At 40.0% G+C, this 72,089-nt stretch overlaps 4 protein-coding genes across 6 annotated transcripts; 1 reads left to right on the top strand and 3 right to left on the bottom strand.

Annotated features, from left to right (window-relative positions):
* The first annotated feature begins 6,357 nt into the window (after positions 1–6,357).
* gpr173 (G protein-coupled receptor 173) lies at positions 6,358–8,247 on the top strand. Its single transcript, XM_042492034.1, has one exon. It carries the CDS (start codon positions 6,358–6,360, stop codon positions 7,540–7,542), a length of 1,185 nt encoding a protein of 394 aa, XP_042347968.1. The 3' UTR covers positions 7,543–8,247.
* Positions 8,248–20,825: 12,578 nt separating this feature from the next.
* Positions 20,826–34,424, bottom strand: LOC121947007 (histone-lysine N-methyltransferase SUV39H1-like). 3 transcript variants are annotated; one of them, XM_042491869.1, is made up of 6 exons: positions 34,380–34,424; positions 33,256–33,401; positions 30,896–31,555; positions 25,985–26,131; positions 22,768–22,897; positions 20,826–21,474 (listed from the first exon to the last, which is right to left on the bottom strand). In XM_042491869.1, exons 1-6 carry the CDS (start codon positions 34,396–34,398, stop codon positions 21,341–21,343), a joined length of 1,236 nt encoding a protein of 411 aa, XP_042347803.1. In that variant the 5' UTR covers positions 34,399–34,424; the 3' UTR covers positions 20,826–21,340. The 3 variants fall into 3 exon arrangements, with proteins under 3 accessions (XP_042347803.1, XP_042347802.1, XP_042347804.1); XM_042491868.1 differs by having other exon boundaries at positions 33,256–33,404; positions 34,380–34,398; XM_042491870.1 differs by lacking the exon at positions 34,380–34,424 and adding an exon at positions 34,197–34,224.
* A 3,247-nt stretch (positions 34,425–37,671) lies between these two features.
* si:dkey-16n15.6 (organic solute transporter subunit alpha) lies at positions 37,672–48,187 on the bottom strand. Its single transcript, XM_042491220.1, has 8 exons — positions 48,121–48,187; positions 45,786–45,937; positions 45,565–45,638; positions 42,388–42,543; positions 42,243–42,245; positions 41,257–41,365; positions 40,434–40,686; positions 37,672–38,099 (listed from the first exon to the last, which is right to left on the bottom strand). Exons 1-8 carry the CDS (start codon positions 48,185–48,187, stop codon positions 37,672–37,674), a joined length of 1,242 nt encoding a protein of 413 aa, XP_042347154.1.
* A 2,485-nt stretch (positions 48,188–50,672) lies between these two features.
* Positions 50,673–70,831, bottom strand: LOC121946928 (protein-serine O-palmitoleoyltransferase porcupine-like). The gene is made up of 13 exons (XM_042491760.1): positions 70,762–70,831; positions 69,812–69,954; positions 69,456–69,648; positions 68,624–68,667; positions 66,914–67,095; positions 66,694–66,824; positions 65,200–65,325; positions 63,589–63,689; positions 62,042–62,118; positions 61,439–61,502; positions 60,871–60,956; positions 52,162–52,272; positions 50,673–51,661 (listed from the first exon to the last, which is right to left on the bottom strand). The coding sequence occupies exons 2-13, from the start codon at positions 69,945–69,947 to the stop codon at positions 51,560–51,562; spliced, it is 1,353 nt and encodes a 450-aa protein (XP_042347694.1). The 5' UTR covers positions 69,948–69,954; positions 70,762–70,831; the 3' UTR covers positions 50,673–51,559.
* Positions 70,832–72,089: the final 1,258 nt, after the last annotated feature.

The raw sequence follows: 72,089 nt of genomic DNA, 5'->3' as shown, positions 1-72,089 counted from the left end.
TTATTCAAATTTTTGAGCTGTAATGTTAAAGAAATGCCACCAAACAAAGCCATGCAGTAAAAGTGTTACTTTTACTGTCATACTTTTTAATATTCTTCAAAGGTGGAAGTAGGCGGCACGCGATCAATCAAATGATGCACTGAAAGCTTCATTTGACTCGTTTTCTGTGAGTGCGCTTAGCGCTGAAGCAGAGAGCCTGAGTTAACAGAAACAGGTGATTACCAGCATGGTGGTAGCTGTTATCCCTGAGCGAGGCTGCAGGGTTAGTCGAGCAGCTCAGTCAAAGAGAGCCTATACAAGGCTACTCCAAACAAAAACACACTTGGCATTGAACAAAATATCTTCAGTCAAAGTTGACTTACTCACCTTTGGATCTTTTAAGCTTGTTACTGTTTAGCCTATATCTGTTCAGCTGTCATTAAACCATAAAAACTCCAATATTGTGATTGTGATTGGACTTCTTTGGTATATGCTGAAAAGCAATGGCACTTTCAGTGGTCATTTTGCATGTTTTCAGACTGCTCAAATAGTTGTTTTGAAGTATATGTCTTCTTCACCAGTGTCTGGTGTGCCATGCCAAGAACATGCATCGTAACCACAGTTACATTCACAAGAGACAGCAATCCCAGCCGCACATGAAGATAAACTTGGACTATCAATGCGAAAGTGATGCTTTATTGGAACAAATAGGATATTTTTTATCAGTGAAATGCTGAGGGCTGAAGATGGATTTATACTTGACTCAAGGGGTCAATGGTCATCCCTACAGCGTGAGTTTTTTATTAACAGGTCAGCTGCATATTATTCTCATTGTCAAAGATGTCATTCTCAGCATTAGAAACCTGTAGGAAAAAACATAAAAGCCTAAGCTGATCAACAGAATAATCTAGCCAGGGTTGCATACCCAGAAAGGAAGAATCACATACATTTTTTTTCATGTGATCCTTGTTTTCACTGCAGTAACAGATGCTTTCAAGTATGCTGGACTTGCACACCCCTTGTAACAGCTATGCTAACCAGACTTACAGGCTTCACTGCAGCTACAGGTGCAGGCTCCAACACTGCCCAGTAAGCCTTTGAGGCACAGCTATAAATCTAGCTTTAGTGGTTCATTTGACAAATATTCATACATAGGGTTTACTTCTCCCTCCTCAGCTGCTTCTCTATGTGATACAACTATAGCTTTCATGACTGTCAGTTATTATTGACACAGTCCCAAATGAGGCTACAGGTTTAAGGGATTACTACACTTGAAACAAAGAGCTTGTGGACTGTCAAACTGCATCTAAAGTGTAGTGTAGCTTGGTTATCTTGCTGATGCATTGCTGCCAGTACAGACATCACTGATATGGAGGGGCCTGATGAAATGACATGCATTATAAGATCAGAGCTGCATTTTAAGTCTCTTTCATTACCGACAAGTTTCCTGACAGAGTTGCAACAGCATAAGATCAGGGAACAACCATCTGAGAAAATAGCATGGTTTCACAGTATCATGATATCCTGGTATCACATTATTACAAAAGTATTATCATTATCAGGTAGAAAATGTAATGTACCATCTATGATAACTGTCAATTTTCTTCCCACGGTGTACCTTGAAAATGGTATACCAATTCAACCCCACCAACAGTATACATGTTTTTACACTTTTGTTCCATTACTGCTGCTCAGAATAACATAGGTTGACTTTGTGATTAGAGACCTTGAAAAAAGAAGCATACACACCATGTGACCACAAGTTTGCAGCATTTTTTGGTTAAACTTGGTCCTGATGGATGCCTCTGGTTCCCAGAAGCAAGCAGCTGTTGTCAATGAACAAAACTAAGTAAAAGCCTAGTGTATGGCTGGACTTTGTGAAACGCTAGGGCTTTTAATTTGGAAGAACTTGAAACAGGAAGTGGCTGGCATACACCAAGTCACAGACTTTCGTTTGCCTTGACTTTACTTATAGCGCTGGCTCCTTGCAGCGGTCCAGCCCAAAAGTTAATTAATACATGTTAAATTGAGAGCAGAACACAGCAGAGAGGACCAGTTTTCTCTGGAGCTTTACCCACTGAACACTCCCTCTCCCCTTTTCAGCCCAGTCTAGGTAAAGTAGTTTGTTTAACATTTTTTCAGCATTGATAACCAAAAGGACAACTTTGTCATTGTAGTGGCACTCTTTCCATCATTGTAATATCATGTAATACTTCAGTTTCAAGCGGTTGATGAGGAACAGCTGTGTCTGTGTGAGGCTGGCCTTGCATGCTGTGGTTAAGCCAAAAAGCTCTTTGCCACCCACTGTAGACTACCTGCTGAGGGGCAAACAGCAGACAGACACAGTTAGTTGAATAAGGTAGAGTATTTAGCAGCTACAGAGACAGAAATCTCCCTCAGGAGTTGGTGGAGACCAAAGCCAGAGCTAAAAGTAGAGAGAATATTGGATTTAAATTCATCAGGTGGACATTAACCACACCAAATGAGTGATAGGCAACTGTTTACCATTTCAACTTTAGAAGCCCAGGATATGAAAAAGTGGAGAAACCAGAGCACGGCACGTTAAACAATTGGAGTTTAATCAAGCTTAATGCAGATTTTAACCATTTGTAGTAACTGTAATTTTCACACCAGACTTTATTTACACTTTTAATAAATTTTTCCCTCTTAAAAACAAACTACAAATGACCAAAAAACTCAAAACAAGTTTTGCTTTAATTTTAGCAATAAATATTAACACAGGCAAACTGAAAAATGTAGAGGGCTTCAAGTCAGTACTGCACTATATTGCAACATATCATACAGTTTTGCAGTTGAAACAGTAGAGTATTGAAAATGACCAATTCTGAAATCATACAACCATCGTGGTGACTGGCTGGCTGCTGCCTTTAGTTGCAACAGCATTTTAACAAATTTTGCAGCGTACTGTGGTTTGTTCCAAATCTGACACTGCAAAACCGAACCAGTTCCTTTTTTATTTTCAGCAATTATTTATTTTTTGAATAACATGGAAACATACATAGCACAAAACTGAACCAGTTGCAAACAACTGACGAGACTATGCCTTTTTTGTGGTCGTGTGTGTGTGTGTATCTCTTGGATGTAAGCATGGGGGGAGGGCGCAGTCCACTATGAACTACAGAAGCCCAAAGAGAGACTTAAAGGAAGCTAAAGGGAAAAATCTAGATTTTCATTTTAAAATTGTCCTAAGTCACAAATTCGAATTAATCAATAAAATAAATTCATCGACCAGCCCTAACAATTGTTGTAAAAATTCTCTCAGTGCGTGCGGACTTATTCCCCTTTCCCACTAAAATTAGTGTGTGCATGGGTAAACCCACTAAATATGAGTGATTTGCTTCATTCCCACTGCCACTGAAGTCACCGCTGGAGAGCAAGTCAGCCTTTCTGTCAGCTGGCGTGTGTGTGTGTGTGTGTTTATGCATTTTTTTTTCCGTAATGGCACGTCATTGCATCTCGCCAGTTAAGGAGCTGAAATTACGGCATTCACCAGGGTGTTGTGTTGCCATCAATGCCCATCGGAGCCAGAGGCGATAAAAACCTGTGTCTACTGCAGAGTCATTTAATCCAGTGTGAATGCCAATCAGACAAATTCTCATTACATTAAAAAGCCAGATGTTAGCAGCTGTTAGTGTTTTTTTGTTGTTTTTTGTGTGCAGTGGGAATGAAGCTTTACTGTGGAGGTTTCACCTAACTGATGAAGGGTGTGAAACAGCCAGACTGGTCAGACAAGGAATGATTCAGACACAGGCCGCTTTTCTCTGCTGGATAAACTTTGCTGATGTAGTTTCTTGAAATTGTTTTAGTTTAGGGCCCATGTTATTATTTTTGCTCAAAACTTTATTTTCTCAGCTGTTATAATTCATGTTTAATCTGTCTGCACTTTGATTGGCATTAGTTTGTTTTTCTTTCATTTTACAATCTTCCTCTTCCCATATTTTATTACACTGAATTGATTTCTTTATTCCTGACTATGTGAAGCCTTAAAATCTTTACCAGACTATTACCAGTAGCTGGGTTTCTTATTGTGAAGTTAAGGACTCATTTGTAGACCCTCATGGGAAAATCACCACAAAACAACAAATTATGACTAGTGAAGAATATGTTGCCGATAGGGCTGGGCAATATGGTTTAAAAATAAAATCTCAGATTTTTTCACACCAAACCCGATTTACAATTTTAATAGATTTTTTTTAACTTCTTTTAAACAAACTACAAATGACAAAGAAATTACTCAAAACAAGTTTTGGTTTTGATTTTAGCAATAAAAATTAACAGCAAATTGAATTTCCCTTCTGTTAATATAATAAAATGAATTTCCCTTTTGGGGTTAAAGTGCAAACTGCAAACTTGTCTTTAACAGTGAAGGCTGTAGTGATTTCACAAAACATATTTACATGAATTCATTTGTATCATCTTTTTTCTACACCACCTGCACTCGTCTATATTAGTTATATTGAGGGTTTAGAGAACCGCATAACTTCTTCTACAGCTGACAACAGGCACCATCACTCTAACTTAGAGAATGGGTGAAATCAAAGCAAGGCAGTTGGGCTATCACTAATTCCGCCCCTGATAACAAGGAGCGCAGCAGAGAGCAGCTGGATGAGAGGTCTGTCACTGCGCTGCTCTCAGCCTGCTCTGATAGATCTATCAATCAACTGTGTGATCAGCCAGGTGTGATATTTGTTTTTATTAGGCCCGCTTTTTGTCACTCTTTGAAAATAGTGAAATAATCTCTAGGTCTCAGTTACTTTGGTTCAGACAGGAATGTGTGGCACGAGCTGCACTTTAGTATCCAAATGCACACACACACCTGGCGCACAGTCTGTTTTCAAGCATGTTTCATAAAAACTAAACAATAACAATTTTTTTTGCATTTTCAGCTGCTGTTGGATGTTCCGTCAAATTTCCCTCTTTCGTATATTGGGGCGAACGTGACCCCTGGTCCTCGGTGGAGATTACGCACGTGGTCAAAATACGGGAGAAATTTTTATTTTTAAAAGTCGCCCTGAACCACAAATTACAATTAATCGATAAAATTGCCAGCCGACGCCTGCTCAAAAGGTGTCGAGGCTTATGGCAAGAACAGAAAGTAGGTGCCATACTGGGTCCTGCACAATAAAAATGGAGGCAGAAGAAAAAACAAATCAAATCAACAAATCAAACGGTAAAACTATGAAGGGCTCGTCAAATATAAATCAAGATTCTGTTAATGAGTTGCATAATTCTCGCCTCAGTTTTTTCAGAGACATGTTTTAACTTACTGTTTTACTGGAATACAAAATCTGGGGAGCAGCCATTGTTTCACATGGGCCCTAACACAGTACATCTGGCATTCTGGTAGTTGTATGTTTTCTTCCCCTTGAGCAAAAGCACCTTTTATCTCTGTTTTTTCTGCTCATATAGCACCAATATCAAAAGTATTTTGCATCTTTCTACTGCAGAGGCTCCCTAGTTTTATGTGAGGGCCTTCTTTATGTCATTGAAATAGTTCTTTAAGAAACTGGTTCTCAGCTGTCAGTGATGAACACGCAAAAATGGGACAGTCTTGTGTTGTAATATTACAGGGTGATAGTTACTCAGTGGTTGTATCGGGAAAATTTCCTGCACTCAGACGTGCCTGTGTGTGTTATAACCATAGGATCTTGCATAAATATATACATGGGTCATACTCAGAAGATTGCTACCTGACAGTTTATAATCAGCAGATGGATTTAATAGTAGTTTCTTTTTTGAATTTGATATGAATTCTCATGTGCAGTTTACTATTAGACAGTCCTGTGGATTGTATACTTTGGTTTCATACCAAACACAAACTGCACCAGAGTTTGGTCAGGTCTTTTTGGTGCACCAGAGTTTGGTCAGATCTTTTTGGTACATACCAGAGTGTGATAGACAGCTTTCACACCAAGGAGTTACTTTGAACAAAATGAAAGCACCCCTAGGCACCAAAATAGGTGGTCTCAGAAACTTCCTCATTTATGGCCAAAGCTGTCCTCATTAAAGCTTAAGAGGCCATCTGAATGAACTGCAATACCTCTTAAACTTAACAAGAAAAGGAGGTCTGGTACTACCTGGATTACTGAAACAGCTTTTAACAGACACACTGCAATCCATTCAGAATCCTAATTCTTTGTCTTTTTCAATTGTTTTCAGGCTCTTGGAGAGGATCCGGAGGTGAGAAGACACAATACACCAACAAAGTGACCCTGCTCGAAATGGGGCAATGTGGATTGAGGTTTTCCTGTTCCTTGTGAACTGCAGAAAGGAGGCAACCACGAGGACGAAGGAACGGCCAACAGACGGAGGAGGCGGTGGGGGAGTGGTGGCTTTGGTGTTTGAAAAAAAGCTGGTATGGGTGGTGGGGCATTCGGGATGGCGAATGGAAACGAAAGCAATGAAGGGCCTGCTGGGCCCATGGCAGCAGTGGTGACTACTGCAGGTGGTATGGTAGCAGAGAGTCCGTCCTCCGCCGTCTCTACCTATATCAAGCTGGTGCTACTGGGGTCGATCATCTGCATCAGCCTGGTGGGCAACCTGGTGGTGTCTCTGCTTGTACTGCGGGACCGGGCCCTGCACAAGGCACCTTACTACTTCCTGTTGGACCTGTGCCTGGCAGACACTATTCGCTCAGCCATCTGCTTCCCCTTTGTGCTGGTGTCCATAAAGAACGGCTCAGCCTGGACTTACAGCGTGCTGAGCTGCAAGGTGGTGGCCTTCATGGCAGTGCTCTTCTGCTTCCATGCGGCCTTCATGCTGTTCTGTATCAGTGTGACACGCTACATGGCCATTGCACACCACCGCTTTTACTCAAAGCGCATGACATTCTGGACATGTGTGGCAGTGGTGTGCATGGTGTGGACTCTGTCTGTGGCAATGGCTTTTCCACCAGTTTTCGTTGTGGGCACTTACAAATTCATTCGCGAGGAAGACCAGTGCATCTTTGAGCATCGCTACTTCAAGGCTAATGATACACTAGGCTTCATGCTGATGTTGGCTGTGCTCATTCTAGCCACACATGTTGTCTACATGAAGTTACTCCTCTTTGAATACAAGCATCGCAAGATGAAGCCGGTCCAGATGGTGCCAGCCATCAGTCAGAACTGGACCTTCCACGGGCCGGGGGCTACTGGCCAAGCGGCAGCCAACTGGATTGCAGGCTTTGGCAGGGGCCCGATGCCACCGACTCTGCTGGGAATCCGGCAGAACTTGCACAACCAGAACCGGCGCCTGTTGGGCATGGAGGAGTTCAAAGCAGAGAAGCAGCTTGGCAGGATGTTCTACGTGATCACCTTGCTGTTCCTGGTGCTCTGGTCTCCCTACATAGTGGCTTGCTATTGGAGGGTGTTTGTTAAGGCTTGCACAATACCACACCGGTACCTCTCCACCACTGTGTGGATGAGTTTTGCCCAAGCTGGGGTCAACCCTATTGTCTGTTTCTTCCTTAACAAAGACTTGAAGAAAGGGCTCCTTTCCCACCTACCAGCCTGCTGCAGGACTAAACCTCATCTGCCACGAGAGCCTTATTGTGTCATGTAAGCAGAGATGATCGAAATATGGAGAGCAAACAAGGGACAGTCAACAGATGTGTTCTGGGAGTGTTTTCTTGAGCTATTGAGTTTGATTCAACTCAAGCTACTTTTAAGCAGTTGGTGTAAACTAGTGAGTGTAATGGTATAAAAACACAAGAATAGAAAGCATGTATTTCCATGTACCAACCCTTTTCACTCAAAACAACAGCATACATGGAGTCAGACCTTGACTTTTGATAACAATAGAAAAATACTTTAATAGCAAAACATGCAAGTAATAATGCAGCCATTGTGGAAACCAAGCCAGACAAATAGCCACCAACAAATTGCATAAACTGTTTCATAAAGAATCTCAAAATGACCATTAGAAAAATCTGGAAAGACACAAAGGTTAGTAAGTTAGTTTGCTAGCAAAACGATTTCTAAGGAGGACAAAGAATCATTTTTCTTACCAAACCTAAATTTCATTAACATGCTGGATTAGTTAGCAAAGCCAGATAATGTTATTTGTTAGTGACAGTGATGAGACAAGATGAGAGGAAATGAGGGAGGCAGAGAGATGTGAACGGGTGCACTGAATCAAATCTGTTAAATCTTTAGAAAAATAGGGGAAATGCTACATTCTTGAATTCAGAAGAGGAAACAAAGAGTCTAGTTTGTGAACATCACATCATGTGGGGTCCTTCGACGAGGATAGTGGGTATGGTTGTAATGAAATAAGAGTTTGTGTGAATGTTCTTCACTGAGGAACATAATCTTACTGTATCTTGTGTCTAAAGCAAACACATTTGTAACAGGAACACCAGCTTTTCTGACCATTATGATGTCTCATTTTGTTGACAGGTTATTTGGGTCTATTCTATCTGTTATTCACTGATGGTAACTAAAACAAAAGAAGGTGACTACAGAAATTCTATTATTGATACATAGTAGAATTCTTTTAAATGTTTAAATGTTCTTTTAAATCTGTGCATCACTTGAAGGCAAAAGATAAGAAGGGATCAGCTGAGTTAATAGTACACAAAGGTTTCTCGTTCTCAGTCTCAACACAGTGCCCAGTCGCATGACATGCTTCTCAGATTCATTCAAACCTTTATTTAAGACTCTGGAAATCAATTGAGGGAAACCCTCACTTTCAGTGATGTCAAGCATCAATAAAAACGTTGAAAACAATCAATAGGAAAACAAATACAAATAGAAAACAAACAGCAATGTTTAATACAAATACAGGATAATAAACATGTTGTGGTGTTTAATTAAAAACATTTACACTGAACACAAGATCTGAAGTAAGGCATTTAAAAAGCTATAATGATGGAGGATTTTCAAAGTTTAAGATTCTTTGTAGATTATTCCATGTATAAGGTGTACTGTAAGAGAATGACATTATTCAAAGTTCAGTTGTAATTAGAGGAATATGGAGCAACAAGCTATTTTGCAAGCGCATACCAAGATTATGTGAGTTCAGAGCTAAAAGTTCAGAGTGGAAGCATCTGTTTCAAAGCTTTATAGATGAATAAAAACCAATGCTGGTTTTGCCTCACAGCCAACTGTGGCCAGCCGACCTTTTGTAAAGATGTCAGTGGTGGAATGGGTGGGTGGCTGTAAGAATCAGGGGGGTGAAATTCTGCTTACCTTTCCAATGCACTTACAAATGATGCAGAAAGCTCTGGTCAGATACTGAGGACGTGTTAATCACTTCCCAATGGCTACATAGAGCACCTTATTTACTTCTCTAAATTTTTAACATCTGCATGTGTAGAACTTTAAAACATAATGCCCTCGAAATGTCCCACTGAAGAACAAAAAGTATTATACCCAGAGGATGGATTTTTTTTCTTAAAAAAACAACACACAGCTGCCACAGACGATCCATTGTTGTTTTCACCACTGATCTCATCCAGACCTTTGTCCTCTCACATCTTATTATGAGCCTGTTCTATTTCTTTAGAACAGCTTATGTTTCTGCAGCTTCAAACTACCTGTGAATGTATGCAAATACCCGTATTTATTGACAATTGAATGAAATCCATTTTTAATTAATTTAATTTGATATTGACTTTGTCTTTACGTACACAGAGCAAAGCTAGAGTTTGTTTTGTTACTTTCTTGCTGCTGTTATTCACTATTCAGTACTTCATATCTGACAGTTCTACGTCCACACGGTAAAACCAGTAAAGTGTAGCTGCAATAGAGAACTCCAGGAATGAGTCCTAAGATCTGGAAATCCATTTTCAACATTTCAGCACCCTTGGTTCCCTCGTCTCAAAGTCAATGGGCTTTTTAAATGGGTTTTCATTTGGATGTCTGAGATAAGGTCCGTGGTTAACACAAGCTTAACTTTCACATTTTGTTCTATGATGAAATACATCAGTAATACCCACTGTGAACTTTGAAGCTTTAATGTGTCTTGAAAAGACGGTTGCTAACAAGTGGCCAAAGGAGACTACAGAACATCATCAAGTTGAACATGACTCTACAGCCTCATAGTGGTGGCGACCATAGTGTAGGTATTTTATAGCCTAGCATTAGCTTTTTACTTGTGGTGATTACATTTCCACTTCAAAATTCCTGAAAGCAGCCTTTAGTTGTGAAGATTTTTTTGCTGAATAGAACATGTCATTATCACTAACATTTGTTTACCACATTTTTGCAATGATCCAAAATCCATTGGAAAAATCCTGTAGGCTTTTTGACGAGGAAACCAGGGCAACATTAGCTTCCTGGTTGGCCTATAAATGTCAGCCCTGGGGCACTATATGTATTTGTTAGTAAATTGATCATGTGAGCTAAAAACATGTATTTTGCATGCTCACATGTCACAAACAACTGTTAGCAGAGCAATTCAGCAGTTTGTACTCAGGCAGAGGAGGGTTACATAGACCTAGATGGTGACACAGTGGATCAGCCACATCAGAACAGTTTTCTACCAATCAGACAAAATTTGCATGTCAAGTTCACCAATGCTAAACTAAATGCAAATGATGTGTGGATTGATAATTGTGATGGATTTACTATTGATAATGTCAAATCCATTACAGTGTGATTTTATACTATGCAGGAGTTTTTCTTACAGTTAAAGTAATCCCTTACAGTTATCTCTCACGACCCACTCTCATACCCCTTTTCCATCAACATGAAACTGGTTCTGTTCTGGCTCCTGTGCCTAAAGGAACATTTCAACCAATAATAAATAGGTTCAGAACCTGAAAAGTTGGTTCTCACATGGAACCAAAAAAAGAAGGTTGTCCTTGATCTGGAGTGCAAACCGTGGTGATATCAGTGGGCGGGTCATCTTCTACAGGTTGGAAAGAGATAATGGAGAGGTCAACAATGGAAACATTATGTGAGAAATCATCAGGAAAAAAGAGCTTGCAGTGGCCTCTTCAATAGTCGGTCCATGCTTGTTATATCAGAACAAAATTTTGAAGGTAATCATTGTAATCTATGATTTTGCTTCAATGGTTTGCTTCTGTTGTGCAACGCCCACCGTTGATGACATATCCTTGATGACAATGGTTCCACTCAAACTGGTGGAAACATTAGCTAGATTGCTGGATAGCACCAAGGTTCCAAGAGTCCTGAACAGAACCACTTCAATTTACCAATTTGGTAAACAAGGGGTAACAGTATGTGCTGGTGTATTGATTTGTACAGACTGCCCTCTGCCTGGAGTTTCTTATTTTCTAATTTTTTTGCTGTGTTAGGGACGTTTCTGGAAACAGCATGCAGGTGAGGTCACAATTTTATAAAAAGGTAGTGAGAAGGTGCCGGACTGTAAGCCACACGCATTCAAGAGGAAGCTACAAAAGAGGAAGACACACAAAAACTGCATATATAGTGAGGTGAAACATCAAGCAGACAATGCTTGTTCCAAAAAGAAGATGAAGCTGGGGTTTGACTCCACTTTCACTGGTGATACTGTTCTGTTCTGCATAGCACATCTTTAAATACTGCTGTTAGTAAGCCTTTGCATTCACTATTTCTGTAAATCTCAGTTATGTCACTGCACCCATCAGTGACAGTGCGAAAAGATGATTCCTGCCTGAAATCTCACTTTACTGACTCAGCACAGAGTAACAGAGGCAGTGCTGGATGAGGGAGGAACACAGTGTGAGTGGTTTCTAACAGTCCAGCAGGAATCAGTCATTATTTATGTCTATTTCAATCCAATCTTAATTGCAGTGCCATCTGTTGTTATGAGTATTATTGTTGAAAGTACCTGTTGAAAATCAGAGAATTAAAAGAACTGAACTGAGCTGAATGAGATGACAGAAAGATGGACAGCGACGGACACAGGGATAGATGGATTGATAGAATGACGAGCCAAAGTAAAACAGACACTGCAAAGGAAATCTATGTATCTGCAGAAAGAGAGTGGCATGACATCACTGAAGGTCTTTACAGCATCTTCTTGGCATATCTTCATTCAGATTTTAATGAAAAAACAAACTTTCATCTGTATCAGTGATGGTACCTTAAAGCATTTTGTCACTTTAGTAACACAAAATTAATTTCAGGCCTTGAATACACCAACTGACAAAACTTTATTTCTTCAGGACACTCCTCGAGGACATATTAGAAGTTCCTTGCAGGGTTCTCGGAGTCATAAAATTACTGGAGAAGTTATTAAACTGTTTTTCATGCCTGGAAGTGGTTTGGAATTTGAATTAGCAAAATATTTTGGAACAGTTTTGAATCTACATTTTTTTGGCTCTTTAAAATATGTTCATAAGAATCCTAAAGCATGTCTAACATGCAGAATACATTTACTAATTAAAAAAAAGCTCTCCATGACCTTTGATCAGATCTTTGGTTTTCTATCCCTTCAAAAAGGGTCTGGACATTTAGTGAGATGCCTTATGTGCCGGTCTGATCTGTTGGCATATGCTTGGGAGTAGCACTTGCAGTGTGCTGTGCCATAAAATACCTTAAACGATGTGTGGCTGTAAAAGTCTGTAGGCCTACCCATTTTCAACTTCATAAAAAGAGTCATGAAAATTAGTTAAAATATTATGCAAATGTTTTGGTAATTTATTAGTAAAAATGTGTGGGAACCCTGTATATGTAATCTGTAAAACTGTTTTTCCTGACGAGAACTGCTATAGAAAATCTCTTCTTGAAGGATGGTGGAACTGGGCACTGATAACTGTCTCTAGCTCTCCGATCACCTGTCGAGTGATGGTTCTATTGGAGCCACATTTGCTCCATGTGAAAAACAGTGCAGACGGGAGAGTCCTCAGTCACATCCACTGTCTGTCAGCTCGCAGTCCAGCCACCAGCAGCAGCCTCACAGGAGTTGATCACATAAATTGGTGGTAGAGCTGGAAACTGAGCATTCATAGCAGCCATCTGCTGGTGGTTTATAATACAGAAGAGACTTTTGCAATCAAAATTAAGAGCTACTAAATTCAAATTTGAACTTTGAAAATTAAAAATGTCAAAAGGTTTTTTCAGTACCAACAAAAAGAGATGAAGTCAGAATTTTGACACTCTAGGTCAGATTTATTAAAAACTGGCAAAATGAGGCTATAAATCAAAACTTTGATTTCTAAGCATTTTTTGATGACATAATGTAAAACCACAGCTTTGAATCAACCAAAAAACCCTGAGCTGCCGCATTTGTCACTGACATCACAATTTATTATATTATTATTATTTTTGCACAAATCTAGAAAAATCCATTACCTGTGCTCTTTATTTGTTTCTGTCTGAAAACGAGGTGGAAGCTGAGGTGGAAATAAAGGACAGGGCACAGAGATTGTAATTTGTCTGTGAGTATCTGAAGTATCTGTGTGTTGAGGGATTGAGGCCCCTTTTTCTTTCTGCCGTGGCGTATTTGACACACCCAACAACAGCATGCCACAGAGAATCGCTTATCCTGTTTATACCTTCAGAATTAAGGCCTTACTCCATGAACACGTCAAACCAATGCAACTAAGAGTAGACAAATGTGTCTCTTCTGTATGCACTGAAGTCATTCAAAAGGAGGAAACAGAACACTGTGTACACTCATGACATTTGGGAGACTTGTTGCTCTCCGCATCAAAACCTTGTGGAACTGTAGTCATGGACAGATGATGGGAAATGGGGAAAAAGGAGTACATCCAAAGTAGTAGAAGAGACTTTTCCATCGCAGACTGTTGGTGTGAGTAAGGCCCACTCTGGAGTTTGTGGGATTGTTTTTCTCAGTTTTCCTCTCAGATATCAACCTGAGGAATGAAGGAAAAACAGTCGTTCCATTTTCATTTCTAAGACTAAGCCAGAGAAGCGTATGGATTCACAGATGATGCTGGAGAGGCCTGAGTGTGCTTTTTTAGTTGCCTCAGGCAGATTATCTTTTGTGAATGTGTGTGACCTCTGTACTATTTAGTGTGTATTATATGGACAGCAAACCAACTTTGAAATGCAACAGAAGAGTTCCTGATTATCGTATTTTTACTCTGTGTGTGTGTGTATGTGTGTGTGTGTGTGTGTGTGTTTCTATTGGCAGGTATGATTGTATGTGTGTGGAGGATGATGGTTCCATGGCTGAAGCAGGAGAGTGAGAGGATAAATACTGACCAGATCCATATTGCATTTTGAACATCTTATTTCTGCAAATGCTTCCTCAGTATTTCTCATGTCCACTCTTTCCTGACACAAAGATCTGAATGTTTTCACACCAATGACGTTTACTCAAAGTACCTTTTGTAAAACATGTACAATACAATAGATTATTATTAATTGGACTGGATTTTTTTGTACATATTTAGGGAGGTTAAAAAAGACCTTGATATAAAGCATCCAGATGGGCCAGATTTGACTGCATACACTGGCATCTCTTTCTGAATGTTTCATTCAAGAATTATTACATCCAAAAAGATTCTCAAACTACAGTTTTCATGATGATAGATAACCAAGAATTGCACATACAAAACACTGGACAGTTTCACTCTGACATCAACTCAGCACTCAAATTATTGTCTGTAACACCAAATTATTCTGCTTGGGTCTTCTCCATTGTCCCTATCAGTAATGCTGACATTGCACTAGCCAGCTTCATCACTGAGACCTGTGAGCACAGTGACATCACAGTCACATGATCAGGCAGACTGGAAACAAACTAACAGGTTAGTTGGAAGGCAAACAGTAAAATTATGACTCAAACCAGTTTAATATGAAGCCAAACACCAGACCAGTGAACCAAATTTTGCCAAATGTCCAACATGACTCAGTAGTCCTTCCTTAATGGAACATAATGACACCGTGTCCCAACAGAAAGCTAGTGTCTAACTATCACGTATCATCATGTAACAGTGGAGTTCTCTGTTCACACTGAATCCATCAAATATGAACTGCTCTTACTTCTTGTAAAAAAAAAAAAAATACAAAGAGCTATCAGCTGTTCGCTCAAGATCAGACTGGAGACATAAAAGATATGTAAGAAACCCACTTGTTATACTACTACGTTTGTAACGTTACTTTTTAAATCAGAAAACACATTTTTATATTGTGATATTAACTGGAAATTACATACAATATAACCAAAAGCAAATAATGTTAGCCTAGCTTGTTTTTAGCGTCCCGGCGATCTCCTTCCCACCAGCTGAGTTTTGTAGTGAAAAAAGCAAGTTTGAATAAATGATTCCTGCGACACTTTCAAAGTGAGTGACAAATAAAATGAAACACAGCATCTGACAAAAGTTCAGCTCACACACCTGCAGCCATTAATGACAGCTCAAGAGCTGTCGGCTTCTAAAAACCAAAATGTCATATTGGTGCAGTTTTTGTCTTTTTAAGAGAAATTCTATATCTCCTCTCATCAGCCCAAACAGTAAGCAAACACTGCATGGGCCGCTGTCCCCCCTCTGCTAAAATTTAGCCTTGTCTCAGCAGTAAATTACACACAACTTTTGTGACGCTAGTTGCTACATAAGTAAATTTAAAAACATGATATTGGATGTTGGTGGCTCATTGGATAGAGCAGGTGCCCCATGTATAGAGGCTGAGTCCTTAACGCAGTAGTTGCAGGTTCAAGTCCAGCCTTTGCCCTTTGCTGCATGTCTTCCCCTCTCTCTTCCCCTTTCACACTTACTCTCTGTCCTATCCAATAAAGGCCAAAAAGCCCCAAAAATATCTTTAAAAAACAAAACAAAAAAAACATGATATATTATTCACATATCATATTGTTGATTATTAACTCAATCTGAGTTAATCTTGGCGCTGTGGTAAGCTGCTTTTAAAATTGCCAGATTGTGACATTATAACATGCTGGTTCAGCCAGTTTGCATAAATAAGACTAGTTTAAGCATTTAAGCTCACAATAGACAGGACCAGACCGGACCAGCAAAACCAAAAATCAACCCAACTCTGACTCAAACTGTCTGTTGTAAACCTCCACCACAATTTACACACTGACTTCCTGCCACCGACTTCCTGCTTCAGCTTGAACCTAAATTAGTGAGAAGCTGTGCACAGTTTTCCCTGTTCAGTGAAGGATTATCACTGACACTCAGTTTGACCTCCTCATAAAGTGCTTTAAACTGCTGGTTTGTTTCCAACTTGTCTGATCATCAGACTGCTTTTGTTTCTTACCCTCAGGCTTTTGTTGTAGTGATGTCATCATACTGCCATATCAAAGAAGTAGTCATTAAAAATTATGGCCCAAATTGCAAAGAAATAAAACCCAAGTTATAATACAGTGGAGGTATCTTTGGCCTCAGTGTCAAAGAATGACTCTTTAACAGCCCAGTCCCAGCTGGAGGAGGGTCCCTTGTCAAGCAGCGCCTGTGGCTAGGAGATAAGCAGGCGTAACTAGAGGCAACACTGTAAACCTGTTAATTTACGCAAGTTCACCAAAGTTGAATCTAGTGGTTCTGCTCATATTAATAGCATTTGGTGTGAAATGTTTGCTTTTATGAGTGCTGGTGTGACTGGGCCTCAGCTTAAAAGAGCCAGATACCAATTTGACGAGTGAATGTCGGAATCAGTCTTTGCTTTCTCCTGCTGTGTTGTGGTTACGCGGTAAACACGCACAGTAACAGGAATCACTATAACAAGCTGTCTCAGCAGCTGTATACCTGAAATGTTTTGGAATAACTCCAGATACGCAATGTCTTAAAGAGGGTGCCATCATGTCATGAATTCTGCAGTAAATGTTGAGTTGAACCTTGAAGTAAGACATGAAATGTAGATGGTGAAAAGACATATCTCGTCTCAGTGCATTCTGAAGTCAAATATCATAAAAAATTACCAAAAGGTTTGTGAGAAGAACTTCTTCTGAGCACTGAATCATGACGGCAGGTCAGATGCTGCGGTTTCCCTTTGTTCTGTATTATTAAAAAAAATGGTTGAGCTATTACGCATGTCTCTGGCGATTTATGATTTTTGTTGTCGGTTTTGTAATGAAAATAAATTTCATTAAAAATGATCAGAAGATTATTATGATTACCTATCTTCCCACAAATCCTGGGTGTGACGGTATATCCATTTTGCATACAAAACATGTAGAGGAATATGCATTTAACATCCTGTTTTGGAAGCTTGATCTTGATGATGATGATGATGACGATGACGACAACGATGATGATAATGATAGTGATGATGGTAAAGTATGATGGGTAACACCATTGTTACCTTTGGTAACTTAAAAGGTCGGTTCCCCAAACTCCACAGACCTCACTAACCACTGGTGGCAAGGTAAATATATATATATATATTTGGTTTATTTGTCTCTGAGATTTCCCCTCACAGCAGAAATATATATATATATGTGTGTGTGTGTGTGTGTGTGTGTGTGAGTGTATGTATGTATGTATGTGTATATATATATATTAACATTTTATCCCGGAGACAGTCCACAGTTAAGGCCTTAATCTGTCATACTAAAAAAATGTTAAGCACGGAAATGTTACACACCGAAACTGATGCATTTTATTGTTCTATTTGTTGTGAAAATGCAGTGACTTTGGCATAAGATCCCGACTCCAAAAGCTAGCTTTCACAATTGTGTGATACGCCGCAAATGTGACTGACACAACATGAGGCTGTATCTACTTTAAGACATGCAACAACTTCAGATGAAAAAAACAGACTCTGTGCAAAGAATTTTACTCTGGATAATACTCAGAGCTCACTGTCAGGTTTTTATTGGAACTATTTCTTTGGTAGAAAGTAGTTTGATAGGTTATATCAATTGCTGTCACAGCTTTCATATTAACTGACAATTAGGTTTTTACAGTGAACTCAAGTAAATTGACTTTCAGCTGCTTTCAGCAATTACACATCAACTGATTTGAAAGAATTAAAAAGCTTGTGAAAAATGTCTAAGGTACAATTCTGCAACATAATTGTTTTTTTGTTTTTTTCATTGTTTATTTTATTTGTTAAATAATTTTCAGATCATTTTCTTGCACTTTTTACTATTTCCTTGCTCTATTGATTATTATCACAGTTACATGTATATATTATAAATATTTTTTAAACTAATTTTCAGGTAATTTTCTTTTGCTTCTTATGAATTTCTTGTTCCAGTTTTGGTTCTTTGGTTGCTAATTGCATTTTCTTAAGAAATCAAGCAAATTTGCTCAGGTTTCAAAGGGTTAAAGAGAAACAGACAGAGACCAGACTCCCTCAGGTCACATTTGGGCATCAGTATTGTTATCAGAAAGACTTGGGTTGAGAAATCACTTGATTTTTGCCATCATGAAACACATGAAGAATAAGAGCCAGGCATTTTCCAAACTACCTGGCTGACACGGCCTGTTCACCTTCCATTGACATCCACCACCTGTGTCTCTTCACCTGGAGCTCAGGAAGTCCTGATCCTCCAAATCCCACAAATCCAAAGCAATCCCTGCCACATGAGGTGAGGCAGACACTCTTACGGTTAGATGGTTGACTTATACCAAGGACACACTGAACTCCAGTCTGGCCTACATTGTCAGCCAGTGCTGTCCTGGTAGCTGATGAGGTGGCTGCACTACCAGGCAGATGGGTGGGTTACTGAAGAGGAAGTGGATATTCAAATATATATTCCAGTGGGTTTTGAATGATAGTTGGGTATACTGTAAACGGCCAGAGAAATACTTCACTTCACTGCTGTTCTCATTGGAGGAGCTATGAGAGCTGCACTAACAAAACCATCATTAAGCTTATTGGCACACTTCGTCTATGATGCTAATCACCATTAGTTTACTCAAGCTCATCCACATTCAGTATGTACCAAACCACCAGATGGCATCCCCGATGGTTCCGGTAATCCATGGTTGCTGTTTGTGGAATGATTAAACTGCAATTTTGGGCTTCCGTTGTTTTACAGATTAATTACACATAATTTTTAAATATTGACACAATTTGTAAATGGTAAAATGGTAAATGGACTGCACTTGTATAGCGCTTTTCTAGCCTTTTTGACCACTCAAAGCACTTTCACACTACATGTCACATTCACACACTGGTGGCCGAGGCTACCGTACATGGTGCCACCTGCTACTCAGTAATCATTCACACACACTCACACTCCAAAAAAGCAGCATTGGGAGCAATTTGGGGTTCAGTATCTTGCCCAAGTATACTTCAACATGTTGCCTGGAAGAGCCAGGGATCGAACAGCTGACCTTCCAATTAGAGGACAACCCAGTCTATTTCTGATCCACAGCCAGCCCTGATGTGTTCTTCTTCCATCCTCCTCCATCCTCCATCCTGATAAATTATGTCAGTATGAAAATAACCAGTGTTTATGGGGCTCTTCCAGCAAACAGCAAGTAGTTAGAAACACTGTTTGCTGCAAGCATGATAAGTTCGGCAAAGAGTAATTTATGTCGTATCAACTAAACTAAGAAACTGCACTACTTACCATAACTTTAAGAGAATTCTCAAGGTCTGACTTTTAATCTGACGAGCACTTGGCTTTTTTTTTTTTTTTTTTTTTTTTGGCAACTTTCTTTTTTTCTTAAAATGTTTTTTTTTTCTTTGAAAGATGTGGGCTTTTTTTTAAAAAGGAAAATACTTTTGACAGGTTTTTTTGCCTTTAAAATTTTGGAGCAATTTCTTTTCTTTTAATTTGGCTATTGTTTGCCTTAAACCAAAAATGACACCATTTATCACAGCTAGAACTGTAAAAACAAACACATCATGTGTTATTGTAGAGGTGTGTGGAACAATATTCCCAGTCCAAAATTAGTTTTTCAAAACTTTTCCAGGCTTGGAAATGCTATTCGCAAAGTCCATGACTTTTTCAGGTTTTTCATGACCTGAACCCCTATTTGGTGCCCTTGGCCAGACCACCCCCCCAGGGTCCACACACACACAAAGTGGCTTGCTAGCTTGTTGCTAACTTGTCTCATGTCCTTTGCCCACTGCAAGATTGTCAGCTTTGCATGGCTTTGGTATGTGTGACGTATTTACTGGACAGTTTTTGGGAAGGGGAAGAACTGCAATGTAAAGGATACTCTACAGTGAGCAGGTCATGATGTGAAATGAACCCTGCCAGGGTGATGCATGTCCGTTACACAGTAAAGGATACTGCATCTCCCTGAAGGGGTTTATTTACCCATAGAAACTGTCTGTTATTCATGGATGCAGTCTTTGTCCAACTGAGAATTCACAAAGCCATGTAATGAATACAGTGAACACAGTGGTAAAGCATGGAGGAGGTTGGCTGCATCTGTAAACTCATAACATGACTTTGAAAAGTATTGGTGGACTGATGCTTTGCTTCATTTTCATTTGTCATGTATTATTTTGTCATCCCATTTCATCTGCAGGGTCACCTGCCCTTCCTGAACATGTCTGCAAAACATCAATTAACATTTTCTACATTTTATTTTCTAATCATGTTTTATAAAGCAAGTGTCGTATTAGAACAGTTGACGTATTTTTGAGTTGTTCTACAAGAGCGTGTCTACAGGTATCAGACACTTTTTTTAAAAAAAAAAAGATTTAATTTTTAACCAAATTTAAGATCAATTTTTTTGGCAAATTGTCTCTTTCTTAGAAAGCATCCTAGGTAAGTATGGTGAGATGGCAGAGGCGGGTTTGGTATAGGAATATTGCTATTAGAGGGAGTTGGGTTCATCTACATTTTCTCACCAGGTACATTTGAGACATTAAGGACCCGCAGACACACTATACAAAGAAATAGAAATGCCAACAATTGTACTCCAGGAAGTGACTTCAAACACTTTCTGTATAGTATGCTAATAGCTATAACTGGTCAAAAGCACCACCCAGTGGTTAAAAGTGTTGAATGCTATTAAAGTGAGGATTAAAACGTTGCATGAAAGCACAAAAGTATGAAGGCGTCAGTTCAATATAAAGCCATTTATTTACATTGTTTTTGTTCTCCACCTATAAGAAAGTCACACCCTCAAGCACTAATAACTAAAATGTTTATATATACACACACTGTAAAAGAATCATCTATTTAATGTTGCAGAGAAAGCAACCACTGAAAATATTTGACTTAAAAAGGTAAATGGTTGTTTAATCTTGTGCTGCACTCTTTGGGGATGGGCTAATATGCATGCTCGCATATCTATTTTTATAGTAGATATTTTAAATTGTTGGAATAAGGAATTCAGATAATCCACTGATACAGCCTTCAATACATTAGAAACCAAGAAACTCCGCATTCTATAAAAAAAAAATCATAAGACTGAAACTCTGGATTATGGTCTTGAATCATAAAGTTTGTTATCATAACGTGAGTTTTTGATGGTAAATTTCAGCATATAAAAAACAAAAAGGAAACAGAAATTCATATACAAATCAAACAAATTGTCCCTGTCTTCTCAAAGCTGACTGTTCTCTGCAGTTCTTTGTCAGAACAGGTATTTCCGACAGGAGTCCGATCCACACCGACACTCCACTCGAATTCTCTTCTTCGGGGAGCTGGGGAGCCCTGCCAGACTAAAACTGGAATCCATCTTGGTGCTCTCTGTGTCGACAGGGTCAACTGGAAACAGAAAGGAGTTAGGTTGGAGAGGGCTTAGCTGAAAAGCCAGCAACTTTGCTTGAACACGAGCCCTCACAAATGTATCCTCCCATACAGACTGCTGTTAAGGGCACAGTCTGGGTGATGGTGTCCTTTCCTTCAAGGCATCTTTACACACTCAAGAAGTAGAATTAGTGAATTCGGTTAAAAAACAAAAACTCCTAACTCTGTAACTATTACCACAGTGTTTAATGAAAATTAGTAATATTTTTTTATATTTTAGGGCTGAAGAGCCATCTACATGAGCTGTTCTCTCTGCCCGGCCTGAGCAACACAACAGCAACGGCATACATGAAACACTGAGCCATTACACTGTCCCCATAATGTCATACCAACAGTCTAATGACAGAGTTGAGCTGTTGATAAACTTTGGGTAACTTTAGCTGTGTGATGCTTACAGTTATTCCTGTCAGCTTGTGTGACAGTCACAGGTGCAGCGGCAGTCTCATGATAAACAGAGAGAAAGGGGGTGTGGGCAAATTGATACGCTAAATGTAGCTCTAGAATAAAATGAGATTTTACCCATATTAAATAGTCACATTTGCAGTAAAGTTGTAGTGACTGGACGAAATTGCAAGTTTGTGCAGAATTCACAGGGATTGGCTGAATTTGCATTAGTTGTTGCAACATTGTGAAATCCTGAAGGGACTGATTAGTAGATTTACTTAAGTAGAGGGTCTAGATACTTTTGCCACCACTGTCTGTCACTATCAACATCACCGGGCTGAGGGGACAAAACCCAGTCAAGTTCAGTAAAAAATGGCTCAGACTTTTGGTTATCTTTATTTTTGCAGACATCAGTCTATTAAAATATGCCAAGATCTGCCCAGATACTGATCTGGGATCAGCTCGGAACAATACTACACTGTTGTTAGTGAGACCTGCTTGTTTAGTGACCACAGTAGGAAGAACTGGATATCATTATTCCATGGGTGTGTAGTCACAGGACTAGACTGTGAAACTATTTATTTATTTATTTATTTTAGATTATGGTTTGGGCGTTTTTGCCCTTAATCAATGGGACAGTTTTAAGCATGAAAGGGGGAGAGAGAGGGTACAACATGCAGCAAAGGGCCGAGGCCGGAATTGAACCCGTGGCCACTGAAGCAAGGACACAGTCTCTGTACACGGGCCGCCCACTCCACCACTAAGCCACCAGGCGCCCCCTCTCTGACTGTCTCTTACAGCTTCTCTCATATCAGCTTTTGTGCCAACACTAAATTGAAAATAAATCAGTTCAATAAAGGCACTTACTTTGCATCTTGTAGTCAAAGGTGAGCTCCTCTCCTGCCCGAATAGACCGTGTTGAAAATAGGGCGATTCTTGGGAGCCTCTCATCAATGTTGTCGATGAACACATTAAAAACCTGCAGGTTGGGGTTACACTGCAAAAAGAACAAAAGTTGTGTCAGGGGCCTTTCCGACTATGCTTTCAAACAGAAAGTAATAGCATAATTCCGATGTGTAAGAGCTGCGGAGGGGATAATTTATGCACACACTGCTAGTAATGTCATCTACAAGTCACTGGAGGTTAGTCCTTTATTTGACATGCTGCTGTGCATCCAGAGACTTTTGATTCTGTTTAAAGACACAACTGAACAGATGTAAAATTCTCTCCAACAGGATGTATCCACATAAAAATAATCAAACAGACAAGGGACGATGGTAGGATGTGCCTGGGTCAGTTGTGACCAAGTTAGGTATTTTTGAATGTCAAAAACTGAAATGATAAACATTGCCAAAAGATACTTTTTACTATATTAATGGTAATTTTTCAACAAACACAAATTAACAAAAACTAAACAACATTTTTGAATAGTGTAGTGGGTGATAAGGACAACTCTTGATAAGAAGATATTCAAATACCTACCCAAAACTGAAACTTCTTTTGGAGATTCCTTAGATGAACCTCGGGGTCAGCTAATGGACCTAACTGCCTTATTGAACTTACGACTCTTTTAAGCAGAACTAAATTACGTAAGATTTTATTGCCCGACCAACAGTTTGAGTTAACTTACGACTCATTTGGGGCAAGGAGCTGTCAACTGAGCTCCTGCAAAGACTCAGGGAGACATCAGGAGATCCCTACATCATAGAAACTGACAATTTATGCTTTTGTTTTGCGCAACCAACACGTGACATACCCACACATCTCCAGACTGTAAGAGAGGACCACATTAACAGATTTCGTATTCAAAGTAAAACATACTTTGAAATGTTGTGTGGAGGTCTCATACCTACAGAACTGGAACTTTGCTTACATGCCGATTTTGAGGCCAAACTCACAAACAAAAAGCTGTGCCTGTGTGTGTGTGTGTGTGTGTGTGTGTGTGTGTGTCTGTGTGTGTGTGTGTGTGTGGAGGGGTGTGACCTTTCGTAACCCTCTGCCAGCAGCACTGCTACACACTGAAAGGAAAGACTCTTATGCAGACTTGCATTTTGATATGCATCTTCTTTATCTGTAGCATAATTATCCTTCCTTTACACTGTTGTGTACAGATGCTGTATTGTTTTATAATCGTGTGAATTGTGATTTTCTAATTATAGGTTTTGTTAATAGACCTTTGGTCATATTAAGTACTTTCATACTTTGTTATATTTTGATGCTAGTACTTGTATACCTTTACTCAAATAAGATCTTTAATAACCTTTAATTATATCAGAGTGTTTTGATACCGTAGTATTACACTTACTTATTTTAATACATATTCATTATGTATGTTAAATGTGGTTATTACTACCATTACTGTTTTCCTTAGTTAATGATCTGCCAAAGAATTATTTGGTTTTCTCATAAGTGTTTGGTATCACTCAGCAGAGATCGTGGTTTTAAATATTGAAGATTTGAAAGCCTGTAGTGAACTTTGTCAACACTTAAGGAAGAAATTAGATCTAGACAGTTAAAACAGTAGAGGTGATAGAAGGGAGGAGGGTATTTTTCCTGTTTTGATGGTCAAGCACCACACCCCTTTTATAACCCCAGTGAAGATGAAGGACTTTAGCTCTTGGCGCTTTTTCAGCTTTGTGCTTTTGGACTTTTGCCCCCACCCCCACACCCCCACACCCCCTCCTCAAAGGCAGGGGTGTGGGGGGGTTGCCTGCTTGTGCTGCAGCCTTGAGATGCTGTGAGCTGCTGTTAATCTACCTTGAAAGGAAGAACTTCTGAAACAGTCCGTGCTACACATGTTCTAAATGAAGATTTAGAACCAGAGGACTTTGTACGAGAGAGACTGTGAGACAAAGAGAGACTTCGAATGAAACAAAACCTGATAAGCTGTCATCATGATCTCATCTCAGCCACATGAGGTGTCAGAAGATTATCCAGCTGTTTATGGAGTGAGAGAGATAGAGGAATCGAACTCAAGCCAAGTTTGCAACGTTCAAACTAATCAAGGCCAGCCACCGGAACCACACGAGCGTAACCGAGCTGCCCGTCCAGTGTCCTCACAAAGGCCACACTGCAACTTTCCAGAGTGAACCTTTTCCCTGGCATCGAGACTTCTGAGGAAGGTGAAACGATCTTGTCTGTGCTTTTATGGGGTTGATGCTTTTAAATGATCGGGACACACAGGAAGTGTTAGAATTAGGTCAGGATCTCCCATTAATACGATTATGGGTTATTCTCTGATCAGGCCTCTTCTTTATCTTTTCCCTCAATGATTTATGGGATAGGTTGCCTCTCTGCTGTTGATCAATGCTTGACATTACCTTTTCTTTGATCTTAACTTTTCATCTGCTTGACCATCTTGCACTATTTCAGTGCACCTGATCAGGTCCAGATGTCACATCTAAATTCCTCCCTGGTTTTCATCCCCTCATTTTTATTTTTGCTTCATTTATGAGTTTATTTTTTATTTAGTCATTTTATTCACTGTTTCATCATTTATCTATACTTATTCTTAAACTCATTCAGTTGTAGTCTTTCTATGAGTTTTGCTGTGTAGTGAGTAGTTTAATAAACCTTTCATTTATAAAGACACTTGATCTTGTGATGTTTGTGTGTATAATGTCAGGTCCCCTGTACACCTGGAAAAAGAACTCTGTAGCAAACTTCAAATTATGAGACTAGATTAATTTAAAAGGCAACATGGTCTATCAACCTTTCTGTTTTAATGGGTGGTGCTCCGAGGTTTTAAACTCTAATTTTTAATGTAAACTTATTGTTCCTGATAGCCAAAGTTGAGTCCCATTACTCTACTTCATGTTTCTGAGTCATAATTTTGCAGTATGAGTTATAGTTACGTATTTTGATATTTATTAATTAATTAATTAATACTTTTAATTAATTGCTAATTAATTAATAAGTCCCCTATTTAAACTGCTACAATAGGTAGCTATAATGTCTGGCCCATCAACATTTCCTGGTTTTAAGTGCTGGCCCAAATGAATGTGAAATTGAACAGCCCCACCAGAGGACAAAGAGTAACCTCTGAACCAAGCTGCTACTCTGTAACCTGTGTAAAGACACTCACGCTGTGGTTGACAAAGTGGGAGATGTTGCCTTGGTGAGCTGCGTCCACTGTGTACACGTCCTCCACATAGTCCAGGTCAAACAGATAAGTAGAGCCTTGGCGGTCATACACGTGACCTCTCCTCTCTGCTTCGTCTGTTGTGATGATCTGGAGGACAGAAAACACGACATCACTGGAACAAAAGCGAAAAAACAAATCAAAAAAACATTTCCACTTCAAATATTTACTAGAACGAAATATGGACACTGAGTAACTACAAAAAAAAAAAAATCTGTACATCTACCTGAGGAGCACTGCAAACAATAAGTCCACCTGTGTTGGGGGTTTGTTTGTGCTGACATATTTGTCAGAGGTGGTAAATTAACCGTGTATTGAATAGAGGTGGGCAGATCCATACCAAAATACAGATACTCTCCATACTACATTTTCATTATAAAAATCAACAGGATCGATACCAAAAAGGGGATTTGTTTCTCTCTTCTACTCTTTTCCTTCTCCTGCTCCCCCACTGCTCCATTGTTGTCTGCATTTAAACTAAATACAGCAGACCCAGCAACATCTTCTTAGTTTCATTTTCACCTGATGTCCGCAGGAGGAGGAAGGTAAAGTCACCTCCCAGCCCTCCCGTTTATTGCTCGTGGCTGGCATGGACTCTCAACTGTACCATAAATAGAACCACATGCATGTCCGCAAAAATTGTAGCAGTCCGCAAACAGTCAATGCAGGAAGTACGCCCGAGCTAAGCGTCATACACGCATCACGGTGTGCACCCTGACTAGTTTAATCCAACACATAATAGCTGTGATAGCTTCATAAAAGAGGAATAAAATCAGGAGGAGAAAGCATGCTGCAAGAGAAAAAAAGAGAGGCGGAGCGAAAAGCCTGAGCATCCAGACTGCTGCCAGAGAGACAGAGTTCACTGACAGAGTCCGTTCACACAGACTTTTTTTTATTATATAAAAGTATCGTATCAGTAACGGTGATACTGGCCCTGAATTACTTGTTATCAGATCAAAACGAAGGATGGGCGACATATACAGTATGTTTCGGGCATCGCGGCGTTTGCCACGTACGATACATAAAGTTACTATATTGCGTACATCAAGCAAATGTTGGGTAGTTTTTATAACATAACATATAGATAACATTTATATATATATATAGCCACCGACTTTTAGGTTCTCTTGCTCTTTCCTACGACTCTCTGCCTCTCACCGAAACACACACAAACCAGGACTCCAGACCGTGACTATTTAGTCACATTTTGCAACCATGGAGCACTGTCTGAACTGGAGAGCTGTCAGTTTGTTTCCAGCTTACAGAGAATACATTATCAAGTTAAACGGCGCTGTGGTAATAGTGTAGCTTAAGAGTACTGGTGGCTGTAGTGCGAGCAAGTGGGGCATGTTTGTATCTGCAGAGCTCCGATTGTGACTATTAAATCACATTTTGCAACCATGGAACATTAGAGCAACTTCCAAATATTAGTAATATATAAACTGGAGAGCTGTTAGTTTGCTGCCCGCTCACAAATGAATGAATGATTACTCACGGATTAAAGGTGCCGCGGTATGTTTCACTGTATCTAACGCTAACGTCCAACTGTAGAACGGAAGCTTCAAGTCCACAGCAAAACATCAACACTTCCTGTCTGAGGCGAACCGGTTCTTCAAAATAAAAGTACCATGGGTTCCGCTGTGATTTAATTATAACAACACTTTTTCAATTTTCATTACAAAAGTACTTTATGGAAATTCCTTGTAACTGCATTATGTTAAATGTTATTATAAGTTATTATTATATGACAATAGCTACTTTAACTTTATCGTAAATGCAGTCCATTCAATAGTTTTGTATTTTAGTAGTTAAGTAAATTTTAAATTATATTGATATATCTTGAATCCTATATACCCTTTAAATATTGTGATATTATTTCAAAGCCATACCACCCAGCCCTAATCGGAACCATTTCTTTGTGTCATCACCTAGCTCAAGTATCGAATATATTCAAGGTATTTCTAGTGTGTTTTTCCCATCATTTACAAGAATGGGTAAAAAAAATATTAGACACACCTTTCCATAGAACACCTAACTTCTCTAAATAACCAATTACATCAGGAATTCTTCGTTTGAGTTTGATCTTTTTTTATGTGGAAAATATCAGCCAACAAAACTGACATCTTGAAGCAGAAAAAAGGGATATATCTCAGTCAAGTTCTTTGCTCAAATCTAAATCAAATTTAAATGATCATAAATATTGATTAAATATGTATCTGACACACAAAGACTGCAGTCTTCTTAATTAGTCACATCTTATTTTTTCATAAGCTATTTGATCCTGAATCAAAACTACTACCTTGTTATGCTTCAATTATTGATGTAATACTGAGCAAAGTTTAACTTGAGGAAGAGAAACTGACATGAACAGATGAGGTAGAGAAGACCTACCCCTGTGTTGAAGCTGTTGGAACTACAGAAACATTCAGTGCACTCTGTGTTAAACAGCCGCGTATGGAACGAAGCTTCTTTTTATCTCATGAACAATCTTTGACTAAAAACAGACACCAGTTTGCAGGGAGCACAAAAACCCACCTGTCCTCAAGTTACTCACAGGGTTGTTATTTTGTATGAGCCCCTACTACTGGAGACCTTTGTTATTTTCACTCTCATAACAAGCGAACTGCTGCACTGTACAGCTGGGGTATGCAATTTTCTGGGCTTCAGAGAGCTGCAGACGAGCAGGTGTCAGGTCTGTGCAGAGCACAGAACAAAAACATAGTCACATCACCGACAGAACCATTATAACAAGTTTCACTCTCAGTGGGTTCTGTAAGATGAAACATATTCTTTAAATAATTGAAGTTACAAGACTCCAATGTATTCATGATTTCAACACGGATTAGTTGTTTACAATGTAGATATTTTCAAAAACTAAAAAAAAGTTTTTACTCATAAAATCAAAACTAGAAATGTCTAGTTTTATTCTTTGTCATTCTGGTCAAATGTTTGAGCACAACAAGCTGAGGCGCCATGCATATGTATAGTGAGAATAGGATGTTCACTAGCTGTGAGTCGACACACACAGAGGTAAGAACAAAATCAGCTGGAATGCACCTGTCCTGAATCTGATGGTAGTTTTACAAGTACACTTATTTTATACACAGGATAAGAACGTTTCTATGCACATATTAGTAAATGAGGCCTATTTTAGTGATTACAATTGACAATCTCAGCTGCTATGATAATATTAATAGATGGATAATGGAGAAGTGTCTGGCAGCTTAGGTTTTCCTGAGTTAGGGAGACAATTACTGATCCCAACTCAAAATTACAAAGATGTTTGTTTGCCTCAAACCTCCCTGCCTCCATTTCAAAATAAAAGCCCTGTGATAACGTCTCTGTTGACAGAATCCCATCAGTTGTTGACACAAGTTTTCTTATTATTATTATTTTATTTTTATATTTGCAGGCTTGTGCTGTTGACAATGAAGGAGCTTGCATGACTTCATAAATGAGTGGAATTTGAGCTTATAAATGTGAATTTAATACTTTCACAGGAAATTTGATATATGCAATTAATTCTGTTTAATTTATCACGTTATTAGATTTTTTTTAATTGCTCGATATCCCTAATTTATTATATTTATATATTTAAGTACACTTTAAACTGTGAAGAGTTAATATCACATTCAATTTCAAGTTAAATTTGCCTTTACAAATAAAAATTTATTGTTATCCAGCATCTTTTTGTGCTTTCTTTAAAAAAAAAAAAAAAGTATTGGTTCAGGCACCACTAAGGCACCGTTTGAAAAGTATTTTATAAGCACTGGTAAAAACAAAAATAATAATAAACCATTGTCAGCTTTCATCATTATATCCAATAGGACTTGTGTGAAATGTTGCCATAATTAGAGTGTGGATTATTGAGTAATGGCCGAAAACATTTTTATGAGGTCTCAGTGTCCTCAAGAAGTAAAGTTGTTGAGGAGACTTAAATGTATTTTTTGGGTGCTATAATAGTTCATGTAAACTTCAGGGATTGTTTTCACAAAGCTTCCTAGTACAAAGAGTTGCTCCTACTGACAAAATTCTTAGACAATTCTTATAATTGTGACATGTTCTAGGAATTTCTCCTTAAAGTTGAGACAAGGCCCTGGTAAAGATAAACCGTTATTCACAAAGCATCTTAGTCCTTTGAGAGCTCCTAAGGTGAAAACTGTTAGGAGTAGGACTTTTTAGAGACTTAGGAGTTTCTTAGGCAGAGGAGAAAATGGTGGAAAGAAAAAGAGGAAGGAGAGATATTCTCCAAATGCTGGATGGCAGTGAGTAAGAGAGATGACATCGTGCAGGAATAATGGCTGTAGGTGATCAGACTATCTCACATCTCTCACCCAACGCAATAAGGATATAATGCCTAAAATAAAGTGAGCACAACATAAAGATATCTGGTAACTATAAAAATGCAGCAGTGCAGCAGTGTGATCACATAAACAGTGTAGTCTCATATTGTGATGCAGTTTATTTTATTTCCACAGGGAGTCCACAACTTGCAGGCTCACAGAGGGGTGTGTTTGTGACAACCAATCACATCTTTTAAAAAAATGCATCACACCTTGCAGCAGGGTCAACCATACCTCCTTACTAAGATTAAAGTTTCTGTCCCTTTCTCACTTAGAGTCACTCTGAGAATTTTCTTAAATCTCTCCTACGCTAGGAGTCCTTGCCAGAAGTTTTTAGGCTAATTCAGAATGTTCTAAGAGTATTATCAGCATGTTTGTGAATACAGGCCCTGGACAGTTTGGTGTGTTTTATGACTTTGGATGGCTTTTGGGTGATTAGAAAGCTTCACTGAGCCAAAAAGTTAAAAATTACAAGACAGAATGACTTATATTGTGTCTGAGCAGGTCTTACCTCTCCCACGTACTCCATGACGAATGTGTTCTTCTTTATGTGCTGCAGCGTGCGGACACCCCATCCCCGGCCATTCTCTGTCTTAAAGATGCACAGGTCAAACTGAATGCCCTTCTGCACCACTCTGTTAGGACAATCGGGGCAACAGCTGCATCGGGAGTTACACTCATATATGGGCTGTCCCGGCCGGATCCGGACCTGCCCCTTGTCATTGTAGGCCATGCGGTGCAGGGAGGCCCCTGGGCAGCAGCCATTTATTGGCTCCTCTAAACAATTCTTACACTCACAGCCAACAGCCATCTCATCTAACACAATACCCGCGCCTACTTTGTAGTTGTTGATGTAGGTGAAGTCTTTTGGGGGGCCCTCAAAGTCCACTTCGTTGATGACAAAAATGCGACCTGGGTGGTTGCGTGTCTGGTTCAAATGGGCCTCCCAGCGCCGCAGTTTTTGACGGAGTTTGGCTTTCTGGAGCAGGAATGAGGAAACGTCCTTATCCAGTTTTTTAGGGATGCAGCGTCTCTTGTGGCGCCTCAGCTCCTGATCCAGGTCCAAGTGGAACTGTTTCATTAGTTTGGCACATTTGAGGTTCCTCTTGGGTTCCCAGGTGTTATCAGACTCAGGGAAGCCCCTCCACTTAACCAGGTAGAACTCCTCATCCTGAAACACACAACAACTTCAGTTAGGGGCAATTCTGGATTCTTTCTCATTTATGTATCCTTTTCTTTATCAACACAGACAAGCGTTGGTGGTGGTTTAACAACTCACAGCCCCAAAACAGCACACCAGGCTTAATATTTAAGATATCCGATTACAATGATTCAAACTATTGGTATTGGATTAAATGTTTATTTTTGCAGCATCTATTAAAATCCGTTTCTCTTTAGTGCATGGTTACTTCAGTTTCTGCACTTATCTCGCTTTGCCTACTGATAGCTTTCACTCTCAACACTAGTTAATTTCCTTTAAAAAAAAATCATGATAAAGGGGCTGTAATGTTGCATTCCAGTTTAAGTCAGAGGTTGGAATTTTCCAGATGAAATTTCCAACTTCTGACCTCCAAGTGCTCCAGGTGCACGATGGCATAAAAAACAAAAGCATGGCTGACCATGACAAACTGATGTTTCTTTGGCAGGTGTAAACACAACAGAACTCTCGGCAGTGCAGCCTCTTTGCAAAAACAGACAGAGGATGGAAAACGAGGCAGAAGGTAACAGACACTACGATACATTTTACATTACAGCACCTGGAATAGTTAGAAATGTTTCTAAATATTCCATTCACTAACCTAATACAAATACCGTAGTCCATATAACCCCCTTCCCTATTGACCAAAATGTACAAGAGAAGAATATAATATACAATTTAATACATAAACAAGTCTTAACATTGGGGCTGTCAAAGTTAATGCGTTAATTATATATAAATATATATATATATATACATACATACATACATACATACATACATACACACACACACACACACACACACACACATATATATATATATATATATATATATATATATATATATATATATATATATATATATATATATATATATATATATATATATATATACATACATATATATCGATACACTGGAGTATCACAATTTTATGTTTTGGGCTACAGTGTATTTGAAAATCAATACTGCATCACTAATAATAAGCTCACATGTGTGGTGTTTAAATCCCCAGCTGCTAAATAGCAGTGCTGTAATTCATCTTCAGTTATATGACTCTACCACTCCAACCTTACAATATATCACTAGCCTGTTACAGGGGCTGTGATAAATACACATCCTACTGTTCTGATTGCATTACAAAGTTAACCGTTTCTCCTCAAATCTTATGCAAATGGTGGTGTTCTTTATGATGGTTTTCCTTAAAATTGGATTTAAATATACCACATACACATTGCCTTGCTTACAGTATTGCAATATATTCCAATATACTAAATTGTAACCTCTGTGTTGTGATGTGTATCAGATGACCAGATTTATTCAGATACACCATCCATACAACAGCAAAGACGCAAAAAGTCAACAGCAAGGGCTGCTGCTTTCACAAATAGTGCAAAGTTGATTTCCTTTTCACTAAAAATGAAACAGTTGCGTTTTTCATGTGTGTATTTGTTTTTTTCTGAACAACCAATGTGATGCAAGGAGCAGCTGGTCCCCAGGTATCTTCACATTCCCTAATCTGGCTCCTATTCAAAAAGTTTGGACACCTCTGACATAAGTCAATGCACAGTGCACAGGCTATGTAATGCATATGTCTTGCACTGACAGTGTACCATAAATGAGCAGAGCTGTTAGTAAACAGTCAGGTGGTATAATACTGATAGACATTTTACCTTCGTCTTCTTGTAGTCGCAGAGAAATTCCACATCATACTCATTGATGTTGGCTTTGTTCACCCCAAGCTCTTTACAGTGGAGCTTCTCTGCACGACACAGGGCTTCCAGCTCATCCCAGGACATCTTCCAAGGCACGCTGCATTCTGCTGCAACACAGTAACTCACTCAACAATAGTGACCAACGCAGCGAGGCTACACCAAACTCCACTTAAAAGTCAGTCGATTTAAACGGCCACTCTTACTGTTGGAGGCGCAAAGCAACATCACATGACTACTGACATTGCCTGGATACATGGGAAATTCGGCGTATACATAAACCAGTGAGGAGTGCTTTAATTCTATAAAATCTAATTTTCAATCTGATAACTCCGCTTTTTAGCGCCAAACACGGCAGTTACGGATGGTACTGAGACAGAGGAGCGCAAGTTAAAAGCAGTCTTTATCAATCTAAGTGCTGCTTAGTACAATAACAGTTATGTTAATTGGCAAGAAAACGTTTGTCTCTGATGTACAACTTTGCTTTTCAATTTGTGAGGCTTCCTTATAAACAGAGAATAACCGCCTCGTGCTTTAAAGAGAAACGTCATTGGAAAGATGTCCCACAGAAGGAAACTGAGGCTTCAGCCAACTTTCGATGTAGAATGCTCGCATAACATTTCACAAACATCACCGAAGCATCAAATGAGCCCAACAAACATACATCTCCATTTTAACATTTCCGTGGTGCTGCATGGTGCCTGAAGCTTAACGTTAACATTATCGCCCGCTAAAGCACGCAGCCAGCCCCTGACATGCAAAGCGCTAAACTAACTTATCCCTCTATGCTTTCTCAAACAGATATTATATTCCTGAGTTTACTCAAAGTTCACTCGCACATAATGACATCACAAAATAAGCTACATTAAACTGCACAAGTAACAATACTTCGGACAACTAACTTGGTTTCCTTGAGTCGCCATAATGTACAACCCCACAGCTCTCGTTCATGCTGTGTGAGCTCGAGGACAAGAGAGCGTGCATATTTGAGGTCTTTAAGGGATTTGCGCTTAAACTAAACCAAATAACAAAAGTAAATAAGCAAACTATGTAACATAAAATCATTTGTAGTCCTCATGAGTTACCTTTCAAATTTTCCGCCATGTTTTCCACACAGCCGCCAAAATAGGAGAATCAACATTGGTGGGGAGGATCCTGCTGCAGAGCAGACTGTAGCGGTTGCTGATTGGATGAGCGCCATTGGTCAGCCCTGTCATTTGTTCAGATGTAGTCAGGAGGGGTCTGCCAGAAGACGTAAAAGTTACGTCACGCCATGTAGGTCGGGTCTACCATGTTCCGAGTGCCGCGCGCTGCCGCCGGCAGCCCTTCAGTCCAAAAATGGGACAGTTTCCAGTGTGCAGGCTTGTGAGTGAGACCGCACCGGGTCTGTCCAAAGCCCCGGGCTGCCGGGCTAGGAACGTTACCGTTTAAGTGTAAAAGGTTACAAAGTAGCCCACAAGTTACCCTAGTACAAAATGTTATAGGGTAAATAATGTAGCCTAACAATTTAAATTACTTCATCAAACTAACATAATTTATTAAGTTTGATCTATTTTTGATCAGTTCAAACTTCTTTATGAACAGCAATCAGCCCACACAGGTGGCACTGAAAAAACGAGGTAGCAGGCTCCCTCCAAGAATGCAATTTAAGTAGTAATAATAATAGGCTAATAATAATAATAATAATAATAATAATAATAATAATAATATTAACACCACACAAGTGGAAACCAAAAGTGAAACTAAATATAAGGATATATAGTAGTGCAACTTATAATAAAGGAAAAAATATAATAAAATATAAATCAGTTGTAGCATGATTACACAAAATTTAACAGGAATGTGCTGTTGTAAAATAAATAATTATGTATATGACTTTTCTAACGTATGTTTTAAATTTGACAATAAAGCTGAAAAATATAAATAGGCTACTCCAACACTGCAAAAAGATGGAAAGCTACAGAAAGTATTTTCCATGAGCTTTTTCTTACCTAAAAGAATACATCTGAATGCAACCCCTTTTTAATCACCAACACGTTTGTTGATAAGTTAATTACATATGTTTTCTCAGTAACTGCTACGATTACAATTACATTTATTTTGTAATTAAAGTACATGTAACTTTACTCCCCAACACTGGAAGGTTGTCCCGATATGGTTTAGGTTTTTTTATGCTTTACCACTGTGGAAGACATTAACACAGCATGGTCCTTGGAACATATTAGCCCAGTCCAAAAATTATTTCACACAGCGTGACCTCAACCCCACATCCTCTTTTGATGTCTTACTAAGTTACTTATTTCACCAATGGGAGTAAACAATGTTTGTATACAAATGTTCAGGCTCATAACACTGGTAAGCAAAAGCATCATTCTCATCACACAAAATATAGCGCTAGCAATGCTAGCTGTGGTCATGGTGAGCTGTCAGGCTGCACATATTGATAAAAATAAACTGATCAACAATCAGAAAAAGGGTTATCGACCCACACTCTGAGGAAACCACACATATAGTTACTTAGGCAAAACATAGGCAATGCCAAAGACCATGCTATCTGATCCTGGTCGGTAATGTTACACAGTGAAGCACAGCTGGAGAACAGCTGTGAAAAGATGGAACTGATATCTACAGCTCAGTTCCCACTAGTGGAAAAGTTAGTTATTGATTATTGATCTATAATGCAGTTCTAACTGGGGGAAATGTTCATTGTAGACATTTGCAAAAGCTTTTCATTACTGTAAATATGTCTCATATCATTAAGAAAAGGTTTTTCAGAGGACTGCAGGAGGAATACATCGCAGGGGAAGTTGGAGGCATGGAATCAGAGTGGGCCATGTTCAAAGCCTCCATTGTGGGAGTGGCTGCTGGGAGTTGTGGTGAAAAGGTTGTCTGTGCATGCCACAGCAGCAACCAAAAAAAACACTGGTGTACATCAGGGCTAAAAGAGGCTGTCCATCCAACTGACCAAAGAGTGGGGCCTCTTTTTGAGCTGCAACTTCTTTATGCATGAGATGCAGTATTGCTTTCTTACTATGGCAAAGACCTGATGACTTTCTTACATAGCCATGGCTGAAAAAAAGGAAGTGTTTGCTGTTCCGCTGTCTTTGGCAAACTAGCTCAAAATCATTCAACTAATAATTTCCTCTAAATGCATTCCATGTGTCCATAGTATGAGTAGAAACCTGTATTCTGGTGAGTGCAGACACAGGGCTTCACTGAACTAAAAAATACAAAATGTCAGTTTCTCTCTTTAGTGTTTTTTTCTCACAGGAGAGTACAGAAAATGTGATTTGCACAACTGATATGTATGCTGTAGCACACAAAACAAAGATAAAGGTAGAAGAAGGAAAGTAGAAGGTAGATATATTAAAAATGAAATTGCATTTGTCCTTGATCCTGCTACATCTTTGGAGTTGAAGGATGACTTGATTAAAACCAGCAGCTACTATGAAAATTCCATCCAGTTGCTCAGGCATGATGCTGCAGTGCATTTTTTGAATTTGCATCAGTCTTGTGTCCTTATAGATCCCACCAAGGTCCACCCATGAATGAGCCTCAATCACATCTCATCCACTCTATTCTCCTGCGACCGGACATTAGCCAGAAGAAGGTTTGGTAATGGAATGGCTCTCGCTCCAAGTCGGTTCAGCCTCGCCCTGATGTCAGCTCTCCTCCCTCTCTCCATCCAGCACATGCTGATGAAAGATAAAATTTCAGTTGTATTTGAAATGTTGAGTGAGCGTACAAACTGTCTATGCTTAGGGAGAGAGAACCATCATTGTCGTGTCACTGCACAGATGTGTGGCCTTTTCGCACACATTCACTTGAATGTCCAAAATGAATTTCTCCTGAGGGAGACAGTAAAGGCTATTCTATATATAAATCAAAATGTGGTAGATGCATTCATTGAAAAGTTATGAAGTGCTCTCCAAGCCACACATCAGTAAGAGGCAATGCAGCAATACAGTAAATCTGTCCGTCGTTGTAAAGGGTTTCCAAAGGACGACAGTTTCAAGTTGTTTGCAATCCTAGGTTATGTTTTTATGTATTCACTGTGCCTTTTATTTTACACAAATTATGTCAGTTAGTGTGTGACATAAGAAAACACTCACATTGTGATTAAAAAGAGCTAGAAGCAGCAACCTTTTCTCATGACTTTTACACTGATGAGACCAAGTGGTGAATATTTCCTTTTTCTGTTGCAGCTTTTGGCAGCAGTGTACAGTTCACACAGTTTCCTGCATGTTACAGAAGTATGTGTGTCACTCTTTGCTCCATTTAAGTCCTTAGGCTCCCTCAAACACTCAAGTCAATATAGACCTGCAGTGGTTGAGATGAGACTCTTTTAGTGCTTTATTAAACGGCTTCAATAGTTGGTCAAACCAAAGTGGCATCCTTAAAGTCCTCATAGTTAATATCAGCCCTGACAGAAATGTGGGTCAGATGTACAGCATGTTCCTGGGCAGACCTGGGCTCCACTGATCCTGGCCTGCCCAGCTGCTGGGCTCTGGCCTGAGGCTGAGGGAAGGGGAATCCATCCAGAGGAGCATGCTCTATCCTGCACAGGCTGTCCTCGCTGTCACTGCTGTAGCTGGGATTGGAGGCGCTGATGAGGCGGTGGCCGAGCGGGCCAGACTTGTGATGTGTCACCTGAACATCATCTGTTTGAACGGCCTTTTCTATCTGCAAGACAGTGATGGGCCCCTCCACATCCTCCAACACACTGGGCTCCACCTTACGGAAAGTGTGGCGGGCGTACAGACCGATGCAGAACATCTCCACAATCACACAGTAGTGGTAGATCACTGCAGTCAGACAGAGAACACAAGACGCAGGTTTGAAAGGCATCAACAGCCAATGATTACAAACAGTTTTTATAGAGGAAACTGCCGCATGTATCGTCTCAGTCTCAGCTTCTCTGGTAAAAGGAACTTCATAAAATTCTTTTAATTTGTTAACTGAATTAACCTTTTGAAATCTGAGCAACTTGGCATGATGTCTTTCAAAAACATGTAAGGAAGGCAATGAGCAACTTAACAAGAAGTAAATAAAATATAGCATATAGCATGTTTTCTTACTTTTCCCTTTTCTCCTAAAACATTTTATGAGTGGTCGAGACTGAGCACTCTGACCAGGTAAGAGAAAAAACATCTCATTTTCAAAGGCCACAAAATTTTGGCCAGCACAAGGCAAAATACGTGAAAAAATGCATGAATATTATTTAATCACATTTAGATTATATTTCAGAGTAATTAGAATGACTGCATTATTAAATTTGCAGGCTAAAAAAATATTACTATTCTTGGTCCACTGATCCCAGTTACTGTGATTTCAGTTACTGTGCATGCCTCTGACCAGAGATGGAGTGTAAGTGAGTATATTTAGTCAAGTACTGTACTAAAGTACAATTCTGAGAAACTTTTACTTTACTTGAGTATTTTAATCTCATGCGACTTCCCACTTCTGCTCCACTATACTTCAAAGGGAAACATTGTACTTTTACTCCATAACTATCATTAGATTACTAATTTACAAATTAACATTTTTGTGCAAAAAGTGTAGTGCAGCTGAAACAATTAGTTGATTAATTTAGAAATGAATTGGGAACTATGTTTTTTTTATAATCGAGTAATTCATTTTTCATGCAAAGTTATGCATGTGTTAGAATTTGCTGCTTTTCCTTTTATTATTTTACTTTTAATACTCAAAAACATGTCCCTGGTTGTACATGCAGTAACATTTTTAATGCCGAGCTTTTACTGGTAACAGAGTATATTTACAGTGTGGTGTTTGTACTTTAACTTAAAGGATTCAAATATGTTATGTTATTTCCTAGTCAACCTCTACCAATTTCTTGCAATTTGCTCATTGCCTTTTCCCATGTTTTTGGAGAGAATTCAACCTTTTTGCTTAAGTGTCAAAGGTTAAAGAAATTTAACTAAATTAAATTAAATTGAAATTTTAGTTTTTAAGTATGAAAATGAGTGCACTGTCCTTAAAGGTGCAACATATACTTCAGTCAGTGATTTTCTACAATTTAAAGAGTGCCTTCTCAATCACATTTCCAGTGTCTGCATAATCATGAATTTTCATGTGATTGTTTTATCAGTTTCATCATCTGAACATTTCTGTTATGGTTTACATGGACTGTTGTGTGCAGCACAAAATGTATAACTGCAGATGCAGCGACTGCATATGTCCACAAAAGGTGTGAACACGCTAATGTCTGCAGACACTTAGTGTAGTGTATATAAGCACGCCTTGGTTTAACTAGAATGTATGAGAATAGACAAGACCATATGAGAATAGAATGTGAATGTGTGCTATGTGCCTTGGAATAGTCGAGAAGACTGTGTGTCACACAGGCTGCCGTCCTCCTTGAGCCATTGACAATAAAATATCAGGTTGGACACAAGTTAATTACATGTTCCTTGTCTCTCGATCTGTGTGTGTGATGATGAGAAACAGGAAGTATCCCATGATTGTTCCACTGGAAGGGATTGCTGCCTCAATAATGTTACATCATGTTTCAGCAAACATGCAATTAATGGCAACAAAAGACAGAAATACAGTAATATTTAAATTTGAGTTAACACGCTAATCATGATGTGATTAAAGGTCATACATAATGCTTTTTATTTTTTTTAAATCGGGCAATCATGGCTGACATTCCTGTCTTTAAGACAGCCTCAAGCAAGTCCTGTTGCCTGCAATATAGCACCTAGAATGATAACAGATAGTTGTATAGGTGGGCAGATGTAACCTCTGTCTCTGGCGTCAGATGTAAGCAGCCTCCATGATCATTCTCCGGCTGTCCACTGACTCCTGGTTGTTGAGTCAGTTGAAAGCTAGATTGTGGACCTTGAGGTGAGATTGTCACACATACTGATCACAAGAGTAAGAATGAACCTCTCTGCTCGTGCTGATGTGAAGTGCTTGGCTGTGATAGGACAATGCATGTAAAGTCCTCTATTGTATGCAAATTGGAATGTTAGGCTAATTGAGCATCTCGGAAAATAATAAGCTGGTTTGGAAAACCCAGTTACACATGATCTGCTAGTTTTTCTCCTAAACTTCAGATGGAGTGATAACAGGATTTGAGACTGAGGTTGAAGGACGCCAGATGTGCTGTGACTTACACTGGGACCTGGTCAGGACAGAGAAAGGAGGTGTGCAGGGGATAACATCCAGAGCACCCATGGTCTCCAAGATGCCACTCTGCAGGCCACACAGCACCAACACCACAATGATGCAGATGAACTTGGCTCTCAGTCCATATCCGTGTAGAGCACTCTTAGTGGCTTTGTAAAAGAGAAGGTGGCCGTAGAAGGACACAAAGGTTGACACACATATGATCCCATTCACATACAGGTTGGGGTTGACTGAGTCCACCTGGAGAACAAGAAGGAGCTGTTTGGAGCAGGATCTGCTCAAAAGTACACAGTCAGACAATCATAGCAGACAATTTCAATTCTTGCCCGTTTAAATGGAATCAGCATTATAGCTTCAGCATGCTGTAAGCAGGACTTCAGTCATTCAGTCAAGTCTTGTTTATGTTTTACCAGTTTTCACCTGATCAGGCTAGCTATTAAAGACTGAACATCATCACTAATGACAAGATGATTGTTTTTACAAAGGTACACCATCTACACATAACTTTAAACAAGTTATAAGTTATTTGCTAACCTAATATTTTGACAACGTTTTAATAAAATAATAAAGCACTGAAAAATCAATCCACTGTCAACTAGCAGTCTACTGGGGGAAAAAAAAAAGAAATAGGAATACAAGAAATTAGCAAATGCTTCACACAACAGCTTTCTTTAAGCAGAATGGGTAGAAAAAAGGGGCTGGGGAAAATTACAGATCCTCCAAAATATAACACATTACATCCCCACAGACTACAGCTTGACCAATTACTGCTCGATTAAACACATTTCAAGGGTTAAATAAATGACTTACATCACCATAGTCATACTGTTCATCTGTCCACAGGACCAGAGTGACAAAGAACAAGATACTCCGGACAACAGAGAGCTGCAGCACAGCAGCCATCATCCAGCCTCGGCTGCTGTTCACACAAGAGAAGGGACAAAGCTTTAATATGTTAGCAGCATGTCAGGTCACATGGCCCTCATACAATCATGCAACTAACAGGATTTTATACTAATATAAACAGTTAAAAATACATGTATGCCCATGCGTGCACTCAATCCATCCATTTTCTGATGCTTGTTTTATGTTTTACAGGGTTTCATCATTACTACAAATGCAACCGTAGGAAATATCTTACTACCACTATCCTATCCTCATTCATACTTTAAGAAGCTACAAACTATATTCAGCCACACAATAACAGGGTTCCTTCAGATTTAGGCCAGTTAGATTTAAGATCTTTTGAGACTTTTTGTAATGCCACTTGGAAGGAAATTTAGGACCATTTTCACAGCAACCAAAATTGAATTGAATTGTTTGAGGACAATTAGCCCAGTTTTTTTTATTGTGACATAAACATGAGTTTTTTGTGATGTTCATGTGAAAAAAATGGCAGATTTTAAATATTTATAATACTAAAATAAAATTTAAAAAAAATGTTGCCAGTTATTTTTAAATTTTACAATGCAACATCAGGAAAAAAAACTGTCCCATTTCCCATAACTGAGCTTATACCAGTTAAGTCCTTATTTTAAGATTAATTAATTTGAAACCTTTTTTAAGACTTTTTAAGGATTTACTGGAACCCTGAATAAGCCTGATGGGTGCTGTGTTGTTGGTAATCAGTAATCATAAAACCATAAAATAAATAGGTAAATTAAAATCCAAAACATTGCATTAGCAATATAGATAGGACACTAGCACCTAGAGAGGAATTAGCACCAATATTAAACCATGCACTTGATAAAGTGTTTGCTTTTGAAAACGTCTGCTCTGTTGCACATTAATTTAACCTGCTGCGCAGCCCGTTGTGCTTTTGTTGTGAGTTTAATGTGGCATACAGCATCAGGATATGTGCTGTTTTTGATGTTGTTGTTTAAAAACATTGTTAGCAGGGTAAAAGTTTTCTTATGTTGGCTCCACACTCCTGGTGTGTACCTGTTGATGGCCACCATTGGCAGGCAGCAGCAGCAGCAACAGGGAAAGGGATCTGGAGATACCCGCTGTCCAGACAGGGCAGCCAGCATACGAGCTTTCCCTCCAAAGAAGTCTGTGATCAGTCCCATGAATTTTAGCAAGGTGATGGAGTGATACCTGCACAGACATACACCATCAGGCAGGAACAGTAAAGTACAGCAGATGGGATTACAGTCTTTTATTACAGTTTTATATTTATGGTAGCATCCTATGGGAATGTTTGCTTTAATTACTTATAATTATGATTTATTACGGGGACATATTATGCTCATTTTTAGGTTCATACTTGTATTTTGGGTTTCTGCCAGAACATGCTTTAATGTTCCATAAACACATTATTTTTCTCATGCTGTCTATGCTTGACCATCTATATTGAAAAGAGTCTAAAACTGGGTTTAATCTTTCGAAAACTCACAGAGCACAAGTTTACAGAGGTGATCTGAATATATATGCAGCCCTGGAGTAAAAGTTGTCTCTCAGTCTGTTTGTTATGTTTTTTTTTTTTTTGTCCTGCAGTTTGCCAGACAGCAGCAGTTCAAACAGGAAGTGGCCGGTGTTCGTTATCTCTGGTTATGCTGTCTGTCTTTCTGTATGCTTTTGGTATAGAGGGTGGCCGGTTGTGGAAGCTTCATCGCAACAACAGGCTGCGCTGCCCTCCCCGAGCTGTGCAGGTCTTTTCTGTCAGCAGCTCTGCAGCTGGTGCACCACAATGTGACGCTGTTTGTCAGGATGATTTCATCTGTGCTCCAGTAGAAGTTTAGCAGCAGCTCCTGTGCCTGTTTCAGCTCCCAGAGGAAGAGGAGTCTTTTTAAACAGCAGTGAGGTGTTGATGGTCCACGTCAGCTGTTTTAACAAGGTGACTCCAAGGAACGTCAGGTTTTCCACAGTTTCTAATATCTCTCCGTGTGTGGAGGGGACGTATATTTTGCCACACCAAGCCTATGGTCAGCCGTCCGCCTATGTTGTGGCAGGGGACGAGCATCTGCGGCCCTCTTTGCTGAAATGTCCCCCACACCGTTGGCCCTCATTGACACTTGTCATCTTTTTTTCTGCTGATTCAGCATGTTAAATCGGCATAAAAGCCCATCAGTGAATTAAATCAGCACATCAGGTTCAGCGCGGTGCACAAGAAGAGAAATGGAAGTAAGAAATGCAACAAAGAGCTAAAGTCCAGAGGGAGTGAGGTGGAAACAAACTTGTTCTATAAGATCATATAGTTTTTCTTTAGCCATTGAGTTCTTTAGCAGAAACATGTCCTGATGGTTTGTGTTGTTGGCAAATATGTTTGTTCTTTCAACATTAGATTGTGTTGTACATGTGCTACCTGGCTAAGTAGCGTCATGACTTTCCTCTGGTTTCCTGTTTTGAAACACAGCAAGGTTCCTTCAATGCTAGTTCACTGATGTGGGTTTGGTGTGTCACAGCCTTTAGCCCTCTGAAGTCTATTATCATCTCTTTTGTTCTTGAAGTGTTTAGGATCATGGTTGTGCTGTTGCTGTGATCCTGCCTGTAGCTGCACCTGGATTGTGGGTCTTGGTTGCACGGAGGCTGTGTTCCTACTCGACGCCAACTACTACTGCCATTATTTTTAGTTATTATTATATGCCTCCACTATAAATACACACATTACTGTTATTGCCACATACATAAACTACGATGTTTGCATGTTATATTATATGCTATCATAAATTACATTTACACAATTGTTATATGTATCCTATGTATCATTTTTTGTCTACTGTAATTTTACTGTTCTTTATTGCATCTATACGGTGGCTGCTGTTTCAGCCGCATTTAGTTGTGTCTTTTTCCCTGTTTTTCCCCTTCATGTTCTCCCCCTTCCTTTTCCCTCACTTGATCCTCCTGTGTGTCCTGTGTTTGTGTGTGTAAGTTGGTGGCCGTTACCCTGATTGGTGGTTGAGACGCACCTACTCCAAATCATCTCATCATTGGCAGCATCTAAGCCTGGACTCTCCACCACTTTGATGCCAGATAGTTCCGTCTCTACCGGTGACTCTCAAGCCTCCTAGACATTTTGATCGCCTGTGTTTTTTGACCTTGTGTTTTTGTCTCGTCTTGTGCTCACCATTGTCTTCTGTTGTTTGCTCAGTTCTCCTGCGTCTCACTGCCTGCCGACAACGCCACCGCTACCACAAACCTCCATGCCAATCATCTGCTGCAGGAGACTTCCGGTCCACCTCACCCAGCCTGTCCTCGTCTCCAGACCGCCTGACTGCTTCCCCCCTCGACCTACCTTCATCCCTTACTCCAATAAATCCTGTCTTTACTCCACCACTAACTTCTGTTTTTGGGTTCGCCAGAAAACAACCCCTAACATCTATTGCACGTCTGTCTACCCCTGAAGAGGGATCCTTCCTCAGTCGCTCTTCCTGTCACTAGACTGCCTGGTTTTATGTGAGGAGTCTTTACATCATTGAAATACTTTTTTAAATATATCTGTCAACACTCCAGCTCACGATCAGCACATGCTTTCAGTACCCAGCCAGGCGCTCCATCTGGGCCAGCTGCTGTGCTCACGTTGACTTTCTTGGATACAGTCCTCACCTGAAGTTGCTGAAGGAACCAGTAGGGATTCATCATCAACTGGGTTAGAAAGATGGCAAAGAACCGGTCAAGGACTCCCTGCAGTGTGGCGTCATCATTTGGCAGCCGATTAGTTTTGAAGTCCGTCTGTGCCTTGATGCCATTCCACAAACTACGAGATTTTTTGTCATCAAATTGTTTTTCACTGCACAGTTTGTATTTGCATTACATCTCCCTGATACCTCTCCAGAGTTTCCCCAGTGCCTCACTGTTGAAAACAAACAAGGTTATGCAGCAGATCCAGGCTGTCCTGACTGGGATGGCCAAGCAAGGCCCTCCTGTAGTGAAACAGCACCATAAATTACATTCATTCATGAAAGAAAGTCGATTAAAAAAAAAATTAACTCATTTGCCTGATAAGTCCCCTTTTATTAAATGTTTTGTCCTAAAGTGCTCACTATATGTGAGTTGGGTTCTTACTGTTTTTATTTTGTGTAATCTCCCCAAACAAAATTCCCATCAACGATGTTGCCATGACAATAAAACTTATAAATAAAAATTTAAATCTTTGAATCTCAAGACCTGTGAACTCACAGTGAGGCAATGAAATTACACAGCGAGGAGGAGCGTGGCACATACAGCGCTATGAGGGATGTCAAGGCAAATACCTGAGATAAAAAGAACATTCAAAGATTCAGACACAAGTGCACCAAAACAAATTCAAGGTGCTTCAGATTTACAGTTTTTTGTTGCACTGAGAGAAGTCCGGCTGTCAGAGGAGGAGTTATGTGTGAGAATAAGGAGGTTGATGTTACCGGGTACATTCCTAATATCCATAGGTAGAGCTGTTTTCGTCTGGACGAGGGAATGTTGCGCACGAAGAAGCCCACCTCCTCCAGAAACACTCCCAATAAAATGATGGCTAGGCCAGCCGGGATGAGGAAGAGCCACAGCTCATCTTTAATGGCTGAGAAAAGACAAGTCAAAGGCTGATCTAAGACATACTTTTCACCGTTTCCTACTGCCTGATAATCACGCTGAACCTTTTGTTTCACTTTCATTCAGCCTAAAAAGTGACATATCAAAATAGGAGCTGTGGTAGCAGTTTTTTGCCATGTTGTTTGAAGCAATATGTTGATATGGTAAATTAACTGCACTTGTATAGAGCTTTTCTAGTCTTCCGACCATGTAAAGCGCTTTTTTGCACTACATGTCACATTCACCAATTCATACACACATTTACTCACTGGTGACCAAGGCTACCGTAGAAGGTGCCACCTGCTACTCAGTAACAAATTGCATGCACTCACATGCCGATCATCATCAGTAGCAATGGGGTTCAGTATCTTGCCCAAGGATACTTTGACATGTTGACTGGAGGAGCCAGGGATTGAACTACTGATCACCCAATTAGTGGACGACCTGCTCTACCTCTGAGTCACAGCCTCCTTGGAGTTGTTATGTCCATGAAGGCATTCTTTTAACTTTTATTTTAGTGATTGTTTTATTTATTTCACTTAATTTCACCTTTTGCTACTCCCTCTAATGTCTGGCTCACTTTGTCCCATGTTATATAACTTTAATTTGCTTTTATTGATATTTTATTTTTTTTATCATTCTGTAACATTTTTTTGTTTCTGTAAAGCACTTTGTAGCTTTGTTATGAAAAGTGTTCTATATAATACAGTTTATTGTTGGAATTATTATTAATTAATTATGTTTTTTCCCATGTGTCTGTAGGCTTCCTGTTTTGTAGTGTAAGCTCGTTTACAGTGGTATACTTCCCTTAGGCATTCTAGTTCACTTTAAACACAATATGATTATATCATTGAACATGGCCAAAATATATGGCTGAACTTTTCTCCACTTTCCCCACAACACTGAGATGATGCTGATGGTAATACAAGCTGCACCTGTATTTTTATGGTATTTGTCCTCCACAATAGCTACTGACCCATTTATACAATACTAAGTATGGCTAAGAAAAATGGCAACATGATGCTCTGACATATTTTTTAAAATATATAGTTTGATATGTGTCCTTTTCTCCTGAAATACAGAGGTGGACAGGTGGGATCCAAGAGACTAATATTTTTACATCAGCATTGGGTTAAATGACTAAATTTGAAATGAATGGAAGGTTTTTACTCTGATTGAACATATAGCTATTTTTTTTAGAATAATGGTACAGAAAAAGTTTACAGAAAAAAAACTCTGAATTCTTCAGTTCAGCTGTTTCAGAAGAAAAGAAAACATATCAATCTATGGAACATAGATATTCAGATTATGTTGCCATTATTACTGAGCCCTAGTCCCACAAAATGTTTGAAACACTGTGAAATGGTGATGATGATCTTTTTTTTAATTTTCATTTTTATTCCTGTTTTAATTTAAAAGTAATTCCTTATGTGTCATGTCTTGTTTTACTCTCTTTGTGATGGTCTCCCTCAGCCTAATTACTTTCACCTGTCCCTTAGGAGCTTTGGCCTCCCTGACGCCCTCCCTTCCTTGTGTATTATACATAATCTGTGTTCTCCCTGTTTCAGTGTCAGATCGTCCGCGTTTGTTGCTGATCTTCCCTGTGTCCCTCATGTCATCTTGTTTGTTCCTAGTTTTTGAACGTGTATTATATTTAGTCTGTTCCTTCAGTTTTTGTTGCCTGCTGTCTCCCTCTCTGGAGCCAGCTTGTCATTAATGCTCGCTTTTTTAACTGACGTCGACCAACCAAAATAAGTTTTAAAGGTCCTCAACTTCTGACAAATTTTTTTTTAAAAAAAATCAGCAACCATTTACTTTAAAAACAAAAACACTAAAACCAAAAGCCACTAATATTTATGCTTCACATAACAAAATTCTGTTTCACACTTCCACTTAGTAATTCAGTGCAAGTCAACTAATAAAAACTGTAAAATAATAAGCTGATAAATAAGAGCACTGATAAATAAGATAAATCACACTAAAAAAGAACATATGTGTGTGCATGTGTAACAGATCTCCCACTTAAACTAGCGACATTTATCAAAATAAGCCAGGCTTTTCCTTTATCTGCCTTGATGGAATACCCTTCTGAAATTGAGATTTTTTATTAATCTGGTGAATGTCATCACCACTGATAATTCAGCTACTGCAGAGGCAGAGCGCTTCACTTACCAGAGAAGAATTGTGATGACAGAGGGATCTCGGGCCCAATCCAGCTACAGTTGGCCCCTTTTCCCATCCTCTAGATTGCGATGCACTCCACTCTGTCTACCTGTCACACAACAAACACAGACAAGCTTATGTTTGACAGTCAGCGTCATAAACCTGCTGTTGATCAATGACCAACTGAACGACACGGTACCAGACTAACCTTGTAACTGCACAGATGAGAGGCCTGGGTGTCTGTGACGCTTTCCACGCCAGTCTGTCCCGTTGTTTCCGTGTTGACGATTTCTGACTGGAGACATTAATGATTTACTAGATAGGGAAGTGGATGGGTGGGATCCAAGTCCATTCTGTAGGACACTAGAAGTTCTTCTAAGAAGAACAAGTCATTAAAAACCTGTATGGGTCAGTTAAAGCTTCAGATAATCCATATTTTAATAGAAACAATGGGTTAAATGACTAAAAGAGAGAAATAAGAAAAGCTTTTTAGTTTGATTGAGCATAGAGCTAATTGTTTTAGATTTATAGCACAATTACTGCAGCTGTTGTCAAGAAAAGCTCTGATCTGTACACTATCTGCTGGGCTGCAAAGACCACACACACACACACACACACAGTTAGAGGCCAGTTGCTATAAACCTTTGAGACCTTTCAAAAACATGGAAAGAAAGAAAGAAAAAGAAAGAAAGAAAGGCATCTGAAAGCTGCTATAAACCTTTAAGACCTTTCAAAAACATGCAAAGAAAGAAAGAAAGAAAGGCATATGAAAGTAGCACAAGAAAAGTGATTTTGATCCAGGTTTCAAGGGGTTAATTGAATTGTAACCATGCACTGCATTTAGCAGCGCACTCCTCATCACATGCTCAGCCCTCACTATGGCCAGTCGGAGCCAAAAGCACTACATGCTTTACTTTGATTCTACACTGAACAAAAAACTTAAACGCAATACTTTTGTTCCCATTTTTCAGAGATTTAAGTTCAGGATATTCAACTTTTTCATGCACTCAATAGATAGCCTATGTGTTTCTCCAAGTTTAGCCAAAAATATGTTAAAATTCATGTTAGTGAGCACTTCTCCTTTTCCAAGATAAACCATCCGCCTGACAGGTATGACACGTGGTGTTATCAAACTGCATATTTTAGAGTGTTTTATTGTGACCGTCCCCAGACACACCTGTGTGGTAATGATGGTTTAATCAGCCACATCTGTCAGCTGGATGGATTTTTTAGAAAAATGAGAAGAGCTCACTAACATGGATTTTAACATATTTTTGACCAACTTAGAGAAAAAACATAGGCTATTCATTGAGTTCATGAAAAAGCCCTAACCCTTACCTTAAACCTGTGAAAAATGGGAGTAAAAACCTAAGTATTTTAAAACTTTTGTTCCGTCTATTACTTGAGTCACATATGTTATATCTTATTTAGGTTAACCAGCAAATGGCAACCTAAAGCAAAGTACACTATTCAGAACTTGTTCACACCTCATGCTTGTTTTGCTAGCTGTTACCATGTGGCATGGAGCTTGACTGAGCATGTTAACTGAGGAGTTTTAATTCTTCTATTTCCAATTAACTTTATTGTAAAACATATTTTATATAAATGAGTTGAGCAGTTTAAACCCTAAGTTTGAACGCAGCCGGCAACTGTCAGCTCAAATTTGTCCGAGTACCTTTCCTCATGAGGTTATTGGTTGTCGTCATGGTTACAGCTGTCATGGTCATCTAGTCTCATCAGATGATAAAAAATAATGCAATTGAGGATTTGCATATGTTATGTTCTCAACAGTCTAAACATTCAAAGTCTAAAACTTTCAATAAATTGTCTTTAATTCAACTTATCGTTGATGCCTACGTAAGCACACTTCTAAGGTGCTCAGTGATGGTAGGAAAACCTCTTTGGCTGAGCACATCAGTTTCTAAATAAAACCCTCTTTGTGGAGGTCCTCTCACACAGCTCAAACCACACAGTGCCTGGCATCATAGTAATGTCAAGTTTTTCTAGAAGGATCAAACATGTTGTCACTGGTGATTCTTTAGCGCTCAGCAGTTTCCACTGTGTCACTGTTAATCTGTATGTTTTTCACTGTTGAGCTTTATGCATAGATTTATGTAAAGGCCCATTCGGCTGTTACAAACTAGCTTTGAGCAGTAACTGCAGTGCTGGGATGTAGCACTGATCCACAGATGGGCAATATGTTGATAGTAAAGTAATGTCATTTTCTGGACTTACCAGACTGTCATTTTATCCACATTACTGATCATTTATCAAAATACCATTGCATACATATTTTGTGAAAGCACCAATAACCAACCCTACAGTATCCATATCGAGGCATTTGGTCAAAAATCAATCTGATATCTGATTTTCTCCATGTTGTCCAGCCCTACTGACTGTAGAACCCCCAGAATCTTCTAGATTTAAAGATTGTCTGTGTGGGAGACAAGACCAAACTCCCATCTGAACACTCAGATCCTTCATACAGGAAGCATATAAAAAGCTGGCATAGCAAAGGCTTCTGCGCAAAGTATTAAATGGAATTCAGCTGGCGTGTTCATTAATTTTTACCTGTTGTTTGACTTTATGCACATAACTTTTTTTTATGGATTGAAATGTTAAGGTTTTTTATCTGCATAGATTTACTGAGTTAATACTAATGTCTGGTCTAAATTTCATTGGAATAGCTGAGATGGAAATATGTTTAATGAAAAAAAAGTTGACATGTTGAATACATATTTCCCTCTCTGTATACATTTCTGTAAAAATACTTAACTATGATAATTACTCACTTTACTAAGGGTTTTGTAATTGAGGTAGGTGATTAAAATTAACAACACAAAAAAAGGCAGAGCTTACACCCTGTCTTTGACAGTCTGATACCATGCTGTTTGCAGCCAACCACAAACCAGGAGCTTGTTTACCTTTACAGACACTGTTAGAGGAAAAAATACAACAACAAAAGTATTGGTAAAACAAGATTCGGTTGTAACAGAAGAACATGATCAATTACACTTATGGACCCTTTAAAAATCTACATGTATGTAAGCATGGCAAACTGCTGCCATGTTTTGGACATGGACATCGCAGCAGAACTATTCTACTTAGTCTAAGCATTGGATCCTTTGCTGCAGTTCATTTCAGTAACGATCATCCCGGCCTCATACAGTATAATGTAGCTATTTACTTTGTTCTCACTCTTCATCCATCTCTCCTCAACAGATGAGTCAGCATTTTAAACAGGTCTGAAGACATTTGTTCTCCATCTTCATATCTGAAGCAAGACCAGTCTGTGAAAACCACCTGAGGACAGATTCAGTCCTCCACCTGTCCCACCGTTCTTTCAATTTGAGCAGATCCTCGTCATTTGCTGCCATCAGATAACATCCTGATCTTCACCATCACAAACCCAGAGTTATGTGCAGTCTTCCCATCTGCTCCGATGACGTCACTGTATTAAACGGTAGATGACCCAGCAGGTGAACACAACCCAGTGGCTGGCCCAGTTGAGTTCAGACCACCTCTGGATGGTGTGGATGGCTGTGTAACCCTGCAAACAGGAGAGCCAAATAAGCATACATGATGGAAAATGTAACCCATAAACAACCTCTCTCAGCCTCATGTGTCATCATGTGCCCTGGAACAATAGTGAGACTACAAATCCCAGACTAAAACATATAGGGGGGGGGGGGGGGGGGGGATGGGTGTCCTCATCCTGTGCGAAGTTTAAGGACAGAGGGATGTCATATGCTGTAAAGCCCTCTGAGGCAAACTGTGATAATAGGCTTTATAAATGTGATTTCTTATTCCACAGCATTTATTCCTTCAGTACAGCAGAGTCATGTCATCCTCACCACTCAGCTGCTCGCACTTCACTTATCTGACACAAGTACTGCTTTAATCACTAGATTTCGGCAGTCTCTTCAGTCCCTCCCTTTCTTTGAAGGCTATTAATTTCAAAAAACATGGAGCCATAGTCTCCTACTGTATCTTATTGACAAATAGGGTAATAAAAACTGAACTATTCTTTCGTCTTTAGGGTCCACTTACCTCTTCTACTTCCTGTTCATCAACACCAGGATCAAACATTGAGCCCAGATAGGTGAGGTGGAAGATGGTGAGGACACTGAAAACCAGGTTCAGTAACATCACCCAATACTCCTACAGAGCCAAGGAAAGGAACAAATTGTCAAACATCATGAGCATCTTCATAGCACCCCTCAATCTTTTTAACTCATCATTTATGGTGAACTGTGGGTGTGCAAGCAAGGATCATGCATGTGCAGCCACCACACAATGACTGAGAATCAGGCGTATGCATGGCTTTATAAATCTGACCAAAAGAATGTATACACATAATTCTGCCTTTGTGCGCACATACAATTTAAGTCGTGAATCTAGACAGAGTATCTGTCCTGTCCGACCAGGACAGTCAGCACTTTTCTGTCCTATTAAAATCAAGAGGGTCTATAGTATATAACACAAACAGTTTAGTTGTTGAAATGGCAGCAATATCTACTGTGTATGTTACATACAATAGCCCTACACTGCTACAAAGAAACATCCTCCCAGCAAAATGCTGCCACCAGTGTGCTTCAGGCTGGGAGCACTATGTTTATGATGAGTAACAGAGCGTTTAGACTGATGGCTGAAAAACTCAGGTTTGGTCTCATCAGACCACAGAGGTCTCCCACATGCCTGTAGCTGAGGTGTTTTTTCTAGGAGCTACACATTTCTGTTAAGCTGCCACTGGTGACTTGTGAGGTAACAGAAACACCAGGTCTTATTTAGAGGCCTCATAGCAAAGGGGGTGAATTCTTATGCAAGCACCACTTTGCACTTTATTATTTTTCAGATTTCTTTAATACAATTTTCTTTATCTTTTCACTTCACTAACTGTGACTATTTTGAGCCAGTCCATAACAAGTTATATAATGTAAAATGCACTCAGTTTTAATATTCTTAGATATCTAGAAATGAATACACGTCGGCAACTTAAATACTCTAAGTGGAAATATTAACTAAAAAATAGAACCAAATAAATCTGCTGCATGTTTACATGTCTTTGGAGCCATTTTGGGGCTTTTGTAATTTATTTCCTTATTTAATGCTTTTGAGTTTTAACACATGCCGTATCAGAATCCCACACTGGGTGGAGCATTATTTATGGGAAAATTGTATTTTTGCCTAGGTCAAATCAATAAGGTCTGTGAGTCAGTGTAACAAGATGTTCGTGAACGTGTTGGAGTATGACAGGCTGTCTGAGTAGTATTGACCATGTCAGTGTACAATTTTGTGTGCATTAGAATGTTTTTTTTTTCATGTCAATATCTGAGGAGATGACAGAGGGGGAAAACAAGCACATTAAATAAGTTTTAACTAAAGGTTGAGTAAACTGTGAAAGATTTTTCTAGTTCTATGCAGCAGAAATGTTACTGGCATTTGGCCTCCAGTGCCTTGACATTTGGTTGATTAACAGTCACCACACACATTTGAATTTACAAAAAAATAAATAATAACAATAATTTTAAAATAATAATAATAATAATAATAATAACTTGTTGTCTTTTGTGATTTAAATGTCTCTGAAAACAAAGTAAGCATATGAAAAATATAAAAAAGGAACATTAAATAACTCTCTAATAATGAAATAAATTCAAGCATTTGTCCTGCTAGTGTCAAGGTGCTTCCAGAGTGCCATTGGATGCTGCAGCTGGTACACACTGCTACAAGCATGCCCGAGAGACTCACTGTCCGCCAAAGCTGCATCAGTGTACCACACATCCATGGTGTACCAATGCCAGAGGATGTCAGAGTGTACCTCTACCTGCCACAGTGTGCCTCAGTGTGCCTCTACCTGCCACAGTGTGCCTCAGTGTACCTCTACCTGCCACAGTGTGCCTCAGTGTGCCTCTACCTGCCACAGTGTGCCTCAGTGTGCCTCTACCTGCCACAGTGTGCCTCAGTGTGCCTCTACCTGCCACAGTGTGCCTCTACCTGCCACATTGTGCCTCAGTGTGCCTCTACCTGCCACATTGTGCCTCAGTGTGCCTCTACCTGCCACAGTGTGCCTCAGTGTGCCTCTACCTGCCACAGTGTGCCTCAGTGTCCCTCTACCTGCCACAGTGTGCCTCAGTGTGCCTCTACCTGCCACATTGTGCCTCAGTGTACCTCTACCTGCCACATTGTGCCACATAAGCATAAACTAAAGAATCAATTACAAAAGCCGCAAAATGGCTCCAAAGACGTGTAAACATGCAGCCAATTTATTATGTTCTATTTTTTAGTTGATATTTCCACTGGAGTATTTAAAGACATCCTATGCTATTATATCCTGACGTGCTGACGTACGGCGGTGAGCATTATACCTCACTTCCGGAGTATCTCTGTGCTGCTCCTACGAGCGATTCCCGGCTAATCTTCTAACTTGCTTCTTACTTGTCTGTAATTAAAACTCACTAAAGTTTTACACAAACACTCACCACTGTCTCCTCTCAGCGGTTTTTACTGTTTAATCACACAGCCGCTCACTCACTGTTATCTCGTTAACTACTTTAGCATTAGCTCTGGTTAGCGATGGCTTCTCCCTGCCCTTTTCCCTCTTCTGCTGCTCTCTCCTGCTCAGTGTGTCAGATGTTTAGTTACTCCTGTGCCTGCTTTAGTGACAGCGTTACCGTTAATAAGTGTAGTTTATTTGCTTCGCTGGAGGCGAGGCTTAGCGATCTGGAAGCGCGGCTCCGCATCGTGACAAATCCCTCCTTTACTGCCATAGTTAGCAACCCCCCTGTAACCGGTGCGGACTGACATAGCATAGCCTCTGCTAGCCGTCCCCCGGGAACCCCCTTGCAGCCGGGAGGCTGGGTGACTGTCTGAGCCAAGTATAGTAAGCCGAAGCCCACGGTATACCTCCCACCCCCTCTTCACGTTTCAAATAAGTACTCCCAGCTCTGCCACACACCAGCTGAGGACACAACCCTGGTCATTGGTAGCTCTATTTTGCAAACGTGAAGTTGGTGACACCGGCGGCCATAGTCAAATGTATCCCTGGGGCCAGAGCGGGCGACGTCGAGTCAAATTTGCTGGCAAAGGCTAAACGTAAATACAGTAAGATTGTTATTCACACCAGCGGCAATGACACCCGGTTACGCCAGTCGGAGGTCACTAAAATTAACATAGATTCGGTGTGAGTAGGCAAAGACGATCTCGGACACCTTAATTTTCTCTGGACCCCTCCCCAATGTGACCAGTGATGACATGTTTAGCCGCATATCTTCACTCAACCGCTGGTTGTGGAGGTAGTGTCCAACAAATGATGTGGGCTTCGTTAATAACTGGCTCTCTTTTGGGGGGAAACCTGGTCTTATCCGGAGGGACGGCATCCATCCCACTTTGGATGGAGCCGCTCTACTCTCTAGGAATCTGGCCAAGTTAGAGGCCCAAAGCCATGACAAACCAGAGTTGGGAGCAGGGTGCAGAGTCGCAGTCTTACACGCTTCTCTGAGCTTCCTCTAGCAGTCACACACACCCATAATCTAAATGTTACAAAAACGGTGTCTGTCCCCCGACCACTTAATTTGTTTAAATCTAAAATAAATAAAAGGGGAGTTGTACAAAAAAATCTCATAAAAATTAATACATCTCCTGTCAAACAGCATCATAACAGAAGAATTAAATGCGGATTCTTAAACATTAGATCCCTATCAACCAAAGCTCTTTTAGTCACTGATTTAATATTGGATAATCATATTGATTTATTATGCCTCACTGAGACCTGGCTTTATCCTGAAGAGTACGTTAGCCTGAATGAATCCACTCCTCCTGGTCATATAAACAGTCACATTGCGCGCAACACTGGCCGAGGAGGGGGAGTCGCTGCTATTTTTGATTCAAGCTTAGCAGTTCACCCTAAAGCTAAGCTAAACTATAGTTCATTTGAAAGCCTTTTTCTTAGTCTTTCTCACCCATCCTGGAAAACTCTACATACTGTTATAGTGTACCACGCCCCTGGCCCATACTCTGTATTTCTATCTGAATTCTCTGAGCTTATATCAAGTTAAGTGCTTAAATCAGACAAATTAATTATTGTAGGGGATTTTAACATTCACATGGATATTAGTAGTCATAGCCTTAGTTATGCTTTCTCCATGCTTTTGGATTCAATTGACTTCAGTCAGTGTGTACATAAACCCACTCATTACTACAATCACACCCTAGATCTAGTCCTTGCATACAGCATAGATATTGAAGATTTATTAGTCTTCCCCGAGAATCCCGCTCTGTCAGACCATTATTTAATAACGTATAATTTTTTACTACTCGACTACAAGCCTCTCAGCAAGAGTTACTATTCTAGATGTCTATCTGATTCAGCAGTGGCTAAGTTTAAGAAACTGATTCCTTCTGCATTGTCATCATTACCATGTCTTACAGTGACTGAGAATACCCTTACTAACTTAAGTCATTCTCAAATTGATTGTGTCGTTGATAGTGCAACTGGCTCACTGCGATCAGCTCTTGACTCTGTTCCACCTTTCAAGAAGAAACTCATGAAACGAAGAAAATAAGCCCCATGGTTTAACCCTCAGATCCGCAAACTGAAACAAACATTGCGAAAATTTGAAAGAAATTGGCGTTCAACCAACCTAGTCCCATTTAGTCTGGCTGGATAGTCTTAAAATGCACAAGAAGGCCCTCCGCCATGCCAGAGCAAACTATTACTCTTTATTAATTGAGGGAAATAAAAACAATCCCAGGTCTCTCTTCAACACTGTAGCCCGGCTGACTCAGAGTCTCAGTGACGTCTTTCTGACTTTCTTTAATGACAAAATTATAACTATTAGAGATAAAATCCTTACCTCTTGCCCTTAACTGACCTGACCCTGGACTCAGGTAGCTTGGATATGGCGGCAAGGCCTGGAATTTATTTGGACCATTTTTCCCCCATTGACCTTCGCCGACTCGCTACTTTGATTTCTGCATCTAAGCCATCAACATGCCTGCAAGACCCAATCCCAACCAGGCTACTCAAGGAAGCTTTACCCTTATTAGACAATTCTTTATTAGATATAATCAATGCGTCTTTATTAACAGGCTATGTACCACAATCTTTTAAAGAAGCTGTCATTAAACCTCTTCTAAAGAAGCACACTCTCGATCCTGAGATTTTAGCTAACTATAGATCAATATCTAATCTCCCCTTTATTCCTAAAATCCTTGAGAGAGTGGTTGCTCATCAACTCTGTGACTTTCTCCAAGATAACAGTTTATTCGAGGACTTTCAATCAGGCTTTAGACTTCATCACAGTACAGACACGGCACTAGTAAAAATTAATAACGACCCGATTGCTTCTGATTCAGGTCTGGTCTCTGTTTTAATCCTTTTAGATCTCAGTGCGGCATTTGACACCATTGACCATCAAATGTTGCTGCACAAAACTGAACAGTTAATTGGCCTTAAAGGAACAGCACTAACCTGGTTTAAATCTTACTTATCAGATCGTTCCCAATTTGTTCACATCAATGACCAATCGTCCGCACATACTAAGGTCTGCTTCGGAGTGCCACAGGGTTCTGTGCTTGGACCAATCCCTTTTACTTTATATATGCTTCCCCTAGGCAACATTATTAGAAAACACCATATATTTTCATTGTTATGCTGATGATACACAAATGTATCTATCTATGAAACCAGATGAAACTGATCCGCTATCTAGACTTCAAACATGTCTTAAGGACATAAAAGCCTGGATGAGCCGTAATTTCTGGATGATATTGTTCTTGGCCCCAAACACCTCAGAAGCTCCTTTTTTTAACAATGTAATTTCTCTAGATGGCATTACCTTGGCCTCTAGCACAACTGTAAGGAACCTCAGAGTTTTATTTGATCAAGATTTATCTTTTGCCTCCCATATAAAACCAACTTCAAGGACTGCTTTCTTTCACGCGAACAACGCAAAAATTATATATAAAATTATATATACATATCCTATCCCAGACAGATGCTGAAAAATTAGTACATGCATTTGTCACCTTTAGGCTGGATTACTGTAATTCCCTATTATTCGGTTGCCCCAACAAATTACTTAGGTAACTCCAACTGGTGCAGAACGCTCCTGCATGTGTTCTAACGGGAACTAAGAAAAGGAACCATATTTCTCCTGTTTTAGCTTCGTTGCACTGGCTCCCTGTAAAATCCAGGACTGAATTTAAAATCCTCCTCCTTACTTACAAAGCTCTAAATGGTCAGGCTCCATCCTATCTGTCGCAGCTCATAGTTCCTTACCAACCCTAAAGATCACTGCGCTCTGAAAATGCAGGATTACTTGTGGTTCTTAAAGTTTCCAAATGTAGGATAGGAACCAGAGCCTTCAGTTACCACGCTCCTCTCTAATGGAACCATCTTCCAGTTTTGGTTAGGGAGGCAGACACCGTTTCCATTTCTAAGAGTAGACGTAAGACCTTCCTCTTTGATAAAGTTTATAATTAAGGCTGGCTAAGGTTGCCCAGACTTGCCCATAGTTAGGCTGACATAAGTTTAACTTGCCGGGGGGCTTTCTATAGGGCTCAGAGAGCAGTGGGGACAAACACTGCTCTCTGACCTTTATATTTAAGCCGTAATAGCAGTTTAGTGACCCTAGTTTTGTTAGTGTGTGGAGCACAAGTTTCTTGTGCTCAGTTGAAATCCCCGTCCGTGTGACGGGGAGGAGGGAGAGGTGGCAGAGCTTTCAGCCCGATCCGGCAGGGGTGGTTCTGAGTCCGTTCAGACCTGCCACTCTGGCTCTGCTTCCTCTTGCTTTCTTTCTTTTCTATTACTGCTCTCTGGCATTTATATGTCCTAATTGCTCATCAATGACTCTAGGATCCTCATTGAGTGCTTATCCTTTTTACTGTTCACCATCTTGGTTCTGTTGAACTGCACTACGCTAATCCCTTTGCCTCTCCGGAGCATTCCTGCTCCCTTGTTTCCCAGCTTTCCCGGATCCTGGCTGCAACCCTGGCTGTGCCTGATCGTTGTGATATCTGTACTGGTGCTGTGACCCTGCCTTTGGTTGTGCTCGTGCTGTGGCTGCACTGATACTGTACCCCCGCTCACCCTGATCGTGCTCATGGTCCTGGTTGCACCGATGCTGTGATCATGCCTTTGGACACCTCCGTATCAAGATATGCATGAGACTCTTATCAATATCATCATAGACCCACAATGACCCACAATATCATCATAGAGTGCATTTGATAATTTTGCACCTATGGTTTATTACTTTGTCTGATCGTTCGTATTGTATTATGACATGCATCTTTTTTTACATCTTTTACATCTTAGTTTACATTATTGCTGTGCGTCCCCCCCCCCCCCCCCTTCTCTTTCCTTTTTACCACAATTGTATTTCATTTATTATTTACGACATCTATTGCACGTCTGTCCGTCCTGGAAGAGGGATCCCTCATCATCCTCTGCTGCTCTTCCTGAGGTTTCTTCCTTTTTTTCCCCCCATAACAGGGGTTCTTTTTGGGGAGTTTTTCCTTGGGTGATGTGAGGGTCTCAGGGCAGAGGGATGTCGTACACTGTAAAGACCTCTGAGGCAAACCATGTTTTGTGATAATGGGCTCTACAAATAAAATTGACTTGACTTGAAAACTGACTTAAGCTGCTGACGTGTATACATTTCTAGATATCTAAGAATATTAAAAATGTGTAAATTTTACATTATGTAACTGACTGCCATAAATATTTGTTGACTTAAGTTTCACTACAGTGCGCTTTGTTCCTTTTAATGTATTACGGGGGGAGCCAGTACCGCATGGTGGTGCTAGTTGCCTAGGTGCCAGGAGCTGCCACGGCAGGATGCCGCAGAGTGTCGCGATGCCACTAGATGCCATTGATCTATTATAAATCTGGATGCAGCCATGGGGACAGGGCCTCGTTTATTTCTCTGAGAGCTGTTCAGTGGCGCATGAAGCCATGGATCTATTATAAATGAAGCAGAGAAAGCTCTTTATCCGGGTTTAGAATTGTGTAAAATACCCGGATCTACTGGCCCATAGAGCTTGCGTAGAAGTGATTAACGGCAGCCGAATGCTGCCAAGAGCGGCCGAGCAGTTAACTCCTACCGGCAGTGTGACCAATTTCCAGATTAGCGCCTCACTAGTTTGAATGGCGGTCTAAAAAATTTGCAGCTTTTTTAGATTTTCCAAATGTTATCTAACCGGACGGTTTACATCCAGACACGGATAGAAGACGTTTCGCGGGGGTTTTGGTGTTCACAAAAAAGTATTTACTGATTTACAGACATCTCTTTCCTTACGTTAGCAAATGGGGGAAAGTCTTACTGGGCCAGTGTGCATCACGTGACTGACTCAAACGCTGTTATTCTACTTTCAGCCAATATGTAAATTTTGCATCAACACATGGCGCACTTCCTGGGGGCTTGCTTGATGCCAGGAGCTGCCACGGCAGGATGCCGCACAGTGTCACAAGATGCCACTAGATGCCAGGAGCTGCCACAGCAAGATGCCACTGATTGCCACAGCCTGCCAATGCCACTAGAGGGATCCCACTGTCTCTCCTGAGATCACTTCCCAAGGTGGTATATAAACATAGAAGACTAAGATTCATTGCATTTCAGCTGTATGTACCCACTGTGACTGTGAATAAAATTCTGTGGGTTACTCAGGTTGCTGTTAATATCTTGATGACTGTCTGTATGTTTATGTATGATATCTTGGCACTGCTCACACAGCTGAGTAGAGCTGAAACTGTACCTTCTTATGCTGATGGCTGCAATCAGGGGTGCAGGGCCTGGACAGGATGCAGGCACTGAAGATGGATGCAAGCTTCTTTCTCAGAACTGAGGATTAAAAAAAGCAAATCAACATCTTAGACCATTCACGTGTGAAAAACAGACTGACTAGCCTTTTTAACCCTTTCACAGTAATTCCACAGTACAACAGAGATGCTGGGATCAGATTGACCTGCTTTAGAGCAGACTTTGGTTGGCCCTCTCAGATGAAGTAAAAATGTAGTTTCTGCATTTTGTTCAGCAGTTTGTGCAGGCAAAGGTGACCATTCTAATCCACCTTCAAATGGTTCAACTGTCACAGTTCAATACTCGTATTATTTAATGTATTTTTTATTTTATTTTACCTATATTTAACCAAAAAGGTCAACTGAGAATTGATTGTCATTTACAACGAGGACCTGGCTAAGAGGCAGCAACAGGAGGCAAGTCAATACAACACATAGAGAAAGCTGGTAAAATAAAACAAAATTATACAAAATTATATATTATTAAACATTATCTATTATGTACAAGCTGATGTGTTTTCATACCATGTTCAACATATGTGATAAAGCCCAAAGAGAGCAGAACAGCTCCCAGGTGAAAGCTCAGACCCTGAAGAAAAAAGACAGCAGATTAAGTTCAAGTAGTGAAGGTCAGTCATTCAGCATCTCTCAAACACGGCTTTCAATTTTAAACAGGAAGTGCGTATTGGTTCCTTTGCTTGCAGTACTGACTCTGATGTTGCAATCCAGCCAAAAATTTAATGGAAATACATGCTAAGATGAAAAACAATAGACATAGGAGCAACTGTCATTCACTCAATATCCACAAAATTTGCACAGCTGGCCTCTTTTATCACAGCCATAAAAATGGATCCCTGTTTCATCCCATATCAAAACTTTCACAGATTTTTATTCTTTTTCTAATAAAATAAAACTTCTAAATAAAACTTTTAAACCTTAACATTCACAGCTTTTCTATTAGTGAACAGTCGATGCCACATGGCACAAATGGAAGGCATCATGTGTTCCCGTAGTGAAGTGAAAGAACATGGACTTCCAACAAAAGCATAATTGCCTCTAGCATGATTTTAGCACAATATCTCTTAAAATGGCCCCATGTACAGTGAGAGTGTGTGTCATCTTACTAACGTGCAGTAAGGCGCTGGCTGTGTATGTCACCAGGATGGCTGGAAAAGTCCCCAGTTTCATGGCATTCTTAAAGACATCTGATGAACATGAAACAGAAGAACACAGTGAACACGTATTATGAATATATATATTCATTTTAAGTTTTTAAGTTGCATTTTAATATAACTTGAGTAAAGGCATATAAATGCAAAAAATACCAATGTGTTTAAATGTGTCAAACAGATGGTAGAAGGTACATTTATTGTTCATTTTTTTTAAACAAAGTATAAAAAATTAAATTACAATTATCCTTGATCCTGCTACATATTTGGGGCTGAAGACTGAGTTGATTAAAATCAGCAGCTACTATGGAGATTCCATTCGGTTGCTTGGTGATTTTGCTGCTGATGGCATCGTTCAATTCCTGCAGTGCATTTTTGAATTTGCATCAGTCTTGTGTCCAAATGGCTCCCACAAGGTCCGTCTATCCAGTGCAACAGCTTGATCAGGGATGTTAGGAGTTAACCATGTCTCTGTGAGGATGTGCGCAGAGCAGTCCCAGACCTCCTGTTGCTGAGTGAGCCTTAATCACATCTCATCCACTTTTTTCTCCTGGGAGCAGACATTAGACAGAAGAAGGCTTGGAAGAAGAACAGCTCTCGGTCCAAGTTGGATGAGCCTCGCCGTGATACCGGCTCTCCTCTCTCTCTTCATCTGGGTCCTTTGGTTTGTTTCTCCCCTCTGGTCTGACTCGCCATTCGGGACAGGCCACTGGTGGAGATCATCTTGTGGTCTGCTGCACTCAGTCCAAACCCCACACAACTTCTCCTGATGTTGATAAGTGCCACTCTATCGTAGAAAAGTCGTGCTTCAGTAGAAGGGGCCATGGTATCAAAAAAAACACTAGACATACTGTGTAAGTTTACCATTAAGGCTACAACTAACTATTATTTTCATTATCAATTAATCTGACTTTTATGATTTAGTCCATGAAAAAAACTTGCAAAATGACATTCACAAGTCCAAGGCTACAGTCAGTCAGTCTTAAATCTTAAGATATTCTGCTTACTAAATTGCCACAGAGAAGCTGGAAGCAGGTAATATTTGGCATGATTGCTTAAAAATAGATGCCAAATAATTATATGTTGATTAATTGTTGCAGCTTTAAATACCAAATAAAGAGATGATACTGCTCACAACCTGCTACTCAACATTTAGAAACTACATCAAGACATATTATCAAGACATCTATTCAATACAATATGATTTTGTGGGACATCAAAGTCACTAAGGCCATACTACTTGAAAGTCAGATGTTGGTAACTTGTGTGTATAAGTGAAGAAGTTGGTCTGTTAATGGCAATAGAGGATATTTTAGGGGGAATCCAAAAAATATTTGAAATCATTATCTGGGAACCATGAATGTCTGGCAAATAGGTTGAGAGCTATCTCTCTCCATGAAGTGTTGGACGGATCAGTGATGAGCCTCTGGCAGGGTAACAACACTGTGGGCTCTGTGTTTCATATCTCTGGAGTGTTGAAGAGACAGAGTGGAGGCAAGGACTTACAGGTTTTCAGCCATCGGGACATGGGGATGTTCCAGGAAGTCACCACCAGCACCATGGAGCGAGGGATTTCCACACTGAGAGGTTTCACTACACTCATATCCCTGCAGAAATAACACAAAGAGGCATACTGCAGTATTAGGGTTCACTCATTCAACCCTCCATCTAGTCTGTATTTTCAGAAATGTGATTACTGTCTTCTTGCAGGCACTGTGTGGTGGGTTAGGGTTAGCCTGATTTGGCACAGCAGAGGTGATACAATGATTCTGTCACTGCTGCAGGGGAGCCGGTGAGGAGGTCAGCAAAATTCAACACTTCTTCTCCATGGGTTAACATGGGGAACCCAGGTCCCTCACCAACAAGGCAGGTGAATAAAGCACCTTGGTGGTCAGCCTGTTTGTTTACAGGGGGCACAGTTTGTTGTGCTGAATAGACACATGGCTAAATGGGAACAGACTGGATGGAAAAACAATTGTCCTGGGATTGTAGGGCATGACTGGGGCTGGGTATCACCACTGAATTCCTGAATCAACTAGATTTAGATCCATAAGGTCTTGATTTAATTTGATTTCAGGGATCAGGGATTTTTAAGTTACAATACCAGTTTTGCTTGAATGTAAGAGACTCCGAGAACTACTGCTGCAAATTGTAAAAGGAACCATTTTAAAAAAGAATACATTCAGAAAAGGATAAGAACTGAATATTATGTAACTAAATGTCTGTTTCTAGCAAAGCAACAATAATGTTGACAATGGCAATGTCATCTTATCTTAATGAAAACAAATCTAAACCATCAGTGAAATCATTCATATTTCATCACAAAACAGAGTGAAATTTAGAAGTACGGATGCACACTATGGATATTTTTCAACCGATAAGCCTTCTGCTCAGGCAGATAACTGATACTAAAGAAGAAAAAAAAAGAAGGATGAAAAGAAGAGGATAACCAGTAGTTTACGCACACCTGGGAGTTTGAAAGGCAAAATGTTGAAAGATGTTAGCTCACTGTTCACTCAGTGTTTGTGTGTGTCTGTGTGTATACACCAAAAAGTTAAAAAAGTAAAACAGCTAGAGACTCAAGAACCGGTAACAGCAGGGCTAATCAAAGCGAGCAAAACTGCAACCAGCCAGGAGCAGATTTTTCAGACTCTTTTTGCGACTTATTGCTCAGAGTAAACTGTCAGTCGCTCTCAGCAACACAGCATCTCTTCCTCTTTTAATTGTATGTTGTTAAAATTAATAATAAAATATTAAATCGTTAAGAATATTGTTATTGTTGTGTTATTGCAAAAATCCCCTGAACTATGGTAATATTATTTTACAGCCATATCACCCACTCATACTTACTACCTGCCGATTGTTGTGCTTGTTTACATTCCAGCATCTGCTGGTGAGCAGGAGTGACGGTCATCACAAACCATCACCACAGGACTTCAAACACATGATTCCAGCACCCTTGCAATGATCAGAGGATATTACAATTACGTCTTCCCCATTGAGTGTGATCAATGTATTGCCCATCCCCCCTTCATCACTTGGAGAACTCTCATACCTCACTGACCCTGTAATCTCACTTTGTGGCATTCCCCTCAGCTCTGCCCCAGCTGCACTTACCATCTGATAGTGTCTTTTTCTTCAGTGAAGCCTGCTCCAGCAAGCATGCTGGTGCCTTCGCTGAGGTGGCCCACAAAGTAGTTACTGAAGTGGAAGGATACTGCGTTCTCATAGGCACGAAGCCACCTGTGCAGCACACCACATACAGACACAGACACACATTATTTTTAGTTTGTTTCCCCACTCAAACACTATGATTATATTTTAACCACAAAATGATCCATTTGTTTATTTATTACTTATTGTGTGTTGTGTCGAATTTGTGAAGAAAACTTTGTTTTTCTCAGATACCTCTACGGTGAATAAAGAACTCAAAAATGTAGAAAATTCTTAATGACCAGAATTCAAAGGGGGGGGGGGCATTGGGGCCAGAAAGCAGCAGGCATGAGTGAGTGACACAACTCCTTGCCAATTTCAATGCAATGCATGAGCAGAGTTCAGATGCACGCTCTTGGCCAGGCGTGCTACTCACTCGCAAGTGAGACTGTTAGTGCTTTATATTGTCATTTTTCAGTGAAAATGCTTATTTTTGTAAATTACTGAGCATACAACAATATTAGAAACTTGGATTATGATGCATGAGTTGTTGGAGGGTTTATGGACGGATGTTTTGATATAGTTTTGCTGTTCAACACGGCCGCCCTTTCCTTTAATTCATCAAGAATTTTCTCCATTTTTGGATTCTTTGCTCAGCATAAAGGCATTTCTTCATGAATTCAGGATAACAGACAGTGAGTAACAAACGATCAAATATTCCTTTGACCTCCTGTGAGTTGAAGTTGAGTGCTCTTCTGACACAGATCACTTACAGGCACTTAAATCTATTTATTACCACTAACATCATTTCAGAATCAGACACATACACAGGAAGTCTATATGGAGTCACTATGACAGAATATATACAATGGATCCACAAGTTGACACATAGAAAGAGACATGTCATCAGATGTGACCATATATGAATTCATATGTAAGTTATGTAACTTGTAAGCAGTTTAGATTTACTTGAATGATTGTGTAAAACTAACAGTATGAGCAATCTTCATTCATTGATAAAGTCTTGAGATGTAGTTGAAAGCTGCAGAAAAAGCTTGTCAGTGCCCCTTGAGTTCAGGATGTTTGGTCAAAGTACCTGCTTGATTAGAGCATCAGTAGTGTGATGTTACAGTAATCCACTATCAGTGTACTCTTAACTGACCTTTGGACAGTTCACCATGCATTTTCTAGCAGCATGAACACAGTAAATATTGAAGCTGAGCAGCACCATCCAAGTCATTCATTTTGAACACACTGCAGTGGACTCATGGAAGTCTGTGGAGGGGAGCAGTAAATTAATACCCTGAAAACAAGCCTTACCTTTCTCAAATGTATCTTGGAAGCAGGGAAAGAAAGACAAACAGTGTGTTCACAAACCAGTGAATTTCAAGAGCTGCTGCACTGGCAAAACGACCTTAGTTGCAGTAGACCAAAGACGTAAATGAAAATTTGCCTTACTTCTGTGTGACTGCATTTCCATGGATGGGTATTAACAAAGGGAAGAGGTAAGGGGCGATGCAGGTGGAGACCAGCAGACAAATCTGACTCGTCAGGAGGCTGAGGGAGGAACTATGCAGCCACGACCAGCTCTGTGGACCAAACCACCTTATTACCACCACAGAGCGCTACTTGAAGAAGAGCCTGCACACAGATGCAGCTGGAAAGATGAACCACTCACCAGTTTTTTGCCCTCAACAGCATTTTTATAACTGGAGAAACTGATCCAAGGGCCGAAGACAACAGTGCCCACAAAGAGAACATAGCCCAGGAACTCAGCTGGAGAGGGCAGGCTACCCACTGTTCCTCTGTCAAGGTCAAAGGCCAGAGAGATGACCTTCATGGCCACCACCATCTGAGAGCCTGAAAAAAAAAAAAACACACACGCACGCACGCACGCACGCACGCACGCACGCACGCACGCACGCACACACACACACACACACACACACACACACACACACACACACACACAATCATTGGCTTAAAAACACTGAGCATCTACCAGGACGATGGTGGGACACATTGAAAAAGTATAACGTTAAATTTATATCATTAGTCATGGGCGTGATTAAATATGCTCGCAAACACATTATATTATTTCAAAAGTGCAGATATACACTGCAACTCGCCCAATGTTAGTTCACAACCAAGAGTTGAACAGGAAACTGCGAGAGAGAAACAAAACAAAGAATGGCATTTGTGTGTATTTCCATGCAGCAAGCGCACAGAGCAGCTTCTACACACCAGATTTGTGCAAAACTTAAGCAATATTTTCAAAATTTTGATAAAACACAATTGCAAGATGACTGCGTTTCCACTGAGTGATATTATGCCACTTCTCTCGCAATGTTAGGTGACTTCCTCTCGAGATAACATTCTAGTAATCATGGCGATGGATGTCTAAAACATTGGCAGGTTCATTTCAATTGCAGCCACTCAATAAAGTCAATCTAATATTGCCGTAATTTCTTTGTGTTGTATAAGAGTTGTATAATGTTTTCTGTGAAAATGTATCAATTTTTCCATGTTGAAAATAGTTGTTGGTGTTAGCCATCCACTAGCCATCCATGATGCCTATCCCAGCTTTCATCAGGCGGAAGGCCGGGTACACCCTGGACAGGTCACCAGACTATCGCAGGGCTAGCATTTGGTGCACAATTTATTATTTTTATAACAGATAACAATTCATTAAATGTGTATATCTATGCATTTATTTTGGAAAGCACCGTCTCAGTCAAGCTGATGATGCCTTACACATAAACGAATGATCCCGGTCACGTCCACAGTGAGGCCTACAGCACTGGTTATGGATCAGTACTCGGTATCACCCGATACCCAAAATTCACTTGTCAGTACCAGGGCTGAAAAAGTCACATCGGTTCCTCACTAATTCTTCTGGCAGCGGTTCTCAGACTGTGCTTTGATTTACATGTATAGATGATAATTTCCTTTTTTGCTCTTGACCCAGGTTCACGTCAGAGGTTGTTATCAATCAGAGTGCACAGATTTCCACACTGTTTTATTTTGTTTTATGGTGTGGTAAACTTAATTCTTGTAGGTTTCATTTTATTTTTTTCATTTTTAAATATAAAAACAATTCAAAAAGATAATGGAAATTATTTTAGCTCTACACACACACTTACAGAATATGAAATGGGAACCTTTGTTAAATGAACAGTTGTGGGAAATGTTTAAAATATACTCAAAAACATGCTATGAATTGCTGCAGTCAATAGTGCCATTTCTTTTTATCTAACAGAGAAGCTTTCTTCTAGACACACGGCCGTAGCTATGGGAACACTGCAGCACTGTAGAAATCAACATTTCAATCGAGAAGAGTAAATAAAACACCTGAACAAAATTTCAGAGCAAATGATGGAATATTTACCTCTTATTTTATGCCAGGTCACCATGTCGATTAAATGCAACTCTCTGAAATGGAGAAAAAGAAATTATATTAATAACAATATAATATCAGTACATTTTGGAACACACCAACTTACCAAAAACGAATTAAGTTCCTGATTTCTATCAAGATTTTACATTTTAGAGGACACAAAATTGTTTGAAATCGGCATAAAAAAAAGAAGCAATGTCACTGCTCTGATGACAGTTATGAACAAAGACTGAACAAAGAAAAACTAAATAGTATATGAAAGTGGAGCTAAGCAATATATAGATATTATATTGATATGGTGATGGGAGACTGGATATCATCTTAAATTTTAAATGTGGTTTCATCATATTTCAAGTGTTGTCTTTCCTGGTTTTAAAAGCTGCATTACAGTAATGTTATTTTCTGAACTTTGCCAAAGTTCTGTTCTAGCTGTTCTTTTATTCACTATTTATTTTACCCATTTATTTATTATATCCACATTATTATCCACATGATTATTTATCAAAAATTGTGTGAAAGTAACAACAGTGAACCCTGCAGTATATATGCAATATCAATATCAGGGTATTTGGTCAAAAATATTCTGATATATGATTTTCTCCAATAACCCAGACCTATATTAGTGTGATGTTGAAGTTTGCAACACTGCTTCCCTGCTGCACACACCAGGGACGAGGCATGTTTTACCCCGATAAGAAGTGCAAGTGGCATACTGCTTCAATGGGCAGCTCCGAAACAAATCACTTTGTCAGTTTTCATTTGAAAGCTCCAATAATGAATTTTAGTTGCCACAAACTATGTGACTTTTGCAGTGTTTTCTCACCCAACAAGGAGGTAGATGAGGATGACCACCGAGAGGAAAAGGCCTCTGCTGCTGGAGTGTTGGCTGAGGAGCAGGACGAGGTAACAGAGCGCACTGAGCAACAGCACCCACAGCATGTGTAGCTCAAAGAACAGGAAGAGGCCGTACAGCCCCGCCAACACAGACACAACATGTTTCATATAGGACACACCTCCTAAAGAACACAAGCAGGGAGACATCAGAATGATCAAAACTGGATTTCAGTGTCACTGTCACTTTATGTGACAAGGCAGCAAAATAAACGACATACAATCTTCGACCAAAGTGGTGTAGAAAATGATCTCAGTATATCAGAACAGGCAGTGAGCGCAGCTCACCTAGTCTGAAGCACAGTCTGCACATGAAACAGAGCAGCAGCAGTCTCCACACCTGCTGCACACCCTGCACCACTGTACTGAGCCCACAGCTCTCTGCCAGGTCCCGCAACACCGCCAGCCGGCTTGACAGGTCCATCCTGCAACTGGACATACATACATACATACACACACACACACACACACACACACACACACACACAGTTACCAGATGTGTTGCAAATTTCATAAACCTATGAAAATGACTGAATGAGACAAAGACAAATGGACAAATGAATTATTACAACTTGTTGAACGTTAGCTGGTGAAAACATATCTGACCAGCAGCAGGAACACCTCCAGCCTCTGCAGAGCTGAATAACACCTCCCTAAAGTGATGCAGAAGTGAACATCATCACCACAGCCTCCCTGCAGGCAGGACTTCCCGCAGGACTGTTGCATTAAACTAGATTTGTATCAGAACTAATGAACTGGACACCGCCCAGTCAGCACAGTCAGCCCAGCTGCAGACTCAAAAGTGCTCCCTCACCTTGAGGCCTGACGGCACCACCTTACTACAGCTTCATGATGTGAGCCAGCTCCAACTCACGTTAGTTAAGTAACGGCAACGTGCTGTAACTAACGTTACGCTGGCTAGATGCGTTGAGAAATGTCGCTTGCTAGAGGGAGCTGGTCGGGTTGACTTTGACTCTTTGTGCAGACAGATGAGCGCAGCCGGGTTCAGTTTGTCGGGCCTGTCAGCGGCTCTCTGCTCTCAACTCTGTGGGCTAAACACAGAGCTCAAAGCCATGGCTAACACACACACACACACACACACACACACACATCAGGCTCCATGCAGCAGCTGTTAGTGAAGCAGGAAGCTGACCTGAGCTGTGAAAGAGAGGCACAGGCGGCGGAAGAAAGCGTGGAAAATACTCGCGGAGTAAACAAGAAAACCTTCAACTCGTCACCTTTTCTTCTCAATCTAGTTTTCTTCTTCTTCTCCCCGCCGCCAATTCCTTTTCCTAGGATGGCGAGGGCAGGACCCGCCCTACTCTCCCTCTGATTGGCTACTAGTCGCTGCCTTAGTTGTTTGAGTTGGCTGGTTTAGGCATGAGGACTATGATTGGTTAGCGTTAGAGACATCAAGCCAATCAGCCTCATTCATTTTCTTCTTCTTCTTCTTCTTTTTTTCCTTCTTCTTCTTTTTCTTCTTGGTGGTTGAGAAAACAGTTTATTGGAGTATTTCCGCCACCAGCCGGACCGAAGTGTTTAGCAGCACTGTGAGCTGACTGCTGTCCTCACTGCAGGGATACTCAGCTTCCCTTGTGTGAGGTCACGTTTGCAGAATGACAGGAGGCCAGAGGTCAGTAGAAGCTGCTCCACACAGGTCAGGTGTATGTTGTTTCTTGGATTTGAGGACATTCAGGGCTTTGCCCTGACCTCTGTCAGGAGGTGCGGGGAATCCTCCTCTTGCACTTTTTCTTGATAAACAGGCTCTATTTTAATACCTTATTTACATTATATACATTACATAATATTTTTAAAAAAACCTTTTTGAATCAATTTCTTTTCACTGTAAACTAGAAAATGGTTGGGCTGTAAATTAGGAATCACTGCCTTACTGTTTCTCCATTGAGAACTATAACGTTTTTTATTGTTCAAAGTATTTAAAGATTTGAGCAGCATTTCATTACAGCATGGTATCATCTGACTATTATGACAATGTTAGATTTTATCATGTCATGTCATGTCATGTCATGTCTTATTGATGTCTTTTCTGGATGTCATATAGATGTCTTTTCTTGATGTAGTATAGATTTCTTTTATGGACATCATAAAGATGTTTTTCTGGATGCCATAAAAATGTCTTTTCTGGACGTCATGTAGATGTCTTTTCTGGATGTTGTATACATGTCTTTTCTGGATGTTTTGTACATGTCTTGTATGGACGGCAGTGTATGAAGATGCAGCAGCCTGTAGATCCTCAAATCCTTGCTACTTTTTTGCTCTATTCTTCAATTTTTTTGACTCCATGGCCCCTTCTGCTGAATCATGACTTTTCTATGATAGAGAAGCACCTATCAACAAAACCAAAAGCTCCAGACAAAGAGGAGGAGAGCCGGCATCAGGGCGAGGCTAGCCCGACTTGGACCAGGACCTGTTCCTCTACCAAGCCTTCTTCTGGCTAATGTCCGGTTGCAGGAGAATAAAGTGGATGAGATGTGATCCAGACTCACTTAGCAACAGGAAATCAGACACTGCTCTGTGCACATCTTCACAGAGACATGGTTGAGCC

This window comes from Plectropomus leopardus, chromosome 8 (genome assembly GCF_008729295.1).
Source record: "Plectropomus leopardus isolate mb chromosome 8, YSFRI_Pleo_2.0, whole genome shotgun sequence".
In the NCBI taxonomy this organism is placed as follows: Eukaryota; Metazoa; Chordata; class Actinopteri; order Perciformes; family Serranidae; genus Plectropomus; species Plectropomus leopardus.
Note: the sequence above shows the minus strand (reverse complement) of the source record. Positions and strands in the feature narration are given on the sequence as shown.

What these genes read in the sequence shown, in the direction of transcription:
- gpr173 (XM_042492034.1), top strand. Translation starts at nt 6,358, where the DNA reads ATGGGTGGTGGGGCATTCGGGATGGCGAATGGAAACGAAAGCAATGAA.
- LOC121947007 (XM_042491868.1), bottom strand. An exon ending in TCATGGAGTACGTGGGAGAG is followed by an intron (nt 26,132 to 30,895) that starts GTAAGACCTGCT and finishes TCTGTCCTCCAG; the next exon opens with ATCATCACAACAGACGAAGC. An exon ending in CCCACTTTGTCAACCACAGC is followed by an intron (nt 22,898 to 25,984) that starts GTGAGTGTCTTT and finishes TTCTTTTTGCAG; the next exon opens with TGTAACCCCAACCTGCAGGT.
- si:dkey-16n15.6 (XM_042491220.1), bottom strand. Translation starts at nt 48,187, where the DNA reads ATGGGAAAAGGGGCCAACTGTAGCTGGATTGGGCCCGAGATCCCTCTG. An exon ending in GGATATTAGGAATGTACCCG is followed by an intron (nt 45,639 to 45,785) that starts GTAACATCAACC and finishes TTTTTATCTCAG; the next exon opens with GTATTTGCCTTGACATCCCT. An exon ending in TGTAATTTCATTGCCTCACT is followed by an intron (nt 42,544 to 45,564) that starts GTGAGTTCACAG and finishes ATGTCTGTGCAG; the next exon opens with GTATCACTCCATCACCTTGC.
- LOC121946928 (XM_042491760.1), bottom strand. Translation starts at nt 69,947, where the DNA reads ATGGACCTGTCAAGCCGGCTGGCGGTGTTGCGGGACCTGGCAGAGAGC. An exon ending in GAAAAAGACACTATCAGATG is followed by an intron (nt 63,690 to 65,199) that starts GTAAGTGCAGCT and finishes TTATTTCTGCAG; the next exon opens with GGATATGAGTGTAGTGAAAC. An exon ending in GCAGCCATCAGCATAAGAAG is followed by an intron (nt 52,273 to 60,870) that starts GTACAGTTTCAG and finishes TTGGCTCTGTAG; the next exon opens with GAGTATTGGGTGATGTTACT.